The sequence below is a fragment of the Drosophila navojoa genome, chromosome 5 (assembly GCF_054131105.1).
Source record: "Drosophila navojoa isolate 15081-1374.11 chromosome 5, UAZ_NAV_1.0, whole genome shotgun sequence".
Taxonomy (NCBI): domain Eukaryota; kingdom Metazoa; phylum Arthropoda; class Insecta; order Diptera; family Drosophilidae; genus Drosophila; species Drosophila navojoa.
In genome coordinates this window covers 21,013,716-21,085,804 of record NC_142893.1, presented here as the reverse complement: position 1 = coordinate 21,085,804, position 72,089 = coordinate 21,013,716, and the positions used below count along the sequence as shown (strand labels likewise).

At 38.5% G+C, this 72,089-nt stretch overlaps 3 protein-coding genes across 4 annotated transcripts; 2 read left to right on the top strand and 1 right to left on the bottom strand.

The window, feature by feature from the left end:
- The first annotated feature begins 5,413 nt into the window (after positions 1-5,413).
- On the top strand, positions 5,414-7,314 carry Vha36-2 (Vacuolar H[+] ATPase 36kD subunit 2). Its single transcript, XM_018103445.3, has one exon. The coding sequence runs from the start codon at positions 5,577-5,579 to the stop codon at positions 6,549-6,551; it is 975 nt and encodes a 324-aa protein (XP_017958934.1). The 5' UTR covers positions 5,414-5,576; the 3' UTR covers positions 6,552-7,314.
- A 30,452-nt stretch (positions 7,315-37,766) lies between these two features.
- Positions 37,767-39,151, bottom strand: LOC108653122 (protein takeout). 2 transcript variants are annotated; one of them, XM_089261976.1, is made up of 3 exons: positions 38,858-39,151; positions 38,331-38,808; positions 37,767-38,273 (listed from the first exon to the last, which is right to left on the bottom strand). In XM_089261976.1, the coding sequence occupies exons 1-3, from the start codon at positions 38,874-38,876 to the stop codon at positions 38,072-38,074; spliced, it is 699 nt and encodes a 232-aa protein (XP_089118102.1). In that variant the 5' UTR covers positions 38,877-39,151; the 3' UTR covers positions 37,767-38,071. The 2 variants fall into 2 exon arrangements, with proteins under 2 accessions (XP_089118102.1, XP_017958927.1); XM_018103438.3 differs by having other exon boundaries at positions 37,772-38,273; positions 38,862-39,133.
- Positions 39,152-42,707: 3,556 nt separating this feature from the next.
- Positions 42,708-44,811, top strand: LOC108653044 (uncharacterized). Its single transcript, XM_018103324.3, has one exon. The coding sequence runs from the start codon at positions 42,835-42,837 to the stop codon at positions 44,743-44,745; it is 1,911 nt and encodes a 636-aa protein (XP_017958813.1). The 5' UTR covers positions 42,708-42,834; the 3' UTR covers positions 44,746-44,811.
- The last annotated feature ends 27,278 nt before the right edge of the window (positions 44,812-72,089 follow it).

Sequence of the window (72,089 nt, the reverse complement as noted above, 5' to 3'; positions counted from 1 at the left end):
ACAAGCAAATCCTAAACAAAGCCGGCGCACCAGCTGCACCCATGGAGAGCCGCAGACTGAGGGAGAGCGAAGCAGATTCTGGCCCTTAACGTGGCACATTAACACTTTAACGTGCCATAATTACCCAGAGCGAACAGCCAGGCAAATAAAATCATGTACACGCGTAAAAATGTCAGCCAATGCCTTTTTAAAAGTCAGCGAGCAAGTTAATTGTCTGCCCAAGGTAGCCAAAGGACAGTCCACTCCAGAAGACTCTGAGTAGAGGATGTGTGCAGGCGGGTAGCGAGGCAGAAGAGCAGATGCCAAGCCAAGACAGCGACAACGGCAACAGGAATCGTCATCATACTCAACGTCATCAGGCTCATTGCAGTCGTAGCCCTGACAAAGTTGTAAGTTGTTGATGTTCCCTTTGGTTGTTAATGTGGCTCGCATTGTTGCCGAAGCCATTTTAATGCGCCCGACAATGGATCTGCGACACAGTGGGATATTGCCGACTTTTATAGAAGTTTCAATAATGGCCGTTGGGCGAGCGGAACGTGAGCATAGTTATTTTTGCCAAACGACGACGATGAGTCAGCGGGTAATAAAGTTGACATAGAAAATCATGAAAATGGCTATAAAATAATGTGAATTATATATTTTATATTTATATATTTTATTACTCTTGAATAGAATAATAATTATGATAACAAAATAATAAACAAAATTATAATAATAATAAAAAGAAATTCAGATAAATGAATATAAAGAATAAATATAATTAAAATTCTTAATAAGTAAAATATATGTTTATTTCTGTTGCATATTCTATAAAAATAAATTAAAATAAAACATTTATAGTATTTACAAGAACAAAAATATTAGAAGTAAAAACAATATTGAAGTAAATATTCAATCATTATTTCTTTAAGAATTATATGAATATTATATGAATTATAAATTTAAAATGATTTCCTATTTTCCAATGGGTTCAGGGTATAAAAAATACTGAAAAGATATATACATATTTTACACATTATATTTATATGCAAAATATAAAAATAAATAATAAGAAATAAAAAAAATATATATATAATTTAATAATATATATAAGTATATTATAATAAAATTATTTTTAATTATATATATATGAAATATATCTTCAAATAGATTCTTCTTGATGATTCTTTTTTTTTTTTTTAGGTACAGCAATTCTTATTTTATAATCTTTTCATGCCTGGCATTAAGCTATTTGCATAATTATAATTCATCTAAAGATAATAACAAAATATTAACACTACTGCAACTTATAATTAATTCTTCCCATATGAAATGCCCGTGTTATTATATTAAATGCAATTAAAAGTTGACCATTTTACAATCACATAATTACAATTCCACACCTTGAAGGCAGCCAACCGAGGAGCAACGCGTCAGATCGTTAAGTGAATTCATATAGAGATTCCTTAAATGTCGCATTATGACAAAACGATCGTTTAGGCTGGCCAGAGCGAAAGAGAGAGGGATAGCGAGAGAGAGGAAGAGACCCGAGGACGACGTCAGACAACATGATTTCTTATGAAGAACTTTGTCGACGACAACAGAAAACCGAAACAAAAAATGTTAACTGGAGCCTGTTTGCAGCATGTATGCATAGAAGGGGCGGGCCGGGGGGAGTGCTGCGTGATAAAAATGCTTAGCACACGGCACATTTTGTAAACATGGCCAACATGACTGAGCCACAAAAACAAAAGGCCAAGGGCAAAGCCTGAAACTCTCGATTCCAATGCGAACCTAACGATTCGCGACGTTAGCTCTGTCACAATTTTTGTATTCAGTTGCTTTTATTTATTTCTTGTTTCTCTGTTTCTCTTCTTCTTCTTCTTTTTTTTTTTTTATTTCGAAAATATGTCGCATTATTTTCGTAGCACTCGCAGCTTCGGCAAAAGTCAGAGGCCCGAATCACGAACAGTTTGTATCGTCGCCTCCTCCACTTCAAACTCTTTCTTCTTCTTCTTCTCTTTTTTGTATTATCATTTTTTTGTATTTTCTGTGAAGTTTTATGCAATTTTTGCTTTTATTTTTGGCATTTCTGTGGCTTTTGGTCATGAATCATGATTTATTTGGATTTGGCCTTTTTTTTGCTGCTCTTATAACTTTTCGACTGCTGCGCAGGACATTTTCACTTTGTTGTTGTTGTTGTTGTTGCTGCTGCTGCTGATGTTGCTGTTGCTGGGTGCTGCTGTATAAGCCAAGTTTGGTATTTAGACGGGCGGCGACAAAAATGGCTTAGTTTGTTGCACACGTTTTGTTTAGCTACCACCAGCACCACCACCACCACCACCAACAGCAGCACTAGCACCACCAAGCACCACTTGGTGGGAACTGCAGTTGCTGTTGTCTGCCTATCCCTCTGTCTCTCTGTCTCCATGTCGGTCTGGCAGTGGTTGTTGTTGTTGTTGTTGCCCACTGCCAGTTGCCGGCATAAATATAGCCACATTCACAGTAGATTCTGCATGTATTTTTGCCCAGTCGTGATTTGCAGTTGATTTCGTAAGCGACAACTCTTAAAGACCCAAGCCCAACGCACGATACGAAATTTAAATATGCAGATACAACAACAACAAAAAAGGAGTTCCTTTAACTGGGCAGAGTAGAGCAATCAAAACTAAAGACGCAGGTGACTCGATTCGAGCACTAATAAGCTGCTTATATGGATAGTCACAAGAGCAGCACAATAGAGAATTCAGATAAACTAAAATATTAAGCAAGTGTATGCTAAGTTTTCTAATCCATTAGAAAACTATTTAGCGTGGGTATAAATAAATAAAGCAGTTGATAGAATCGGTAAAATATCAATCAAAATATCAAAGTATTTACTGTGACGAGTCTGTTCAAAGAATATTGGTGTCCGAAGAGATATATTGACAAATTTAATAAAACAAAATTATTTTGGAGCATAATTCTAAGCTTATACTAGGCCTATTTATTACGGCCCCATAAAGTGTTAAAAACTGAGTGAACCTGAAATATTTTTAGGAACAGTGGTAAACAATAGTGCCAATATATGTATATAGTATATAGATATGTGACATTGTTTAATAGTAACTTTTATAAATGTCTACTAAAATAACATTGGAACACTTATACTGCTACTTTTAGCAAGATCAAGAATATATATGTACATATCTTATATCATATAAATGTAATAAATAACCGTACCTAGAGAGGGTTTAACATCTTATATATTATTATAACTAAGTAGATTTTGACTTCTTGATTATTAATATATTATTATTAATATAAATATATTATATTATTATTAATATTAATATTAATTGTCTATTAAGTAAGTTTTCATCAATTTAAAATTTGTCCTCTGTATTTGCATAAAACTTCATTCAATCTATATATCTGTATGTATGTTTATCCCATATATGTCTGTAGGCATGGCCATTTGAAGTTGCTGAGCAACGTTACCCTTTGATGCTTTTATTAATTGAATATTTAATATGATATCGTCGGAATGTCGCCTCTCGAATTGCCTTTTGCCACAAGAGTGACGCCAATTATTTAATTTGCACATTTATTAATTGATTGAAATTCGATTCGTTCACCAATTCGAGCGTTCTTTTTTTTTTATTCCTTTTATTTTTCATTTTTTTCCAAGTTCCGTTTAATAGCTGCAAGCAAATTTTACGCTCGGCTGTTGCACTTTTTCCCTATCGTTTTCCTCAATTTTCTTTTTTTTTTCGATTTTTTTGTTAGCATTAAACCGGATATTGTCAGCTGTGTGGGCCGACTTAATTTCGCCCCGCCTCCCGCCGCCCGTTCGGCAGCTTGTCAAGCGAACTGAGCGACTTTTAATTAGGTAATGCAAAAAATTGAATTATAAATCGTGTCCGATGCAAAAATGAATGCACTTTGTTCTGCCCGTATGCACTTACCCACACCAAGGGTATATAGGTTCTTGGTATGCCCATAATCAGATAGACAGAGAGAAATATTCACAGAGAAGTCGCCGATTTTAAATATAGTAACTAGAATTCGATGAAAGATTTGACATTAAAATTCAACAATAAATAGTTTACTCAATTGTTTGTTAGAGTATTTAGCTGGCAGCTGCGATGGATGAGCAAATCTTTTCTAGTTTCCAGCTCCGCAAACGAGTTGGCCCAGAGAGAGCGTGGGCAATTTGATTCGATTGCCTGCAAGTAAATGACATATGTGTCAAGTTCCGGGCGATATCAATGCAAATCATACAAAATTAATGTTGACGGCGCAGCATATTGCCTGTCGGCCAAGGCAAAGGCTAAATCAAAGCCAAAGGCAGAGACAGAGGCAGAGGCAAAGGCAATTGCATTTCGCCATATGTTTCCTGGGCAGAAACGTATGTATGTACGTAGCTAATCTACTCTGTGTGCCACGCCCCTATCCCGCAGCCGTCAACTGCAAATTTCAATTAAAGCCACTATTGCAGCACTTGCACTTTAAGAGCTCTGCATTGAAATTCTCGCTGCCGAGGCAGAACTTCCGCATGTGGAGCTCGAGTCTCAAGGAACTGAGACCGAGAACGGCTCTGGCGGCTGCAGGCTTTACGTGCCTGGACTATATTCAAGGGCCAAAGAGTCGCTAGTCGCTAGTCGGTGCCACGGCTGCGGGCGGAATGAAAATTATGTTATGCATTTCACGTGCAACAAGTTGAAATCATAACAAGCCCGAACTGCACTAAGGCAAATACTTTCATAACGGAAATGCAATGAAAATATTGAAAGAGACGTTGTTCAAATTGAAAAGCAAACAATTTTACAAGTCCTGTACGTCAGTGTGTGTGTGTGTGTGTGTGTGTTTAACAAGGCACAAATGCATTTCCTGCTTTAATTCCAGTTTGAAGCTCCAGACGTAACTGCTAAATTGAAGCAAAGACTTCATGCTATACATATATGATATATGATATAATAGTTAACAGACATTAGTTATTTTTGTTTGGTTTATTCTATATTCTAATGCGGATATAAAATCTATTAAGAAAATACAAAAATTATAGTTACAATTTAATGTCTTTTGATGAATCCTAAATAAAATTCTATTTTTTGAAAACGAAAAGAAGAGCTTACAATCGTTTTAAATAGTTAATATATATTATTTAAAATAAAGTGAATAAATACTTGGTAAGCATTAAATGATTAGATTTTGTTTAGAATTTTTTTTTTTTAATATTTGGTAACTTTTTATCACAATAAATTATTAAATTAAAGTTAATAAAATAGTATAAAATATCCAAGTTAATTATGAATATTGTAATCAATTTGTATAATTTGTATTTTATTTTAAGATAAACAAATGTCTAAAATATTTAAATAAATTACATTTTAATATTCACATATTTATACCTCGTGGTATTTAGCTCTCGATCTCTGAAAGCTCGTTCAGGTAGTTATTCAAGAACAACAAAATGAATTTTATGTCAAGCTTTTAAATAAATTTAAAGTATTTCAAAGAATATTGCTAGCAGTTCCCGGCTCGTTCAGCTGGCTGTGGCAAGGAGCAGCGAGTGATAGGAAGACGTTGCTGAGAGGTGCGGGCGCTGCTGCAAGATGGCCGTCAACAACAAGATACAGATATTTCCGTCTCGCGCCAATGCGGTGCTGATGGGTCAGAAGATCATGGCCGCCCAGCGCGGCATTCGGCTGCTGATACGCAAGCGCGATGCAATCGATTTGAAGCTGCGGGAGCTGAAGGCCCAGATGGTTGCCAAGGGGGATAATTTGGATGATGTGATGCGCAACGCCATCTTCTCAGTGACCAAGGCGAATCTGCTGGGCGCGGACTTCAAGCCCCTGACTGCCACAGACCAACGAAAGGCAACCACATACTTGCGTAAGCGCCAGCAGAAGATCGTGGGCGTGACGTTGAACTATTTCGATTTGGAGATCACCGATATGAACTCCCAACCGCTGGTGGGCCTCAGCTGCGGCGGCCAACAGGTGCAGAAGGTGCGCAAGAACTTTCAAGGGGCGCTGAAGATGATCGTAGAGTACGCCTCGCTAGAGTACATGCTGCGCCTGCTGATGTACGCCTCGCATCAGACCAATATGCGCATCAATGCCCTGGACTTTGTAGTCCTGCCGCAGCTGAGCGCTACGGCCAAGTATATCAGCAGTGAGCTGGAGGAGTTCGAGCGCGAGGACTTCTATCGATTGAAGCGCTCACAGGCCAAGCAGCTGGAGGCCAAGCGCGCCTTCACAGAGCTCATCAAGACCAGGAATATGACGGAAGAGGAGCTGGCAACGTACGTGAAGCACGGTGGCCACGTCCAGCATTTGCCTGAGATCACTTTCGACGAAACACCATTCGAGAGGGAGGCACCGGACCCGAAGCTACGCGAGGCCTACATCAAGCGCCACTCCCTGATCGCCACCCAGATGAAACGCGCCGAGACCCATATACCGGATCCACATACCGCCGAGTACTTGAAGCACATTGATCGTGAAGAGGTGACGCTCTCCGTACGCGCTCAGTCGCTGATACCACAGTATAGTTCATCCGAATCCAGCAACGAAGATACCTAAGTATCACTTTATCGAAAGTCGATGTCTCACTGAAGATGCTTAGATATATACTTGAGAAACTCCTACACCAGTCCAGCTATGATATCTCATTAAAGTCTGCAAGAAATTTTGAATTTTATTGACTCAGAGTCTTATCCTCCCGACTATTAGCTAAATCTAAAGCTCTATAGAATATTTCTGTTGAACCCTTTACCGAAAGTACACTTGGGTATGGGAACAGCTCGTTGTCTCATTGCGTTTGACCATAAATTTCATTTGATGACAAATAGATGGCCAAAAGCGGCAAAGCTGCACAGTTTGTATTGCCTTTTAGGAGTTGAGTCGAGTCGAGTCGAGTGGAGTTGCTCGTTAGCCAACATTTCACCTGCAATTGAAGTTGGCCAACAGCGGCGGGGCAGCCGGGTCTTTTGTGTTGACAAATGCATATTACAAAATGCAACTGGCCATAATAAAGGACGTCTATTACGACACATCAGAGAGGAGAGCACGGCATAAAAAATTGTACACATACATGCATATGTATTTGTATCTATAAATGTGTGTGCGCTCACACACTCGCACACTTCATAACACAAATATTGTAAGCCATGCAGCGCTTTTGCTCTTGTTGGCAGCAACACAAAGGCCAAAGCAACAACAGCAACTTGCAACGTGCGCTGCGGTGAACTCACGTGTTAGAGAAAACAAAACAAAATGCCAGCAACAACAACGGCAGCAGCGACAACAAAGCAGGCGCAATGCAGAAAAAAGCAAAACACAACAACAGCGAAATATATATAAAATGCTGCAACAATTGGCAGCAACAACAATGAGGCAACAGCAGCAGCAGCAGCAACGCTTGCAACATGGGCCAGGCAACGGTAGCTCCAAATAATAAAAGGATGATAGTCAAAGTTTAATGACAGTTCAAATGATGTTGCCGCCGCAGTCGCAGCTGGCGTCGGCTGCGCTGCTGATGCTGCTGCCGTTGCTGCTGTTGCTGTGCTGCATTGCTGCACTTTGCAATGTGCCGCAGCAAACAAATGCACGAGCTTGTACCCAACAGGGCGGTTAGCTCAACTATAACTACAGCTGTGTGACACGACTGAAATAATAAATATTAAATTCGATTCACATATGGAGAAGATGTAAAAATCTATTTCAAATATATTATGCAGAAAAAATAAGAAATAAATAAAAATTAAAAAAAAATAAATAAACCAGATTATTTTTTAAACTATATAACTCATATTTATATATTTTTTAAATAAGATGTATTTATATATTTTTAAAACAATTAAAAATTTCTTTGAATGAGCTTAGGCCAAATCAATAATCAATTACAGAGATATAAAAATATACGACATTAAATAAACACGAAACTTTTTTCAAAAGGAAATAAGATATTCCTTATTAGTATTAAAATTTATTGTAATAATCGAATAGATAAAAATGACTACTTTAATTTTATATATATATATTATATGTACTTACATTTATATTTATTTATATTTGTTAAATTGGGAAAAACTCTAAAAATTGTAAGATTCTATCTTATTTTTAAATCTCTTTTTACTTAATTTGTTATCATTTAAAAAAAAAACCTTAACATTCCTAAGAAAACTTCCACAGAATGATAATTTTTCACAGGGTAAATAATATTACAATTTGAATAAAGTATTTGAAGAACGTTACATAAATAAAACAGCTTGCGTTTACTTTCCAGTTACTTATCATTATTGTGGTGAATTAATTCTGTGAAGTGCATGGCAACTTCGTTATAAATCTCGTTTACTGTTTGCATATATGATTCGATTCCTTTTTTCTGTTCTGAAACATTTTTTGCCTGTGCCATTGATATTATTATGATGGTTGCAGGCACAGGCGCTGGCAGACGCAGAGGCAGAGGCTGAGGCAGGAGCTCTGGGCCGAGCGCAGGCACATGCAACATGATGTTGCAACATGCGCTTGAACATAATAAATTTTTATGCATGATTTCTCACATTGCATGTGATGGCTGCCACTTGATGTGCCTGCTGATGCCGATGCCGATGCTGATGCTGATGGTGATGGTGATGGTATGTGCGCCCAAACGAGAGCAATGTGCATTTTAAATATTAAAGTAATTTATGACAAACGTATAAATAAAGTACAAATCGTTAAATATTTAACACACGGACTCCACAGCACAGGAATCTATACAGATTTCTCTGTAGGCCCATCCGTGGGCTGCCCGAAGCGAACTGGTTGCTGCCAAACATTTCTCATATTCTGCAATAGAAGTCATTAAGCCACTAAAAATGACAAGACAAACTAAAAGATACAAAAAGAGAGCCTTTTGCCCTGGTGTAACAAGATCAAAAGGCCAGACAGAGACATCAAATAGAAAACGTAAACGTGCTACGGTAAATCAGACGGGATCTTCTTACAGTGGGCAAAGTTGCCAACGAAGCGAAAATATATTTTAAATAAAATTACTTCTAAATACAACGAGATATATTCCGAATCAATACATGTTGGATTAGGGAATAGCTATAATTAATAATGTTTTTGAAAATAAATATTAATTATTTTTATTTGTTGATTCATGTATGAATCTGATAAATGTATGACTCTGTTTATTTGTTATTTAAATAAATTTAATAAATTATTATATAGACAAAAAATCGAGTTTATGTATTATCTAAATACATTGTAGAATTTTCTGTTGACTTTATATATATTTATTTAATACATTTTCTAAATCTCATACAGCAGACATCATAATTTACATTTATTTATAACATTTCGACACATATTCAAAAAAAAAAGGACAAGGACAGAAACCAGTTGATTAATCGATAGCTTCGATAACTGCGCACTTAAGCGACTCTCATATTATTCGCCTGAATTGCCCTCAATTCAACCATGGTGCGAATGAGAAAAGCAACTAATCTCTGACAGCTCGTTATGCCAAATGCTAAAACCAATGTCTGGGCATCAGAGAGCTATCTCCCCGGCACCGCCAATAACTACATCATCATTTGTCGGCGACTCTTTTAAGGGAACTGGGTTGGCGTCTGAATCAGCGTTGAAGATAGATGAATTGACGGTTGGGGACGACTCGGGACGGTCTTGTAATACCGAAACACTCATAGACTTTTAGAGCTTGTACATATGGTAAAATGATTTAAGAGCTCATGCCGCGCGCCGATCATAATGCGGATGTGAATAAATGTTGATCGTGTTGCGTCTGAGACACAGCCAGAGCCATTATAAATCGCCTGGCACTAGTGCATTACGCCCCTCTCCCCAACAACAAATAGTTCATGTCCCGTCCATGGTTCGTGGAAATCATTGTGCAGCATTTTAATTGCAAAATCACATTAGCATAAATTTGTTAAAAACATTTTCAAGTGAAGTTATGGCAGAGCCCTGTGCCCATTCACTGCCCAGGCCCAGGCCCGAGAGCACAATGACATTAATAAGCAATTACAAAACAGAAAATAGCAACTGCAAATTACTTCAAAAGGCTAAAAGTGTATGACAGCCGGCCAACCAGCCTGACACACTCCCTGCCTCCTTCTCTCATCCCGTCTAACTCTCTCTCTTTCTCTCATTCACTCCCAGTACATCATCATCAGCAGACGAAGGCCTGCGTTGGCCCAGCTGTCATACGTCTTCATATTGCCAGTGCTGGCAGAATGACCCCCAGTTACGAATAGTTCGCATTGCAATATGCTATGACTCGTTATACCCTGTCTAAAATTGAGAGAGAGGGTATATTCCCTCACTAAAACTACTTAATAATATCTGTGTATCTGTATCTGTATCTGTATCTGTATCTGTATCTGTATCTGTATCTGTATCTGTATCTGTATCTGTATCTGTATCTGTATCTGTATCTGTATCTGTATCTGTATCTGTATCTGTATCTGTATCTGTATCTGTATCTGTATCTGTATCTGTATCTGTATCTGTATCTGTATCTGTATCTGTATCTGTACTGTATCTGTATCTGTATCTGTATCTGTATCTGTATCTGTATCTGTATCTGTATCTGTATCTGTATCTGTATCTGTATCTGTATCTGTATCTGTATCTGTATCTGTATCTGTATCTGTATCTGTATCTGTATCTGTATCTGTATCTGTATCTGTATCTGTATCTGTATCTGTATCTGTATCTGTATCTGTATCTGTATCTGTATCTGTATCTGTATCTGTATCTGTATCTGTATCTGTATCTGTATCTGTATCTGTATCTGTATCTGTATCTGTATCTGTATCTGTATCTGTATCTGTATCTGTATCTGTATCTGTATCTGTATCTGTATCTGTATCTGTATCTGTATCTGTATCTGTATCTGTATCTGTATCTGTATCTGTATCTGTATCTGTATCTGTATCTGTATCTGTATCTGTATCTGTATCTGTATCTGTATCTGTATCTGTATCTGTATCTGTATCTGTATCTGTATCTGTATCTGTATCTGTATCTGTATCTGTATCTGTATCTGTATCTGTATCTGTATCTGTATCTGTATCTGTATCTGTATCTGTATCTGTATCTGTATCTGTATCTGTATCTGTATCTGTATCTGTATCTGTATCTGTATCTGTATCTGTATCTGTATCTGTATCTGTATCTGTATCTGTATCTGTATCTGTATCTGTATCTGTATCTGTATCTGTATCTGTATCTGTATCTGTATCTGTATCTGTATCTGTATCTGTATCTGTATCTGTATCTGTATCTGTATCTGTATCTGTATCTGTATCTGTATCTGTATCTGTATCTGTATCTGTATCTGTATCTGTATCTGTATCTGTATCTGTATCTGTATCTGTATCTGTATCTGTATCTGTATCTGTATCTGTATCTGTATCTGTATCTGTATCTGTATCTGTATCTGTATCTGTATCTGTATCTGTATCTGTATCTGTATCTGTATCTGTATCTGTATCTGTATCTGTATCTGTATCTGTATCTGTATCTGTATCTGTATCTGTATCTGTATCTGTATCTGTATCTGTATCTGTATCTGTATCTGTATCTGTATCTGTATCTGTATCTGTATCTGTATCTGTATCTGTATCTGTATCTGTATCTGTATCTGTATCTGTATCTGTATCTGTATCTGTATCTGTATCTGTATATGAATAAAGAGTATCTTGCAGTCGTGAGCTGTCAGCTTCCGCATGCTTTATATGTATCTGCATCTGGATATCTGTATCTAGAGCTTCAGTTGTCGTTGTATCTGTATCTGTGGCTCCGTTAGCTGACAGTGCACTGTTATTGCTTCAAGTGGCTTCATTCATTGCATGTCTCTTCTCTGTCTGTGCTCTGTGCTCTTTGCAGCTGGTAAAAAAAAAAAAAACTAATACTGACGCCGCGCCACGTCAGGCACGACAATGAGCTGACTATTTAATGTCCTAGCAACAGACACCGTACCCCTTGCGTCCCGCCTCTAGCTAGTCACTCGAAAACAAGAGCAACCTTTATTAGCAAAAAGTTTTGTCGGTCTTAGCCAAGAAAAAGAGCCGTTGGCTGTTTTTTGTCCAATAGACGAAAGGGTTTCTATTTATTAGCCAACTGAGTTCCTGTCTGTGACTATTGCTATCTCTTTGGCGCATCAAGGACCAGCCATAGAAGGGGGTCATGAGCAGATTAGGCTGCCAAAGACAACTGCTGTGTGGGTGGGGCCGACAGACGGCATATTGTCGGCTTAGCCTGAGCATTAGGGACAGCACTATAGCTGGACTGCCACAGCAGTTTGTACTCAAAAGCTAATTTAAGCAATCGCTGTATAACTTAATTACAGCGAGTCTCATATATATTAGTATTGAAAGACCCCAGAGGATTATATGAAAGTATTCGCATGCTGCAATACATAAAATGAAGATACCCAAAATAATACTTATAATAAACTACTGTCTATATGTGAAGTATTTTGAGTTTGTACATCACTGTTATATATCAAAAGATATTCTATTATTCCGCACAGCTTCATTGGCAGATGTTTGTTAACTTCCATTGTAATCAAGCCACAACATTACAGCAAAGGCAAATGAGGCTAATTCTTGTATAACTCATTGGCAACTGCAGCTGGAACTCGAATTTGCTGTTGATGCCACAGAACTGGCTGTGCGGCCGCAACGCTATCTGCAGTGGGGCTGCATGCATTACGCAACATTTGGCGTTGCGCTTGTTGCCACAGCAACAACAGCATCACGTTGATTATTTGCTGATAATGATGGCAGTGCCAGAGCGGAGCAAACACTGAACACCGCCCACCGCCCACTACCGCAGAACTGCGTCGACAGTACGCGATTCGACTTGCTGGCCGCGCTTTTTGCCAATTTCCAAAATTCCAAAATGAAAATTGGACGACGCACAAACAGCAGCCAGCCGAGCTGAGAATCTGTCCCGCTCTCCTGTTTTACGGTTGAGGGCACAGATATGAGCGACAATTAAGTGTTTGCCGCATAATGATGTTGCCCGTTTTTACAGCAAGTTGCAAGTGGCAAATGGCAAGCAACAGCAGCAACAGCAGCAGCTCGTTGCATGCGGCAGCAACTTTTTATCGACATTAATACACGTCCCAAATATGCACAGAGCGTTGCGGATATGGCGGCCCGTTGCGGTCTTTTTGCGACCCCAAAATGTCGCCGCATTGCCTAATGACATAAGTTCCCCAGAGTCTATGCAAAAACTAACTGCATAAAGCCATTTGAATACACTTCTGTGTATATAATGCTAGAGATGGCAGCAGCAACAGCAGCATCAACAGAAGCAGCAGCAGCAGCAGGAACAACAGCAGCAGAAAACCAACTTAAAATCCATTTCGTATTAGAATGCGAATTCAAGAGAACTTCCGAGAGGTAGAGTTACTTCTTTTAAGTTTTATTATAAGAATAGGCCATTTCAGATTGAAGTAAAATACACCGCATGTAAAAGAAATGTATGAATTTAGCCACTAGCTTTCTGTATACATATACCGCCATAACAAAACAATGAGTTTAAGATATAGTAAAATATTAATAATTTTGTAAGTAATGTCCCATAGAAAAAATAATATAAAATCTAACACCAGCAAATAGTAAAACAAATTTTAAAAAAAATTTAAAAATAAAAAAATTAAGTTTGAATATTCAACATAAAATTAGTGCAAAGTTTGCTTATTAATGATACATTAATAAGAATAAATAAAATAAATAAATACAATTACCACATAAAAAGAAAAAGAGATTCAATTGGACAATTTTACAATAGAAATACTTAAGTTTCTTTAATGTAAAACACAAATTCAAATGAAAAGAAACCTTAAAAATAATCGCTGCAAAGGTCGTTAATCCACACACAAATCCAAAAGCTTACATAGTTAGTGAAATAAAACAAAGTGAGCAATTGAACCCCGATAAGCAGAGAAAGGTTTATCAAGGTCTAATATGACATTAGAGAATCTCAAAGCAGAGACCCAACAAATGAATGCGAACTATATGTAAAACATGAACGTTGCAGAAAGTTGAGATTGAGAAACACAGTCCCAACTTACCAGCAGCTTCTGAATCTGAAAAAGAGCGTAAAAGTTGATGGTAAAATTCATTTAATGTCTCTTTTATTCTATCATTCTTACTTTGTTCTCAGTTAAGCACAGCTTGAGCTTAAGCACTTGACGTTTCTAATTTTAGAACTTGACTTGCGAATTTAACTAATAAATTACGATTATAGTAGACAATTTTGGAATTTGTTTTCACATTTCAAGTGGCGCGACGCTGTCATTTGATTAAGCACATCAGAAATTTAGATGAGGTGAAGTGTATTTTCATGTACTGGCATTCGTGCCACAAGTTTGATTCATTTTAATTTTGTGGCTAGGCTTGCGGCGCCTCAAGAAATATGAAGCCCTTTGCACTGTCTGGGGTGCCATTAAAACTTTGATAATATTTTGTTAAAAAAAATTTTAAAAAAAAATAATCAAAATAAAATGATATGAAATAAAAGCCATGGCACAAGTGCGTGGGCCGACTTGCCCAGAGTGCAGGCCTGGGCTGGGAAAAGTCTGTCAGTGCCATACTAGGCTGACCATTTTGATTGAAAATCCAATCTGGCCGCGTCTGGGCTTGAGCGGCTCACATGTGCAGTTCCCACAGCAATTAAATTTGAACACAGGACGCAGCGCAGGATAACAGCGGAGCGAGGGACGGAGAGGCAAGACAAAAAATAAGAACAGTTGACATGCTCAGCAAACAAACAAACAAGCGCAACAACAACAGGCCCGAGTACAAAAAAAAGGCTGCCAAAAGACAACCGCAGACATGCAGCAACAGCAACAGCAACAACAAGAACAACAACGGGACTCACTCACATACAACATGTGTGCCCGCCTGCTAAAGGGGGCTGGCAGGACAGCAACACGCTCTGCTCTCTGCTATGTGTTTTCTATTTTTTTTGGGCATGAAGAAGACATCGCTACAACCACAAAAGCAAAGGCAACTGCTCTGCTTCCACAGTGCCACGTTTTTTGTGTTGCGTCCTTTTGTGTGTGGCCAGAGCTGTGTAGTCCTAGAAACAACAACTGCAAAACTAAAAAGGACAACGGGCATACAAATAACATTAAGCCGGCGAAATCAGCAAAAGGCAAAAGGACTCGCAGCCGTCTGTCGATGCGGGCCAAGAGCCCCCAGGACCCGGACGCACACTATCAGTCGAAGCTATCGCCTCTGCAGACAGCCAAAAGGACATCATCAGCAGCAGGAGCAGGAGCAGGAGCAGAAGTCCATAGAAGGTGAAAGCGCTTCATAGAGCCATGACAATGACAATGTACTCCAATGCTCCCTCTCTCATTCTCTCTCTCTCTCTCTCTCTCTCTCTCTTTCTCTATCTCTTTCTCTGTTGCTTTCCCTTACCTGAGTGGCCCCCGCATGCCCGCTGTGTGTGACACAAAACTGGCATTAGGCAAGGATTTGCGTTGATTATGGACAGCAATGGGCTTTAGCTATAGCCATTTTCGAATGAAAAGACAATGAAAGGTTTGTCCACATACCAAATCTCGCATGCCCCGGCCCGGCATCCAAATAACGTAATAAGACAATAATGCCTTAAAGAGCCCAATTTCAGGTAAAAACTCGGCTGTGCTGTGGGCGTATTTTAAGCGGATTTGCAGCAAAACTAACGAAGCTCTCACTATGCCACACGAGTCGATGAAAGTAATACGAATGATTTGATTAACAGATCAACAAGAACTAGGAAGTACAAAATATGATACTATGAGAGGCTGGTTATATAAAGAGCTGAAGATAACTGATGAGAGAATTGATTAAATTGAGTAGCTCTGTTCTTGTATAATACGAATGAACTACTATTCAATGATCTCACTAATTTGTAGAATCTCTCTGCTGATGTCTAAGAGAGCACTGACTGACGAATAATTTGATTAACAAATCAACAAAAACTTGGGAGTACAGAATGTGTAATATGATGCTGTGGGAGTCTCGCTATAGAAACGAAACTGTGATCTAAAGATAAACTAATGAGGGAAATGTTGCGTATTATTAAATGATATTTTTGAATTTTTTCCCTGACGTCTAAGAGAGCATTGACTGATTCTATGATAGGCGATGAGAGTAATACAAATGATGTTATCTGCTATTTAGTAATCTATTTAATTTGTGTTATGTCTCTGCTGCTGTCGAAAAGAAGGTTTATTCAATGATATACGAATTGATGAGAGAATCGCTTGATCAACAGATCAACTATGAAATAGGATGCTGTGAGAGTCTAGATAAAAGCACGTTCTGGTGATAAGCTAGTGTAGAGAATTGACGCAATATTGGCTTGTTTCAAATGTCTCTCTTTTATTATATAAATGCAAACTTAGAAGATCATTATGTAAAGAATTCAGTCAGAATGTATTCTATATAAGAAGCTCTTTTATTCTATTCTTCCATGCTGATGTCTCAGAGAACATTGACTGCCACGCCTCTTCCGTTTGCCAAATGCTACTCCATTCGCCCCTCGCACTCTCTAGAAGCTTACTTAGAAGCAGTTTCCATTTGTTTAGTATTCATAAACAGCTTCGACCCACACACAATCCAGTTGGGCTGAAAAGTTTTGTATTCAAGTAGAGGTTATCAGCGAATAAATCTTCGGCGATATCGAACTATTTCAGCGTCGTAGACGAGTTTATTACTTTTTAAGTGCTGCAAGTTTATGGGTTAGACAATCAGTTTGCGCTTTTGAGTTTGTTTTGGTTCGAGTGTGTCGTTAAGTGGCAGATAACTAACAGCTGGTCACACCTTTTTTGCGCCCATTGACAGCTTCATTTCCATATGCTAACTCCCCAAATGCCATCTATCGGCATTAACAAAAGTTCACACATAACAAAATTAGCCGAAGCCGAAGCCGAACCCAGACCCAGACCCAGCCAGACTCAGCCTCAGACAGACCGAGACAAAAGCGCTGAGCTCCCCATTTAGTCAGGCAGCTTAGGTAAATTTTTGTTGTTATCATATGCTAGAAGGAGCATCGAGCATCTTTTCTTCTCGCTCGGCTTTATCGGCGGCAATGCGCTTTCCCCCCGTTAGCATTATGCCGAAAATGTCTTCTAATGACTCATAAGATTAAAAAGTAATTTTCTTGTTATGCTGCGCAAACGATTTTTGTTCCACCGTTAATTTTTATACATATTAATATTGGAAGAGAGGGGAGCGAGAATGGGAAAAAATAGAAAAGGAAAAGGCAACGGCAACGGCAACCGAATAAACATAAATTTGATGCACAAAATTGGGTCATTATTGGCAGCTCCGTTCGTTGGGTTCCCAAAGAGAGAATTTTGTTGGGTTTTTTTTCGTCGATTATTATTTTTTTTTTTGGACTGGTTTTTTCTCTTTTTACTTAGTCGTAAAATTACGCCAAACAAATTCATAATTTTCGTTGTATTTCTTTTTATGATTAGCACGCCCTAACCGAAAACCCCAGAGAGGGGGCGCGACACAATTTGCGCCCATTTATGTTCATTTGCGTGGGTGGGCGAAGAAGAGGGCGGCTCTTAATTATTAGCCGGGCTTTTTTATGGCCCGGCGCATGTACGTGGCGACATAACTTTCAGGCGAGCAGACAGCAACACAGACAGACAGACAGACAGACAAACCGAGGGACAGACAGAGAGTCAGACTGAGAGCAATTTCTGTGGTTTCCAATTCAACGCACTCTCAATTAGAACGTCCAATAAATAGTCGGCCTGTGGTATGGGTGGGGGGTGGGGAGGGCGAGGTGCGACACTTGTGCGACACTTGACAGAGTCGGTGGAGTGGGGCAGCGAGACCAGAGTCGCTGTCTCTGCTTTGCCTCTGGGTGCCATTTGATAGGGAGTGCGGGTGGACTGCCATGTGGCCTGTATCGCACATTTAACTAATTAACAATTAAAACCGCCAGCCGCGAAGAAAAGAAAACAGAACTACAACAATATGCGGCCCATTAAAAAAGATGCCTAATGAATTAATAATAAAATATTTTTTATGTCTATGCGCAGCGCTCGGAATGGCTTCTTAAATGATGTCTGCCTCAGTTGCGACCGGCAGGCGAGCAGCAGCAGGGTCCGCATCAAAAATATTAGAGCAGCAAATAATGGAGCCTTGAAAAAACTAAGACGAATGCCAAGAATTTAAAGCGTCGAAGTAATTGCCAGCGAAACGAACTCGGCTAACTCTGATTTCCCTCAAGCAGACAATGCAAGATATTTGATATGCAAGATGAGATTGTCTTATGAGGAAAGAGATTGAACGAGCAGCTGGTTGAAGCTTTACGATATATTAAATTACAATCTAACTATAAGGGATTATATATTATTAAGATTAAGATATTTTAATAAGACATAGCGTTGCTACATTTAAGGAATCTAAAGAGATTTCTAATAGTCAGCTTAAATACTTATATGTTCAATGAAAGCTCAGCTGTATTTGAAGAGATTATCATGAAGTGAAGAATATAAGAAATGAATAAATGTTAAAGATTAAAGTCTCTCAGCACATTTACACAACAAAATTTTGAATTGGTTAAGATAGCATGGGCCCTTGCAACATAAATTTGTAACTTCTCATCGGAAAATCTTTTCGAAATAAAGTGAATTTAAAAGGACAGCTAAGAGAGTAAAAAATAAGTGCTTTAAAACGTTCTTCTGCGACAGTTCACTAGAAAATTTCAAAGCTTCAAGTTATTTTGGAAATCGATAAACTATAAATCATAAATCATATATTGTATATTTGTTATATTTTTTATTTCAAATATATAATTAAAGTCGAGCCACATATTTGATAGAAGAGAAAAGAATTCTCATATTGTATAATAGACTATTCATCAGAAATATCGAAAACAGAAAGAGTAAAAGAACGTGTATATTATACACTCAATTTCTGTGTTTGTTTTTTCAAATAAAATTTTTACAAAATATGTATAAATATTGAAATCAATTTATGAAATACAAGCTGTCTATAATTTCATATATTTGATACAAGCTATCGTTTCTTTAGTAGTAGTAATAATAACATAAATATTATCAATACCTTATCACACTCATTCTATGCTGTACAGCAACAAATCAAGTAGATTTAGCCCATCGCCCAGGTCGATACATAACATTAAATTATAAATAAATCACAAATTTCATGTCAAGCAATTCGCATACAAAACACTTTCGACCTTCACCCACATAATTCTAACAAAATTTCTATTCAACTGTTTGCCTATTTATGGTCCGGCTTAATCAGATAAGTTTCACATCAATAGACTTAACCTCAAGAATCCGATGCAATCTCGCTCAATATGGGGGCATATAAACGAAAATATAACCGAACCAAGTCGAGTTTTTGCCTTACCAAGTGCGACAATGTTGCCAGCGACCTTTGACATGCAGCTGTAGCCTTTGTCTGAGTGCGCGTGTGTGCATGTGTGTGTGTGTTTCATATGCCACATGTCATGTGCCCCGCACAAAACATGTCACTGCCCATTTTATCCTTGCTTCCTGCCACCTTTTGCCCAAAACTGTGTAGACCTGGCTGTAGGTTTTAGGTTACGGTTTTTGGTTCTGCTTCTGATTCCGATTCTGATTCAGATTCTGGCTCTGGTGCTCGGGCTCTCTTGGCCACACAATGACACAAAGACCCTAAAGCGCACATAAAAGAAATTAATCAGATTTTTATTTAAACGCCCAGCCATGGGGCGTCTAACAGCTGTGTATGTGTGCGTGTGTGTGTATGTATTGTGACCATTGTCCCTAACAAAAACCTCCAAATCTCTCAGCATTTTGTGTGCAATTTTTGTCAACATTTTGCCCCGCACAACGTTTGCCTGCCTGCCACACTACCTCCCTCTCCCTCTCTCTCACTCTTCTCAGTTATCTCTGCTATCTATATATGTATGTATTGCTAGCCCACACTCTTTCTAAACACTATTTGCAGCCCTTCTGTCAGTTTTGTCAGTTTTCTGTTGAATTTTTCAAACCCCTCATGAATGATTTTAGCAGATTTTTATATTTCCACAGTGCTATTGTATAAAAACTCGTTGCGTCCAGCCAAGCGCCCATCCATCTCAACGCATCTATACCGATCTCTGCACACACACACACACACACACACAGTTATCGTATCTATGTAACTCGACGTTTATCCATGCGTCGTCTCTCTATCTCTGGCATATTCTCTTGGTTCGTGCGGTTAGTTTGGTTTTGTCATTACAATTGTTTGCGTTTTTCCACCATTCAATGAACGTCCTTTGTTGTTAAGGACTCGCCACAAAAGGAGTTACGAGCAACCAGCCAGCCGGCCAACCAGTCGGCCAGCCCAGATGGACAGACAACGGAAGCCCGCTGCGAAAAGTTGCTACCAAATATTTTGCTCTTGCGTTTAATGCAGAGAGAGAAAAAAATGAAAATAAAATAGAAGCAAATAAAATATAACAACATTTTTGTGTGCAATTGAGTTAGAGGCAAAGTTTTTGCTAGAGTGTGAGCGCGAGAGAGCGAGACAGAGGGAGGGAGAGATAGTTATGGCTAGTATTTGCATTATGTGCGAAAAATGGGTTGCATGAAGTACAAGTGAATCATAAATAATGTATATAAGTAGCCAAGCATGAATCACTCAGCTGGATTCCAGTTTCTTGCTTGTTATATTTTGTTTGGCTCAAATCTCTTAGCTGGATTTTTATAATGAGCTATAAGAAAAGCAGCTTGAGAGTATGTTAGAAACACAAATTCTTGTGTATTTATTGTATTACCTACTTATTGTATTTGTCATATATAGATCAGTTAGGATTGCACGACTTACTAGAATTGACTTGAGCTTTATTCGAAACAGTCTGGAAATTATTATTTAATATTATACATATAAATGCATTTATTATAAATATATATAATATTTTTGATATATATATATATATATATATATATATATATATATATACATGAACCTTTTTATTTACCTTGCTATTCCTTTAATATTTTTTCCTTTTTCCCATTTTCTTGTCCATTTATAAAACACTTTTCTGCTCGCTTTTACATTCCATTAATATTTCACTGATTTTAGCATTTTCTCAGCCCGTTTCTTTCGTTTCTAAGATTTCCCTTTCATTAACCTAAGCTGCAGCGCTGTCTCATTTTATCTTTATGTTTCAGTGCAGCTCGTCAAATTCGGTTCTTATATTTTCCGATGCTCATCTTAACAGCATCTTAATTGCAGCGTTTCTTCGTTTCTTTTCCCATATTATAATCCACACCTTATTTTGGTTTTCTTTGTCCATTGCCTGCTTTCGCTTAGTTTTTCATAAGAGTTTACTTTACCTTAACTATCCTTGGCGACTGCACAAACCTTTTCACTCCTCGCTCTGTCTACTTCCTTTTTTTGTTGTTCCGTAAATTGTCACTGCATTCATTGTGCAAGTTTGTGCGCCCACTCCCAGCAGCTGCACCGCAAAATGATGGCAAATGTGTTTTTAAGCCGAGGGAGCCCTCGAGCTGCATGAGCTTCTCACTTATTTTACAGCATATTAGTTATTCGCCATAAACAAGATGCGGCGGCCAATGCGGCGCCACGTAGCTGCAGCCAAGCGCAAAATTAGGGTTGCCCGGCCGGGCGGCGATGATACCAGCAGCACTTCCTCCGCCTCGGCAGCATCATCATCATCATCGTCGTCGTCAACCTGCGACAACTTGCAAAACACAAACCAAATTGTTCAATGGCGCCGCAAAAATGACCAAAAATGCGCTGCCAGCAAAGGCGCCCGCCGCCATTTTTATTTGCAGCACTGCCACTTCCGGCGGCCATTTGCACGAGCTACCCCTTACCCACCCCACCTCCATCTCCAACCCCAACCCCAACCCCACCTACGCCGACCAGCAAGCCAAAAGCTGCAAATTGATGGCGACTGGCGCACATTCAAAACGCTTTCATTATTGTCATAAGCTGCTGCCGCGACATCATCTTCTTCTTCTTCGTTGTCTGCTTCTTCATTTTCCTGAAGATAGCGCTAAAAATTTTCCAGCGTACTTTTCGATTTCCGCTACGTAATATTCAAGTGATTACCAAAGCAGCCGCCACAGGAAGCAACAAAGTGCGCTGGCCAAGTTTTCTGCTGACGTGCTCTGATTTCATCCATAGACTCGATTCGGACTTGCTTGTCCATGAACCCAACTGGACGCATTATGATACCCTGTAATTTATAGATTGGGGTTCGAATCTGTATCTGTATAAAGGAGACTCGAATGAGTGACTCAATGTCATTTAATTTGGTAATCATAGAGAGACTTCTACATTAATCTACAGTCTAGAGAGAGAGGAAGATAGAGGGCAAGCAATATGAGAGCGTATATACATATAGGGAATACCCTCTTCGGCTTGGGTTTTAATAAAAATATATTATTAATATCTCATTGAACTGAGAGTATATAAAAGCAGAAGCTAAATGCTTGACCTAGCTTGACCTAATTTTATTATATGCATATATAGAGTAAGTATCTATCTCTTACATTGATATTTTATATTAAATGAAATATATAAATCATTCTTCTTTTTTTTTTTTGTTTTTATAAATACATATGAAAATAATAAGAAATATACCATATTTTATTTTAAAATTATTAAATAGTCACGGATATTTTACATTATTTATCTCACTCTTTTATATTCTAAATTAAATCTAAACATCAGTTTATATATATTTCAGAAAATATTCACAAATGCTCCCACATTATCACATCTATGTTGTATGTAGCTTAACAGATGTCCACATGCAGTTAACACTCGACAGTTAACATAGTTTTTCCAGGGTAACTCTTAGTGGCATTGCCTTCATTTCCTCCTTTCTTGGCTGTTTGTGTTGCTAAGTGTACGCGATTTTCGGACCTCCGACGGGGTTCAATGACAAAGTTTACTACCACTAGGTATTTATAACTATTATTTATGTGTTGGCCTGGACCTGGACCTGGCTCCGTCGCCCGCGCCATTTTAAATGCTCAGTGATGCGCAACGAATTTCTTAATGGTGCAATTTGGCGTTTTATGTCTGAAGTTTAGGCGAAAGGCGATTTTTGGCCCCGCTGAGGGAAGCGGGGGGAAGTTGAAGCGCCTCCACTCTTACTGCACCATTTTTTGATGTACGCTATCGCTACGTGCATAAACTTTTTGCAAACAATTATGGTCTCGGCCGATGCCGAGGCCGACGCCGAGGCCGGGTCTGGCAGTCGACCAGCCAACCGGGCAGAAATGGGGGTGTGGGTCTGGCCAACACTGAACCCTCGATATTTGTCGTTTTTCATTAAATTCATGGTGTGATTTCCGCGACGCTTTTCGGCTTCCGGGCAAAACGTAAGCACAAATCACAGTATTCTTCGTTCTTCGTTTTCCTTTTTCCCATGGTTTTTTTTTTTCCTGCCCATCGGGTTGTCAATTGGAAAATATGGTTCACGACAAAATGTAATGATAGCCGATGACCAGATTTATCCATAAACAAAGCCGAGTAGGCCTGCGCCAAGAAACTGATAGAGTTCACTTAAATCTGTTTGGGTATTAGAGGGAATGCATACAAATAACTTATATATTAAAATAGCCTAACACATTTGTCAATAAAAAACTATTTATTTTGTAATAAAATATATATGCATATTAAAATAATATAAATTAATTATTCTAGAAGCACATGTTGTTTATCTTTTTTTTATTAATAAATTTGTTTTTTTTTTTTTTTTTTCATTTTTCAATCCAATCAAGAGTTTCCTTGGTGCCTAGCCATAAATAAGTTCACACTAAATTCTTTTTCAGTTTTTCACATCTCCGCGCTTCTCGTGACTTGGACATTCACGTGCTCATCTCTAGGCAAAAACAATTGCAAAATAAAATTGAAATTCAATTGATAAAATCAATAAACTCGGCATGGACATGGGCAAAAAACGGACAAGTCAAACATCAAATATTTTGCCTATCTGCGTTTATTGATTAAAATGCTGAAACGCGAATGGAAAACAGCAACAAGAATATGAAACCCGGGAATATTTTAAAAATATGGATGCCAAGCATTTAATGGATAAAATGCACTGTGCGCCACTTCTGACAATGGGCCATTATGACACCTTAAATCATAACGGTATAATCTGTGCGTGAGTGTGTGTGTGCGTGTGTACGTGTAAGTGTGTGTATGGGATATGAATATGTTGTCATAAAGAATGAAAATTAATTGAAAATGCATTTTGCATGCCATTGTCTTCAATTAATTTTCATTTCAATCATTTCCAATAGCAAGTAAATTGAGTGTGTGTATGTGTGTGTGTGTGTGTGTGTGTGTGCGGGAGAGTGCAAAGTGGAGTAAGAGCATCCATTATGCTATTATTTTTACAGTAATTCATGTCAATGGGCTTATGCATGTGTTAACTAAACTGTCAAATATGCAAATATGCTGAGATCTTGAATGATATACATATATGCATATAGATAATGTAATCTAACCTAAGTGAATCCTGACAAACTAGCAACGATATTATGACAGCTGACAAAGCTTAATCCAGTGACTGAATGAGATGTGCTAGAACATATAATTATGACTGCCAGTAAATTGCATAGGATTTCAATATACATTGCTCAACGAACAGATTGATATTAATTTTTGAATGGCTCAACATCATTTAACATGAAAGTCATTCAATTCTCTTAATGAAACGTGTGTCTTGCCTAAACTAAATTCCCCCCTCCCATCTCTCTCTCTCTTTCTTACCTATCATGAGATATCACCTTCTTCATTTGCCCATTGACTCCTTCTACACCCTCATATGTCTTACACTTCCCCGTCGGCATCCTCCTCTCTACCTCTTTAAGCTCCATGTATTTCATTTTATGAACACTAACTGCTTAAGTCGCTTTGCTCTACTATTGCAGCATTGCCAGCCGCCTGCCTAATTGGCTCATAACTAGCTGAAATAACAGAGCCACCCTCTGTGCAACCACCGTTCAGGCCACATATCCCATTTGGTCCGACCGTCCAGGGCTTAATGCCTGTTGTCCAGGCGATGCAAATCGTTTTCGCTCTTCAATTACCAATAGCTATCATAATGTATTCAAAATCTTTAATGTAATTAATGCTGTTTGTTTCATGAAAGTTGTTCGAGCTCTAAAGCACACACACACACACACACACACACACAAATAGTTGGGTCTGGTAACCCTAGCATTTTGGTCATATGTTGCGTAGGATATGCAAGCTAGGACATTGCATAGCTATTATAGTTGCTGTTGTTGCAGTTGTTGTTGCTGTTGTATGTTGCATGTCCGCTACATGACTGCCAACAGCAAGGGGCTACAACAGCAACAACACACACACACACACATTGCTATCGCACGCAGCATTAGTGTGTTTCAGCTTTTGCGTTCGTTTCTAATCATCGACAACTGTTCGGACCATAGATTTTTGGCAACCTGTCCCAGTCTGTGGCCGCCGCTTCCGCCCGCGCATACCTTTCTCATATATCTGTCAGTGAGTTTGTGTGTGTGAGTCGAAGCCGGGGCACGGCACACTCCACGTCCGCTCCCGCCGTGGCCTTCTAATGCGCTAAAGTGCTTTTTCGTAAAAACAAGTTACACTTTGCAATTTGCACTAAATCCCACTTGGCTGTGGCCGGGCATCGCTCCACTGGGCAACGGACTCCGATTCCGCCGCATAGGCCAGGCCGAGCAGACCCCCCCCACGAACTTGTCCACCTCCCCCTGCAGCGCAGCCCACTCCAGCCCATGCCACTGCTGTCTATCTGCCCACTGCTGACTGCTGCTCAATGTCTCTGCTCTGTGTTTGTGTGCAAATCCTTTGGCCGTTGCGTGGCAATTAAAAGGGATTTTCATGGCTAAAACGTATTTATTTTACACACAACCCACACACACACGTACGCACGCTTACGCACACACGCACACACACACATGTGAACTTCCTGCATGTGCTCGCTTAATATTTGATTTTTGATTTGTGGTCTGTTGTTGTGCTGTGTGCTTTGCAGGGGGAGCAGGAGCAGCGGGGTGAGCGGGCAGCTGGCTTATATTGGAATGCTAGTAAAAAGCTTCAAGAACCGTCAGACGATCAGTCAAGGGGGAGGGGGCACTCACTGTCTGTGTGTATGCATGTGTGTGTATGTATGTGTGCGTTAAACTACTCATATTAATTACTATTGATTTTAGTGCGCTGCGCGCGTTAATGAAATTGAATTGCACGCTACAAAATGCCGAACCACACACTTCTGCCACGCCTACTTGCCTTTCTGCCTGGCTGCCTGACTGCCTGCTTGCCTAACGCTCCCTGTGCCGTCATAACAAACCAGAGAAAAAAGGGCCAACCAAAAAATCAATAAAACAACCGCAGTGGCCCAATTTTTATTAACAAGGTGCACTGAACTTGTCCTCTACGGCAAATGCCAAGGAAGAAGAGTTTCATTTCGAGCTCCAGTTGACTTTGGATATACGTATATGCTTGGGGTAAATCTACGTATATGCCTAAGTTAAGCCATGGGAATAGAGAAGAGGCACTGGAGTGCATACAGTGAGTGTATTCAAGGTATCTTTCGCAATATTTGTTATTTAATATTTTATATTGATATTTTTAAATGAAGTAGATTCTTTCTGCTAAAAATTATTTTTGTAATGCAATTTTTGGCTGTTTTCTTATAATAGTATTATGGTAAATACCTTAGTATTCTAACTCTCAGCTTAGTAAATAAGTACATATATTATTTTCCATAATTCATTAGTTTTTTTTTTGTTTTTTATTTTTATAAATTAATTATAATATTAACAATAGATTTAAAAAAAAAAAATTTTTTTTTAGTGAAGATGTGTTTACTTAAACAAAACTATTAAAAACAAAAAATATTTTGTAAATTTAATAAAAGGCATTTAAAAAAATGTATCATTAATAATTTTTATTTTTTCATGACTAGTTTTATTTTTTAAACAGATTTTATGTTTAATTTTTTTTTTAATGTTTTCAAAAAATTCAATTTTTATCCCACAATAATGCTTACACAAGATGTAAATATTATTACTGATTTTATTTCTATTTCAAAAATGTTCAATGTCATCCATAGGCAAATTCTATTAATTATTTATCAAGTTGCAAAAACACCTTAAGGCTTCGCTATAGCCTGCAAATGTAAACTTTATATATATGTAATTATATTTAATTAATATATAAGAAAAATTTAAAGAACAATCAACTCAATTACATTATCGAGTTGAAGTCCTCAGTTGGCAGTGCTTATGTTTTAGGCTAGCTTTAATTTTAGATAAATTCTAAGCTCTAATAAACATACAAAATAAAATTTATTTTCATTTCATAGCATTACATAAGTTAGTGCTAATTTTAGATCACTTCGATTCCCAACTATATATAACATACTAACTAAATAAATAATAATACTATTATACCAAGTGTTTTTGTTCTAGCTTGAAAGTCGCGCATCTTCACGCTTATCAGAATCTAAGCTCAACTCATTGCCCAACTGTCGAAATTCTCGTTGAACTTTCAACTCGTTTTACTTAATTTCGCAAGATGTTCCTTTAATTTATTTATCAATTCAAATGATTCACCCAAAATTTACAACTAAATTTCATTGTGCAGACAAATTTCAAAAGTTCGAACATCAGCTCGTCTGGACTTCCGCAGCTTCAGCCACAAAGCTCCACTGATAATTGCCAACGGAATGAGTGAGCTAGTTAGAGGCAGCCCCAGGCAGAGGCTGGCTTACGTATCATCTGGTATGGCTGACGACTTTAAGTGAAGCCCAGCAATTTGCTAAGACTTTAAGCGAACCGGCAGCCCAAAGGGTGGCTGAGGCAGCAGCCGTGGTCCACTCGTTGGCACTTGCCACCACCAAAACTGAACACCTTGCAACCACCGCAAAGGCAAGCAGAAGAAGAAGAAATGAAGGAATATAGCAGGCAACATAAATTTCATTTCATGCCAATTTAATCAATTGGGGTTAGAGGCTTAGATAGCACTGGCACTGCGGCTGGCTAGTTGGCCAAAAATCAAAATAAAATGCCGCCCCTTGAGCCACACCCCCATTGACACACACACATAGATACACACACACAAAAGCATTTGTCACATGCGACTGAAATTAATTCGTTTTTGATTAGGCGCAAAAAATCAATTTCTCGACCAAACTGTGTTTTATTTGTTTATGGCCAGCATCAGTTTTTCCGCCCAGCCACGCCCGCCGTCCCCCACCGCCCTGGCGCAGCATCAACCCACATTTTGGCAGCTGTTACGTCACATAATTTGTCGCTGTCTGCGCGGCAACAGTTGATGCCACCTGCCTCCCCCTCCCCCTCCTCCAGACCCGATTCCACGTCGATTAGACGTTTATTTGTTTTTGCTGTAGGTAAATGCAAATTCAAGTGGGCGCCACTTGCAGCAGAAGGGCAGCCTTCATGGGGGTTTATAAATCACCGGCGTGGAGCAGCTTGCGCTGGCAGCTATTCCACCAGCCGACGCCGCCATGTTGACAATTTTTTGCATCAGCGAACCCTTGACCCCATGACTCGGGACTCGACACTCGGCACTCGGCGCCGGGACTCTTCCCCTCCGACAAGCTATCAGTAATTAACACATGCAGATTTCCGAGGGGGCTAAATCTGTGCGGACATCGGCAGGAGTCGGGGCGGGCTGGGACGGACAGAGGCCGGGCCAATTTGGCACAACTGTTGCCAGGCGGGCAACCAATTGTCCATTTGCCTTTTGGGGGCGATTTAATTTCAAATTCAATATTGGCAGGCGCATCATATATGGGCAGAGCGACAGAGACAGAGTCAGTGCGAAAGGGAGAGAGATAGAGAGTGGAAGAGACGCTCAACTGACAGGCAGACAGACAGTCGGCAATTTGTTGTCACATGTTTGCTCGATTTTCATTTTATTTGTGCAACAATTTTGCATAATTAATGGAAAGAGGCGAATCAAATGTGAAAACAGTCGATGATTTTATTGCACTCTAGCAAATTGGGCTGGAGTTAGATGAGTGGGTTAGATAGCTATAGATGTGGATAGATTTGAACACTCATTGAACTTGTTAAAATTCGATTCGGTAATTTCTGAAAAAAAAAAATAATAATAATAATAATAATAGTTATTGCAATGGAAATATGTTATTTAAAATGCAATGAGAAATTGTACAAAGGAAAAGCGAACTCTTACAGATCTTAGTACCAAGAAAACTATGTATATCTATGACTTAATTTAATCAAATCAGAATTTTTTTTAAACAGAAAAATTTGTTATTTACAGTTTTATTTATATTTTTTTTAAAGATTTTCTACTAGTGAAGGAAACAAAACTTTAAATTAAATCATTAAAATTATTAGAACAACATTGTCATGAAATTTGTTTTTATTTCTTATTATATTGTGAACCACTTTGCAGGCTGTAGAGTATATCTTAGTCCAGCACTCCCACTTTGCACACTTTATTTTTCCTTCAGATATACGGAGAAGTTTTTGTGAAAATCTTTAAATCTTTAATAAATATTCAAATGAATATTTTTACATGATAAACATCTTTATTTCTTTTCCCTTCTCCTATTGACAATTTAATTACAATAGAGCCATGAAAATAAACTACTCTGATAAAACAAAACATGATAGTATTGAAATGAAAAGACAATTGCATGGAAACATTTTTACAAACATTTCAAATTGACTGCCAGATTACAAGATGCAATCGAAAGTAAAGTAAGTTCAACATTTGTAGCCGAGTATCTCATTTTAATTGAATTTTTTGCTCCCTTGAGATGAATTGAATATTTGATAAGAATTTATTTAAACAAATTTAAATATCAGAAGCGCTCAACCCTAAGATGCGTGGCTTAAATAAATAATTGAAAGCCTTGACCAGCGAGCTAAAGCCGTAGTAAATACTTTGGGATACGGAGCGTATACTTAATTATTACATTTATTGCGCATAATTGAAGTGCATATCCAAAGAATAGATAATGAATATATTTAGACTTAAGTAATTGTGAGCTATTCATTCCCTGCCCCACTTAGCTGTGAATGTGTGAGTGTGTCTGTGTGTTCTTTTTGGCAAAGCGTTTTGGCACTCATCGATTGCGTAATGCATTTTCGATGCTGCCGGCAAGTGGGTCGCTGGCAATGTTAAGTATACGCCACGTGCTGCAGCCTGAAAATATGACATGAGCCTGTCATAATGCAAAGTTTAAATAAATGATATATGAAATATGAGAGTTGCATATGGAATTATGCATGTGTCTGTTTGCCTCTCCGTCTATCTGTATATGTGTGTGTACATTTGGTAAAGCCCATAAAAAGCAGTCGTAAAACCCTTTCCGCACAACGGAAATCCCGTTTCAAAACAAACGCCATTAAAAACGAGGTCAGACAGAGCAGCTACAGCGTCAGCGGGGCATTAGATGGAGCTGTAGGGGCCGGGTCGCTAACTGAGTGGGTAGTATCTGCCTCAAGGACTGCCAAAAGTCGACGAAAAAACACAGAGAGAAAAAAAGCACTGACACACAAAATTTAGAGCCTCGCATAACCAAAAAATTCTTCAAAGTTTTGCGAAACAAACAAAAAAATAAGAAGTGAAACAGCAGAGGAAGGAATATAATATAATATTTTAAAAGTGCGCATAGGGAGCAGCATAAAATATGGGCGCAACAAAAAAGTTCAAGTTTAAGCATTAGAGAGTGAGACACACACACACACATACTCACACACACATCTGTGAGGAGCTGTCTGTGTGGCAAAGGTATTTATTTTCATAACGCAACACAACATAAGGAAGCAATAAATTTAAGCTGACTGACGACAGTTTGCCGGGCCAAAGGGAGGGCGGCAGGGCGTGTGGGGGAAAGTAGGGTCACGCCAGTGTCTAGCTTTAGTTGCTTTGGCTTAGGCAACAGCCCCTAATGCGGTGCAGGGGGGAGGCATCCCCTGCCCTGCCCTGACTTCTGCCATGTGTCGTCTGCAACATCTCGTGTAGGTAAAATGCCAGCAGACGTTTTGCACATATTGCATAGTTATTGTTTTAAAGCTTAAGCACCCCATGCGCAGGCCGACCCTCTCTCTCTCTTTCTCCCTCTTCCCTTATCATTTAAATAAATTTTATGCAATTTAGTTAAGCTGCTACCTCAACCAAGCCCCCTACAATCCTCATATACCTAGCTGCTGTTGACTGAGTGAGTAAATGTCATTTAAATATTTCTCTCTCCCTTCACTCGTGTCCTGTTCACTCTTCCACTCTGTGGCATTCCCAATTTCTTTTGCCACGCCCACGATTAAATATTTAGAAGAAGGTGTAAGAGAAGGGTGCTAGATACGTATGTATGTTTATATATAAATAAATATATATTGTATTCATGAAAATTGTAGTGATGCGCCATACAAAAGCCAAGCCATATGATATGTATGTATGCGTATACATGTGTATATAAGTACACATACATATTTATATTTATATATCTAGCTGTTGTTGCTCAACTTTGCATTTGCAGGATTTTCTGACTTGACTTGACGGAGTTGTTAGTTTTACAGTTGTTCTGTTGGTTTCACTGTTGTTGCTGTAGCTGCTGCTGCTGCTGCTGAAATACACATCATAAAATCATATGTGAGAGATGTCGTGTGCTCTGTTCTCGTTTTCGTTATTTATGTTTGTCATGTTGCGTTTGTCAAGTTTTTGCACTTGAAAGCATTATGGCTTAATTCTTATATGAGCCCCAGCAATAAACACACACACACGCGCACGCTCACAGAGACAGTCTGACAAGTGTGCGTGTCTAGAAATAAACACAAGCAGGTGTCACAGACACCCCGTGAATTTGAACTGTAGTTACGCATTGTTAATTCACATCAAAGCAAAATGTCAAAGTTGAATGTGACATGCAGATTTCGTTTATCACTCGGCATCTGAAGGATCCTGAGAATGTGAGCGCTGTCAATAATGTTGCAGCTACTGCTCTAGGTTAGCTTATGAAATATGTGCTTTATCAAGCAGAGCTATTAAATCAGCAGAAAATAATTTTGAGTGATTCTATTTTTGTTTAGATGCATATGTATAATGTTTGTATGTATGCCAACAGAAAATATATATTTTTAAAGTTTCGCTGTTAATTAAACATCTTTAAAAAGTTTTCTAAATTAATTGAACTGCTTTTTTTTCATTTTTTTTCTAATATATTTTCACAACACAGATATCATCATAATACATATATCGAAATATCTGAATTAAATTAAATATTTTACTTTTAATTATATAAATATTTTTTTTTTATTTTAATATTTGTTATTTACCCTACTTATTTATTTATTTATTTTATTTTATTTTTGTATATTCTTTAAAATATAAAATTTAAACTTCAAATCATTTATTCTAGTTTTTCATATTTGCATTAATTATTTGAAATTGCTTTAAAAATTGTAGATTTTTAATCATATTCATATATTATATATGGCTTAAAATATTAAGTCTTCAATGATTTGTATTCAAATTCTAGCTGGTTCTCTCTTATCCGTTTTCCATTTCAATTAACCATTTTATTTATATTTTCATATACTAGCATTAGTAAATATTATGACATAATTACAATTTAATTGGCCGCTCCACTCATTTAAATTCTATTAAACGTAAATAAATCCGTTGCGAATTCAGTTTGAATGCCTAAAAAGTCCGAGTCACATATTTTCGTAGCTTATAACAATTCGAGTTTTCATGAGATATTTCATTTATCTGCTGCAATTTAAATTGAAAATTCCATAGAAAATGTAGTTGACATAGTGGCGGATGAGCAAATACCAAACATTCACACTCACACATGCACACACACACACACATGCAGCAGCTTAATTGAATCAATCTTAATTAAAAATTGTTCTATATAAATATGTATGTATGTATATGTGACACAGAAAATAAAAATCATCCGTCTCAACATATTGTTGCAAGGAAACTTGCCGCAAGGCAAGTCGAGGTGAAAAACAAGGTTCAAGCCATATGCCAGCAGCTGTTGCAACTATTTATTTGCACAAAAAATAAACAACAAGTAAGCATGTGCCTGTGTGACTGTGTGTGTGTATGCAGCAAATGTCAAATATGTGTTTACATTCACGCACACACACACACGCACACACACAGAGACATCGCAGACTATTGAGCGTTGCCTTTAAGGAATAACAATGGAAATTGCTTTAGTAAATCCAAACGAAAATAAACACAAAAACACAACTTGAGCTGCAAAACAAACAAAAATTGTGTAGGTGTGTGTATATGTAGGGTCTAAGGTGCGGCCAGGTGGGGCGTGGTTGGGGCTGCTCGTTGACGCTTTTAGTTGGCGTCACATTTGCCAAAGTCAGCAAAAGGGTTCAGCTTCAAGTGTTTATGTCTCGCAGCTACGACCGCTGCACGCCCCATCCCCAATGCCACGCCCACCTATGGGGCTGGGGCGACGGTGGTTGGCATTCATATGTGCGCGCCTTATGTATGACACTTGAGCATGCAAAGCTGCTTGCCAAGATGATTTATATTAGCCATGATTTCTAACAATTTCCAGCACTTTACCTTTGCCTGCGCCGCGTTCTCTGCTTGCTCTCTCATTCTTTCTGCTGGCGTTGAGGTGTTGATTGTTGCTGAAATTTCGCACACCAGCTGACTGACGGACCCGCCGGAACGACGCAACACGAAACAGAAGTCGCACTCACGCGCACACACACAATCGCAGAGCAAACAAACACACGTGGCGTATGACATATTTTTAGCCATGATAATAACAACTTATTCATCTTAACTACGTACCCTTTTTTCTTCATTGTTGTTGCTGTTGTTGTTGCTGCACTCTATGACACCTTTCAAGCGGAAGTTATTGTGCACGACTTATGGGACCCTAAGATACTTATAGGCAGTTCAAGCCAAATGAGGGGTGAGCACAAAATCCACGAGCTGAGAATGTGGCGTCACTCTCGGCTAATGGCAATATCTTGTCTGACCCCGCCGAGGCTTTTAGGCTGAGTTCTGCATTTGTGAGAGGGCGTGGCCGCTTTAAAGTTTTATCGTATGGCCGAGGTGGAGCACTTTCTTGGCCAAGAAATGTTAGCCCAGCTAGAAGTAATGCACGCTGCATGCAAATATATTAACAACAAATTCATAAATGCCAACAGCTAGAACCGGAAGCCCCTGCCATATACCCACGCACACACACACGCTCGCACACATGCAACAAGCATACAGTAGGCAGCGTCAGTCGTACTGGTCACAGGTCGTGTAAACACAGCGCGTGCACGGGGCAGTTAAAACAATTACGGGCCACAAAGCAAAGGCAACGGAAAGACACAAAGAAAGAGAGAAAGGGAGAGAGAGAGTGGGTGTTAGGTGAGTTCGGGCGTATACGTAATATGCACGAGTAGAGGCCTCTAAATGGGGCCTCGTATGCCGACAGATGGCACACACTTGGGCTATCAAATTAAGTAATTGCATAATTGTTTCACTAGCATTTTACTATGCCCCAATGCCCAACGGCTGACTTAACCAAAAAGAAAAGAGAGAGAGAGAGTAAGCACATGGAAAAGTCAGCAGTCAACTCAACCACCGATCCACCCACACACAGCCATCAAGCAGCAGTTTTTCGGCTTGGCTTTTTATGTGTGCGTCGCGCTTTCTTTTATTTGCCTTTTGCCTTCAAACTAATCCCCGCGGCCTGCTGCTACGTGCCTGTCTTGGAGTTTTTGTGTAGGCACCGCACCGCTCTGCACCACCCTGCACCGTTCATAAATCAGCGTCCAATCGTCGAGGGCTTTGCCGTCGTCCTCGTCGTCGTCGTCGTCGTCGTCGTCTCTAATTGTTTTGTTATAGACACATATCCGTGAGATTCCGTGCCATGCCAAATGGCAAATGCCAAATGCAAAATGCAAATGCCCCGCACAGACCGCAAATGATGTAAATGTGCCCTGCTGCCCGCCCTGCTCCTGCCCTAAGCTGCCCGCCCTTAGCTTACCTTGGCTATCCCCAGTTTGGTAACACGGCCACTTGCACCTGGCGGCCAGCCTTGCGGTTAGCCAACATTGTTGCCTTCGGCCAGCTCGTCCGGCCTGGCCGAGTCGTGATAACGCCAACACGGCGGTCAAATATGGCGCTAACATTATTAGCCCAAAGGTGGGGCGGCGCATGTGGCGTAGCGAACGTTTGGAAGTGGAGCCATCCATCGCATGAGCTGAGCCAGGTCCGAGGGTTCGTTCTGGCATTTCTGACTGGCTAATTGTTTGAAATAAAGTGTAATTGGAAATGCTGCATATATTTTCATAAAAAATGCAGAGTCGAAAAAAAGTCGTGGACTACAGCGGTGGGGAGAAGAAGATAGAGATTTGCCGAAAGAAAGGGAGAGCGAGAGAGGCGTGTGCAGATATTGTGGTGGTTCAGTGGCCATATGTTGATTTGTCGATTATGAAAATTATAATCGAGGACTATGGAATGTCAACATTCAGTTAAGAGCTAATATCAATATTAAACATACACATATTAAGTATTTAGTATTAACTAAAGTGGGTATTTGCTGTCGAGTATTTGTGCGCGAGTGGCTGAGAAGAACCGCAACGTTTGGTTGTTCTAGTGAGACTGATTTTATTATGCTTCTTAATAGCTAGGTACATGATAGCGTTGCCACTAATATGAGAATTGCCATATCAACAGTATTAGACTAATTTCTAATTGTCTTCAAATAAACTTGAGATCGAGTGAGTGTAACGAATCGGAATTGATGGATGAGAAGAATCTTCTCTTCGTAAATTTGATTAATATGCAGCTGACTTGCCAGCTTGTCTAATTAAGTGCCGGTATTAACCTTTTATGAGTCTAATAGACTTCAGACCAATAACAGTAGCAGCATTTGCGAGAGAACACATAAACAATAATATTTAAGAAATTTAAATGATGGTTATTTAATTTAAATTTTCTCGGTCCAAATGAGATCCATTTTCTCTATGGACTTTCCCCTTCTCTTGCTTTATCGGCACACACGTGAATCTGTCCTCACACATATACATATATCGTCTAATAATTATTATTATTGCCATATACTACATCACTGGCATAAGATCTTAAGCTGGCAAAACCTCTAGCACCTCCCACACGCTGCTCCCCTGCTCCACTCGCTTAATTGCCTTTCCCACTGGCCTATTGATGCGTCTGATGTGCCAGTTTATCCATATATTTTTTACCAGCACACGCATTGCCCAATTTGTTTGGCTGCGTTCTTTTTTAGTTTTTTCTCTTTTATTTATAACCCTTTCCATGAGCAGGCCTTGGCTTCTGTATCGTGCTTTGTGCAATGCCTTTTCCACATTTATCATTCCTAATTACTGGGACTAAGCTGTTTGTCTGTTCGTCTGTTCTGCGCTCCCTGTTACCTCTCGCTTTCTCACTCCCGCAATCTCTATCTACGTCTCTTTGATTGATCTACGCCTCTGCCGAGGCCTGGACGCTCGCTCGATTTATGGCCAGGCAGCGGCAACGGCATCGGGGAGTGCAACTGCAACTGGTTGAAAATCTCATTTGTTGCGCTTCGTTGCTAATTTTAATATTATTTTTGGAAATCTTACAACTTGCCCTTTGGCCCCCTGCGCCACATTTTCCTCCCCTCTGTGCCCACCTAGCTACACCCTTCTGAGTGTCTCGCCGATTCTTTGATGCCTCCGAACTGTTGATGTCTTTATTGCAGTTGCTCTTGTTGTTGTTGCTCCCCTTCCACTTCTTCTTTTCATATTATAATTTTAATTTCCCGTGGCTCGTTTTTCGTTTTCATTCAGCTTTCGTGTCTGTGGATCTTCATTCTGGCATCTTTACGCGACTTTGACTGTCTATAATTGGCTGTCTGACTGCCCGACTGTATTTGCCATGGCTCGACTCGCATCGCCTTCCCTCCTCTGGCTCTCAATCTATCAGTCTATTCTCTTTGGGCTCTTTAGGCGCAGAGCGGAGCGGGTTGCGGGTGTTTGCTTTTAATCAAGATCAAGCGTGATAAATTAAACTCGCTGTGGGAATTGGAAGGCGTTGAGTATGGGCAGCTCTGGAGAGCACTGATTTGACTGTGTCTCTTCGGGGCGGCTGCTCTTGAAATGCACAATAGGCATACCAAGAGCACGAAGTGCGGCTACTGAATCACAGATGTTCGGAGCCAAAGGTCACGAGAAAATCAAATCAAATGTCAAGTATATTGTAAAAGAGCAAGTTGATTTCTCAATGAAAATCAATTATTGTCATTATTATATATAATCATTTAACCTAATTTGTATTGAAAAATCTTACAATGATATGTATAAATATAGAACAACGGAAATATTCAGTAAGACTGTATTTTATTCATTATAGCTGCAGCGTTTTAATTAAGATCAAGTAATTAAGATAATAAATATAGTCTATTTATTATTCATTAGAAGAAAACATAAAAATTAATAAAAGACTTATATTATATATGATTGACAATTTACCCTTGAATATTTTTAATTTCTAAGCTAAAAGCAAAACCTAGACTTTAATTAAATTAATTAGATTAAAAGTGGAAACTACTATGTGTAGCACATTTTAATCTATTAAAATAATTTATATTATCTTAAAATATTTGGGTATTTATTTTTTAATATTATTATTATTATTTATTGATTACCAATATTGTAGCAAAGATTTTTATTGCAAAAATTTACATGTAAAGAAATACAAAAGTTTATTTTTATGAAAACAAAGAAGTTTTATGAAGTACTCTGTTGCAGATGCCACTAAAAATCGTTTGTCACTGCATGTTTTTAGTATTGGGGATGCCAACATACAATAAAATATTTACACGATATAAAATAAATATGGCATATAAATATGGTACTGCTTTTCCGATCTTAAGGAAGTTAAATGGGAGTTATTCTTTCTCGCTTACTACGCTTTATTTCATTTTGCTGAGTAAAGCGTTGATTCCACTTTTAATACTTGTTAACACATTTTGTATTGATAAATAAGCTTTTATATAAATAACATTTATTTCAATAAACTTCTATTTCAGTCCGTCAAGAACAGCTCATCATATGGAATTTGTTGTATAATGTTATTCACAACATTTAATATGCTCTTAGTATAAACGGGCAATATGGTCTCCTCAATCTCATTCCAAAACTCGATCCAGTTGTCGTTGATCACGCGATTGAGCAAAAGAGTGAGATCCGTATTCTCCTTAAATAAATTATCTGCAGTCAGTATCCAGCTAAGAAGTAGAAATCGATTAGCTTCTATGCCAGATATAGTTCTTTTTACGCCTTACCGATCCAGATCGATTTTGGTAGTCACTCCGTAGATCTTCAGATATCTCCGATTCTGGCGGTACTCGATGAAGCTCTTGACATTCAGTGTCAAGTGCACATTCTGCAAGTCCGAGTGGGTGCTGCCACTCGAGTTGGTGTACAATATGACGCCACGGCCGCGCAGCTCGTAAGTGCCCTGGCTGACGAGACTTGGAGTCCTCAGCTCGATAATCATTTTATTCATTTCCGGCTGACGATCGAAGCCCGATATGCTAATGATGGTCGCATTTTCCAGACCCTTCAGCCGCATGTTCTTCAGCTTGTAGCTTATCCAGAGTGGCCCAGGTGAGTTGATGAGCGTAATGTCGTCCACTTGAAAATCATCGAGTGGCGGCAGACCCAAGTTGGCATTGCCTTTGCCGTACCTTCGCAAATATTGATTTGTGCTGGCCACAATGCATTTGTCATCTCCAAAGTAGCATTTCTTGATGTCATCGGCTGCGAATAGACGGGTAGAGTATTGGACACTAGTTAAGATTAGGCTCACCTACGTAGACGTAGGGCATAGCTAAAAGCCTTCCACGTGCAGATAAGTATTATTGTTTTTCTCAACATTTCACTGAAACACTTCATTATACTTGATGGAGCAACAGCTCGTTAGGTAATATCGCTTGACATTAGAACTGCAGTTGAAACAAGTCGCAGTTGCATTTATTCCATAAACCTGTTTAGTTTCGCGAGTCGGCTGTAGATAGCATTGAGTCGAGCTACCGATCAACCTTGCTCAGATAACAGGAAATTGATGAGAGTATATATTGGAACAACCTGGTAGTATGCTCTGCCTGGAGTGGAAATAGAGGGCTAATATGCCCCACTCGGCCATCTAAATCGATATCAAACGTGTTTGCTAGTTTATTGATATAAATTGTAATAATATAGAGAATCTCAGAGAACTTATTGTTGTATGAGATTGTCTCAAGTATGTTATTCAGCAGTTGAGTTCCTGAACTGCTCGTATTACATCACCTCGTACTAAGATGTTTCTCTGAATATACTCTCTGAATATTCTCAGCTTCAACCTGAAATCGGCTGATTAATTTTTATATGTGACAGTAGTTAAAAAACGCATGTAAAAGAAAAACAAAATCGCTAAACGGACTACGATATATTCCAAACTTAAAATCTTTCTCTTTGTATATCTATAACTTTCTCAGTTTATCCCTCCCTTTTACTCTTGTCCCCCCTCTCTCTCACAATCTGCCTTACTTCTTGTCATATTCATCTGTCCAATAAACACGTACATTGAATTCCACACGTCGCCTTTCTTTGCGCTTCTCATTCGCTGCTCAGATCAATAAACTGCAGTTGTCTGCTTACAAGTCAATTTGCTTGTGTGTTAATGCCACATTTATAGCAGGCCACATCACATTTCAATGCATTTCACAATCAAACTGCCCAAAAGGGCAATAATCATCGACTTGCACAGCGCATGGCCCTGTTAAATGGACATTTATATATAGGAGTATAGATATACTGCAAGGCAAGAATAACAAGAAGTGGAATACAGAGAATTTTTGCTGTTGCTGCAACATAAACAAATATCAAACGTAAACGTGGCCCGACCGCTGCAGCGGACCTCTCCCGATTCTGATACCTCGAGGCCTGTCAGTCAGCGGCTTTGCTGCATACCGAGGCGTACGAGTATATATATTCCACACACACAGACATACATTCACTTGCAATACTAAGAAGCTTGTGCAAAATGATCGTTGTGCTTTTTGCATATAAATTAAAGTGCAATGAATGCCGACACTGAAAGACATAAAAGACAAAAGACAAAATGCAAAGCCAACTCGAATCGAACTCGAAGTACAACGCAAATTGCTGTCAACCGAAACCATTTGACAGGGGCTAATAGCTAAGGTCAACAATTAAACTCATTTTTCTGGGCTGCACTAAAACTGTCTGTTGGCGTGTTAGCTAGAGCCGGAGCCTGCGCCTCGAGGCCTCTATTGCCTCCCCTCTACCTCACCATCCTTCTCTCTCTCTCTCTCTCTCTCTCTTTCTCTCTCTTTCTATGCACTGCATTTATGTTCATGCTCCTCCCAGCCAGCCGCCCCACCGTCTATGTTGCTTGACTCTGAGGCTGCAAGCAAATACAGGAAAAATCAATCGCTCGCACTGTCAATGCGCCCGCATTTTCCGGCGTTGTACTTCTATACATACAAACACAAATGCATGTATATATGTATATGTAATATATATGTATATATGTATATATATAAATATGTATATATATTTTTTTTCTGGTTTGTTTTTGGTGGCAGACCCAAAATTTTACCTACACACGCGCTGCCTATGTAAATATTTGTCATGACCGCCTGACAATATTTGTGCAGACTCTGATTCCGTTTCGACTAGACTCGAACAACGGCTCGAACAACTATGACAAGAGGATCACAGTTTTGATTTGAAAAATATTGCCAACGACTATATTTCCACCAATACATATCTTGAAGTTATAGATGAATTCAAATAAATTCAATATAACAGACAAGAATTATTGAAAAATTTAGATTTATTTATTAATTTTTATTCTTAGTTATACAACTGTTTTATAGTTTAATGAAAATGAATTGAAATATTACAACAAAAATAAAAATACATCCATTATGAATTTATTCTAAATTCTTGTGATTTTATTTTATTCAACAAATAATAATTTGTATATATTTTTAGATATTTCCTTTATCTATTAACATAATCATGATATATTTTACAAATTCTATCACACTGCTAACTTGATCATTTTAAAAATATATATATTTTTAATAAATTTATAAAGAAATTTATTTAATTTACATATAAAATAATTTATATTTATCTGACGCAATGATGCGAAATTCTATAATAAAAATGCTTAAATTTATTTGTTGTTTATTTTCTTTTATAAAATATATTATTGTATGCCAGAATTTATATGCATTCATGAAAATGCGTAATATATGTAACTCCCCAACATTATATATACTATATACTAACTGTATAAATATTTAATTATATTTATTTTTTTTTTTTTTTTATAATTTAAAGCGTATACAAATTTCGTCTAAATAAGTTTAGAATTTCTTATTAGTTTCTATGTTGTTTCTAGCTCTAGAGAAACATATAGAAATTTGTTTGTTGTTTTTGCGCAGTCGCTTGTTAAAATGAGTGCATGTGACGAGCGTGTGTGCGTGCGCGTGCGTGTATGAGACTGTGTGTGCGTGTGTCGCATGGCATTTCCGCTTTGCAGTGCATCACAAAAGTATTTCGAATTAACAGTAGTAAATCAGACGGCGCTCGCTCTCGCCCCGCCTCCTCCTCCCGACGGACAAACAGTGGGGACAGCGCAGAGATAGCAGAGAGGAGAGCAGCGAATGGAGCACGGCAAATTGTTGGGTAAACAAATATCAAAATGATTCGTGCCACAGTCGCTGCTGCTGGCTTTTGTGCATTTAGTTGCATGTTGCACCAACGGCCGATGCCCCAGCCCCAGCCCACGCCCTGCCCAGCCCCGCCGTCTGTCGCCCCACTGTGCTTTGGCCCCGATGATAAATATGAATTTCTGTACGTCTGCCACGAATAAAGCATTTCGAGCAGCAGCATGTCAGCAATGCACTTCCCCAGCCAAAACTACGACAGACGTCATTCAGGAAGTGACAAGTTGCTCGGGTTGCGCCCAACTTGAACAACGCGCCGTGCAGCGGCAACTGGCAACTGGCAACTGGCAACAGGCAACATGCAACATGCAACAGGTGGACATGTTGGACATGTTTTTCCCAGTTCGCATTTGATAGGAAACACACGGAACTATTGGCCAGGGAGTTGGCGTTAATGTAGTTAAACTAAACATAAATTTGCTTTTGATTGAATTACTGATTCATAAAAATATCGCTCAAAGAAGCAAATTTAAGTAAAAAAGTACAATATATTTATGCCAATACAAAATATATATTTTATTACATTGGGTATTTTTATAGTATTTTAATATTTTGTGTTGCCATAAAGAAATTGCATTTTTTCCTTAAAATTGATTCTATGAGCGAGAATTGCCCTCTGTACCTTCTGCTCCCTTATCACCTATCTCACTTTCGGGCTTTGTCTCACTCTTACATTTTCTGTATATCGTCTGATTTTCCTCTCTCTCTCTCTCTATATATATATATATATATCTCCTCTCTCTCTGTCTCTCTCTCTCTCTCCCTCCGTCTCTCTCGCTCTCTCTCATTAATAAATATCCCTTTCGAGGCTCTCACTGAATCTATTCTATCCATTTTAATCATCGGTTGTCGTACAGTCTCAATTGCATCCTTCCAGTATTTTTCCCTCATCTCAAGAGGTGTAGTCAATTTGTTGAAAATTGTTAATCCATTATACTTTGAATAAATAGTCTTAATAGACTTTTAAATTATTCCAATTTCCTCCCGTGCCAAATTGTCTATAATAAATTGCCAAGTTGTCAAGCAAATCCTTTTGGCCTGAATGTTTTCGACGCTTTTCTTTCCCGGTCAAGCATTAGACGATGATCGGTTCAAGGCCTGTCAGTGCTGGCGTCCCGACGTCCCAAAATGCACAACGGTGAATTTAGAGAAGAAGAGCGATTACTTTGAAGATGATATCGAAGACATCGCCAATAGCCTGATCAAGGTGATGATCCTATGCCGACTGCTTCCCTGGCAGGCGCGTCGCACCAAGGAGCCAATCAAACGCAGCTTCCGCCAATACGAGGAGTTCCGCTACAGAGTGGATCGGGTGCCGCACAAACGCTTCGGCAAGGAGAACTTTCTGCACGATCTGGTCAGCGATGCCGGCATGAATCGCATGGACAGCCAGCTGGCCTACGGCATCACAAAGCGCGCCTTCCGTGCTTACTACCATGGCACTGGGGAGGGCGGCAAGAAGCTGAAGTCCCTGGAGTCCCAGCTACGCCACCGCTCTGAGTGCCTTTGGCTGCATGCGTCGAAGCGTACGGCGGAGATTTTCGCAGTTTACGCGGGCCTCATGTACTGGGAGCAGAAGCAGTATGAGGAGTGCATCGAGTGCATCTACAAGGCGCTCTACGATGAGCTGCAAACGCGCATAATCTACGAGGACCCCGAGGAGCGGGGCTGCACCTGTCTGCCAGCTGCCTCGCAGACCAAGATCGCATATAAGTTCTGGGACACGATCTCGGTCAATACGATCGGAAGCATGAAGAGCAATAAGACGATAGAACTGTTTTTCAACAAGGAGGTCAAGAGCGTCAGCAAATTAAACTCGCCCATCTCTCTGCACATGGAGTACACGATGATCTCCTTGGAGCAAATGATCAGCAAACTAGAGCAGGGGTCCAACAAAGGGTTCACTAGCTCCAAGACGTCTGAAAAATCCGTTCCCAACAGGCGACCTCGGAGGAAGAAGAGGAAGGATACGAAATGCGCTTGCCACAAGCTGCAGTGCCTCCAGGATCGTCGGGCGCCTGTAATAACTGCCGAGAGCAGTCAGGGGCCGTACATTTGCCGCTGGATACCCTACAAAGAGGAGGACGAGGAGCTGCCCCATCACCATGTGCCCTGCCCGGAATTGGTTTGCCCGCCCTGCGAAAGCGAGGAGTCCTGCGACGACGAATGCATCTGTACGTGCCAAATTTGCTCTTGTCCTCCGGCGTATGGTGATGACATGGAGGAGGCGCATGGCGAGAAGCTATCGAAAAGTGGCCTGGAGGATTACGATACGGATTACTGCTACCTGGCGCCGTTCCGCGACGGGCCCAGGGTTGAGGAGGAGCAAGCGTCCTTAGAGGAGGAGGAGGAAGAGGATCCCAACGCGTGCGTGTGCATGTGCGAATACAAGCGACGCGGCTGGCCGCATCTCTTCACCTATCTGGCGCCTTTCAAGGACGTAAAACCCTTGCCGGAGCCAGAGCCGACTGTGGAGCCGGAAAAGCCCAAAATACCGCCTCCGGGTATTTCAATAGACGCCTATCGCTGCTGGAACGATCCCGTTGAACCCAACTCCATGCCAACTTCCCAGCCAAACAGTCCCTACATCACGCTGCTCAGCGCCTCAAAGCAGCCTCCCTTCAACCTTGAGGTGACTGTGAAGACGCAGCACTACCCGAAGGCCACCGGCAAGCCGCCCACGGGTGCGGCCAGATCCTCGCTCACTATCAAGAGGAACACAGTCGCCCTCGAAAACCTAAATGCAGACATGAAGGCCGCGCAAAATGTGAAGCCCCAACAGCAAGCTGGCAAGGCGGCGGGCCCAGCGCGCCAACCAGCCAAGCCCCAGCCCAATTCGGTGCCTCCCAAAGCGTCAGCACCCGCGGCTTCCACAGCTACAGCACCGGCCAATGCTGAAGACGACAAGCTCACGGAGGAGGATATTTTGGCCATGTTTGGCTTGAATAAGTAGCATTGTCCTTTGATTGATTTAGAGATTCGCCTTCGTCCTGTCACGAGTCCTGCATCATTGTTTTGATTTCGCAATTAAAACTTAACTTATTTATTATTTATTTATTTTTTAAATTGATATATTTGTAGTTGATTTATTTAATTATTTTTTTTTTATTTATGTAATTATTTTTTATTTATTTTTTTATTTATATTTATTTATTTCTTTATTTATTTATTTTATATTTATATTTTTTATTTTTTTATTTATCTATGTATTTATTTATAATAGTACAGAGTTGCCTGATAGGCTCTTCTGATTAGAGATTCGTTTAGTTACCTAAGGACAACATTTTACATGGCTAATGGAGAAGACTCTTCGATTCCCTTTCAACTTGCTCAAGTATCATTCTTTGATCACGACTCCTATGGAATTCTTTAACTCAAAAAACAGTTGTTTAAACCTCTTTCTCAAAAAGGCATAACCATTAATATTTCCCCATGCAATTCAAGTTTTATTTACTTTTCTAAGAGCCTTGATTTTAGAATGGGAATGGGAACACTTTGTATTGCTAATTGATGAGTGTTTTCGGCTTTTATGCCCAATGACTGATATTTGTGTAGTAATATTTGTGTAATACTATATTTGCACAGTTCCGGTCAGCGGATAGAACGAAAGTGTATCAACATTTTAGACCAGGAATCCCAAAAGGCCGCATAGCTGTTGTGTTTACTGCTGAATACTTGTCAATCAGAGTGGCATTCGATTAATTGTTGAAACGTAACATAAGAGACCCTTGAATTGAATGGCTGAAATATGCTTTGAAACCGACAAGTTATTTGATATTTTTCATTCTCTCTCTTTCTCTCTCTCTCTCTGTCTGTCTTTCTCTTTTTGATTTTTTTTTTTTTATTCGCTCAGCAATAGTTTTTCACGGCATTTGTTTGAGTGTATTTGTTTGTGTTTACCAAACGAACTGTCAATTGATTGTCAAATTAAAAAGCGAAGCGTGGGGCTGGGCGGGGCGTTGGATAACTTAAGGACGTACATGGATGCGTGTGTGTGTACGTAAGTGTTTAAGGGTCTCTTTTGAAATTGTAAACTATTTCAACTTTTCGCAACTGTCGAGGGGCTGATCGGGAACCACTTCAGCTGCAAAACTATGCGAAATATTATATGCAACACACAATAACAACGGGAAGAACAAGAGCAGCCAGCAAACACGCATTTTTGACACACAATATTTTGTATTGTGTGCGCAAAGGGGCGGACATCCAGGCGCGCCCGAAATGGACATGATTTGAACGGAGGACTGCTTCCGGTCGCACAGTCCAGTGAGTTAGGAAATATTTGCATTGTCAATAGTTTTCCTTGGACGCAAATCTCGTTAAAAACAAATCACGTACTGCGCTGGGCTGGGTAGGGCTGGGCTGGGTTTCCATTTTCGGGTCTTTCACAACTTTTCTGGCTGCCCTCCCACAACGTACGAGTAATTGCAGACAAATCGCAAGAGCTACAATTTTTGGCCAGACCATTTTGTTGGTTGACAAGGGCCGCTCCGAAGTTTTCTGACAGACGCTTTTAAGCAGAAAATTGTTTGCTCATAACTTTTGACTCCGAATCAGGGGCTCTGGGTCCTGACCCTGCCCTTCAAACAAAATATTGCACAAACAATAAACAGAATACTTTCAAATTGAATTTGCAAAGGAAACGACTCACTGATTGAAGATCAAAGCTGTGTAGAAAGGGTACATCAGTCAAAAACTAAGACTAGAATTAACTAATTGTTTAAAATTACCTTTTAATAATATATTAATGATTACCTCTTAATTGATAAACAATAGCTTACTATATAATATAGGACTAGAGTTACTTGAGTTAATCGCATCAATTTGTGAAAATCAGCCTTATCGATAAATCTATCGAAGTGTGCGAGCTGGGCCATTTGTGGCACACATTCGAGCACTTGGCTACTTTTTAAGTGGAGACTTTCGCCAGTGTCGAGTACCTAAACTGATAGTTAGAGCGATCTCGCAGCTGCTAGTTACATGCAAACGCCCGCAACCGCCAGCAACATCAGCTGCAACAGCAGCAGCAGCAGCAACACCCTGGCAATTACGTGCAACACATGAATTACTTACGACTTTCTCGTCGCGCCGAGTAAAAGTTATTTTTCTTTTCCTGCTGGTTTTTGTTGTTTTTTGTTGGGGGGCAGCCAAAACATTTGGAGAGACACGACTTCAAATTAACACGTAAATTGCACCGAGTTAACGCGCTGCCTCAAAACTTTTTTTGGCCACAGTGCAGCTGGAAGCTCGTTAAAGGTTGGCTCCGAGCAGAGCAGCAGCAGAGGCAGCAGCAGCGGCAGCAGCAGCTAGTTGCTTGACTGAGTTAGCTGGCGGGGCCTTGTTACAATTAATTGCATATGCCAGACAACATTTTTGCATACCGGCAACATGTTGCAGTTAACAATAAATTAGCGTTTAAAATGCAATGGGCTCCATGGCCAACAGACACTTGGCACTTGGTGCACCCTCTCTAGCCGGGGCCCTTGCTCTAGTGCCAGCCTTGGCCCTGCACTTGGCCTCGGCTTGTTAGCTCAAAGAAGATCATGCTGCACTCGGCTGGAGGTGATCAATCAACTGGCTGTAATGGCGGTGCGCGCTCGCAACATGATAGTTTACTTGAATTGCGCAATTAATTAGTTTCGTGTTAATGAGCAATGCAATCCGCATCCACATCATCATCATCATCATCATCATTGTTATTCTAGGCATCAGCATCGGCATCTTCATCATCATCATGGTGTGGCTATAACCACAAGCAAAAGACGCTTTGGCATTTGAGCTCGATACTCTCTGTTACGTCCAGGAATTTCTTTAATAGCCTGCTTGGCCTTCGGGCCAACTCAACGCCAGCTACCAACTGCCGCAGCTAGACGTTTTATGACATTGTTTAATATCCCTTTAAAGTTGTATGTGTGCGTAAACTTTAGAATATGCCCAGAATAAATTAAAAGTCGAATGGTTCAATAGGTTAATTAAATATTTTTATGTATTTCATTCTTTGATATTTTTTATTTTTGCTTGAGAATAGAGTTTTTGCATCAACTCTAGAGCTCAATATTTTTGAAAGTAAAATTCCAAATATTAATATTCTTGCCTTTCCTTGTTTGAATATATAGCTAGTATTAAAATATACCGAATATTTTTATTTTTACTTAATTTTTTTCATTTTCATAACAGTTTTGCTAATTTTTGAGTTTAATTTAAAAATAATTTCAATAAAAATCAAGTCAGGAATTCAAATAAAATTAAAGTTGCAAGTAAATTGGTTCGCTAGCCCTTACGCTCAGCTGAAAAGCCCTGATGTAGGCCTTAAGCAATGGATATAATAGATTACTCAGAGGCTAAAATATTGTTCTACTATAAATAAATAATAGCCCGAAGGAAATGACTTTGTATTGATGAAAAAATCATTAGCTCTGCACATACTACACAGAAATATACATTTATTTCTACTTTCCATTCCACTTTGTGTCTGCTTTGGATTTGCAGTTTATAGACTCTGTTCTCCCAATCCGCAAATAGTTAACCTACAAAATAGTTTTTAAGCACTCTCAGCACTCTCAGCTGGCAGCTGCAGAGGGAGCAAACAAACGTACAGAAATATGTATGAAAATACTCAAATGTATCATTTTTATCACTTTTCAGCATTCGGTCTACAAATCTGTTGAATCCGCACTCGAACACTGCAGCTTTCCCCCCGCATCGCCCGCTCGGCTCTGTTGCAGCCATCAATCAAAACTAAAACTATTTGCAAAATCAATAAATACCCATAAACTTGATGTTCAAATGAAACTTTGGCTACATGCATATACATATATGGAGTATCTCAATATAAACTGAACTCATTTTTCTGTTGCTTTTCTCTTCTTTTTTTTTTTTTTTTGGCAAATAAATGCTGACAGCTAAATAGTTTTGAATACAAAAATGTTTGGCATAGTTGGGGCCAAAATGTTTGGAAAACTTTTACGCAAAATCGCGCTGTTAGCCCCCAGCTCCATGCTGGAAAAACCGCAGCATGCACATTTGCATCGGCTCCGACTCCGGCTCCGGCTATAGCGCTAGCTCTAACTCTGGCTACGGCTTTCGGTTGTAGCCGTATCTGTATCCAAAGCTTGAAATGCAGCTGCAACTTGTTTGCGGTTGTCGTATCTGTTGGCTGCAAGATAGTTTTTGCGTAGTTTGCAGCGATTGCAGCGGTAAATAGTTGTAAGCACTTGGCCAAAATGTAACTGCCTCCTGCCTGCTGCCAGCTGCTCGCTGCTCGCTCCTCGGTGCTCGCAGCGCGCTGTGGCCACACACATGACAAATCTCTTGCTACTTTATGGCAGCCAACACATGTTGCCATTCAAAATATTTAACCGCAGCAAAGCTCCGCGGCATTTGGAGGGAAATTTTGGCCACTGTTGCCGCCGCGGCGCGGTCTGTTCAGGGGACTGCTGCGGGGGTGTTGCGCCAGCGTTGATTAATGGCAGCGTTCAATGCAAGTGCATGAAAAGTTTTCAAATGCTGCTGTCGGGGCGTTCGCCTCATGTATCCATCAGATACACAGTTTGTCAACGACGCTTTCAACTGACATAATCATCAATTAATGCTCTATTAATAGAGGCTTTCCCTGCGCCGCCATGCCCCCAACTGTCTTCTGTCCTCAGCTCGGTGTCTACGTTTTGTAGGCGCGACAACACTTAAGGCCCCAACATGTGTTTATGTCAATTTGATTGAAGAGCCAACCGAACAAAGCAGAAAAGCCTAACGAGCACAGCAAGATCGTATTGTCGAGTCCAGGGTCGGCACGACTTAAAGACTACTCTACGTTTACTACATATTATTTATTATCATTCAATATGAACTCATTTATATTACTAGCAGGAATGATGCTCAATGAGATGGACTTGATCTGTAATTTGAAAATATGCTAAAACACAAAATAAATGAATAAAAAGTGAAAAAAAAAAAAAAAAAAAAAAAAAAAATATTATTAAAGCCAATACATTTTATTTTATGAAAAAGTTAAAGAAAAAGAAAATGATCATATTTATTTATTATAAAAATAATTCACTATAAAAATACATAGTCTTTAACTTAGTATTAATTTTTAAAAAATTAGTATTAAATTTATAAAATTTAAATAAATAATGAATTTATACAATATTATATATTTGAAATTTTAATATTAATTTATTGTTATTATTTTTATTATTTATAATTATTTATTAATTATAAATATTAAATATTACTATTATTTATTATTTACAATATTAATTTATTATTTTTTGTTATTAATATTTGAATATAAAGAACATTTGCTTGTCTCAGTTCACTCACATCATAGATATAATACCCTAACCCAACCTCCACACACACACACACATACATATTTAGTTAATGGAGTTTTTTCTCTGACTTATTTAAATTGCTGCCAAATTACGAAACCATTATAAATTCAATTCGTAGCCCAATTCGATTTGAATTAATCAATCAAATACTTGAAAAATAAAGTATACATGTACACATACCTCTATCGAGCGCTTATCAAGCGAATGAAAAGAAATAAAAACTTAAGCACTTGCGTGTGTCTCGGACCACAAATTCAGCTGGCAATGAAGGTCGCCAGGGTAATTTACTGACCATAATTAGCATTGGGCTCGTACTCGGGCATGTTGGGAACGTTTTACAGTTTTCCAAGCTGCTGCTGCTGCTGCTCTAGCTGCTGGGCCTGCTTCATAGATAATTTTCAATAACAGCCAAAGCCATTTGCCAGCCACTTACTGACTATGTGTGTGTCCATTCACAGACACAGCACGGACGCAGTCACAGAAGCAGAAACAGAAACACACATGTGCCATGCATTAACCCTCTCAAGCTACGTCAATCGACTGGCACGCAACAACCTTGGCCGTACCGTACGGACAGGCCCTATTCCATTTCCCAATGCACAGTGCCCAGTGCCCAGTGCCCAGTGCCCAAATGCCCAATATATCCAATTCAAATAGCCATAAGAAACGAATGCGTGCTGCGGCTGGAAGTGCATTTAATGTGGACCTGAGGGCATAGAATTTGAAGACTTCTCGTTTATTTATTCATGTGTCCAGAATTTCTTTTTTCGCTGCAAATGGCTTTAATTACGCAATGTGGTTACAGTTAATGGGTTACCAGAAGGGGGGACAGAGAGAGCGAGACTGTCTTGAAAGTGTATTGATTACATAAGTCGTGAGCTGTGTTTTGATTATGATAAATCAAAGTTTAAAGAAAACATTTCAAAGTAATTTTTAATAGCCCTTCGGCAGAAATATTAAATATTAAAATATTATTAGTAAATTATAAGCACATTTACACAAACATATGTTGGCTTCTTGCTGCTGCCTGCTGAGGCCTGCATAATTATATTATTTTCTAAACAATAACAACCCATATAAGCCTTCTTATGTATAACTTTAATTGTATTTTCTGAACTTTAATGTATTCCATTTTAATTTTAAATTTCCTTTTAAATATATTCCCATTTCCACTCAATATTTTCAGTGTATACATTAGCATCTCAGAAATTTGCAGCACATGTAACATATGTCTGCTCAGCTATACCCAACCTTTTTGATTACATATTCTAAGTCAACACGGCGCTGCCTTCCTTCCACAACAATTTTCCCTAAGCCAAACGCAGCGCAGCTGAGCGATTGAGCACCTGTGTGGTTCTACTTAAAAACCGCAGCGCTCTCTCTCTCTCTCTCTCCGTGTCGCTCCCTGTCTATCTCTTCCTATATCCCTCACACCGCACTCCAATCCAATGAACTTTGTAAAAACAACGCACACGCGTTTTAAAGATGCAAAAACTTTTACATTTAACCGCATTTATGAAGCTGATGTTGATGTTGATGTTGATGCTGATGCTGATGCCAGCTGGCTGAACTCAAGTCTCAAGTCTAACGTGGATATATATAGGTATGCTCCCTGTTCCTGCTACCGCCTCTGTTTAGAGATATAAATCCAAAAGCCCGGGCAAATTTTTCACGCGCTGCGTGGCAAAACAAAACCTTTTGAAGCTTTCAAAAGATTTTCACCTTTTATTAGATGCCAAGAGTTTATTGTTTTGCCCAAGTTCGCAATGAAAAAACAAGCAGGCAGACCCAAGAAAAGGATTTTATCCCATATGCATTCCTATGTATGTACCTATACATATATTTGTATATACATATATATGCAAAATTGATTTGCCTCAGCTTCCTCTGCTGCTGCTGTTGTGTTGTTGTTTTTGTTTTGCTTGCGGATAATCCCATACATTAGACTTTTCTTAGGTACTTGTTTGATTTTTCGCTGCTCTCTATCATATTATTTCAGATTTCCTTCAACCTCTTCTCCTCTTTTTTTTTGTGCATTTCAGAAAACACAGATGAAAAAATATTGTATAACCATAAATGCGCCAGATTTGCGTTTACTCGAGAGGATTATGCGTCCGCTGCTGCTTCTTGCGCGCAGAAGAAAAAGCAAACGAAACTTTCTTCTAAATTCACATAAAATTAGCAAATATTACATTTGCGCTCTGGAACAGCTCCCAAAAGGTTGCACATCCACATCAGAGCAGCGCTGCCTCGCTCTGCTTGCCTGCCCGGCAGTGTGTCTCCTCTCTTGAGTTTATTTTGTATATTTTAAGGAAAAACTTTTTTATTGCCGTAAACAAAGTTTCGGCTCGCGCAACAGGGACTTATTTAACGTATATAACTAACAAAAAAAGTTTCTAGCACAAGAACAAAATAAGTCAGCCATGTGGAAACAGTAGCCCCTCTTCCAAAAAAGCAAAAAACGCTGATTGACTTCAAGCTCAAGGTTTGCGTGAATATATACGCATACATACATATATACTGTCTCACTCTAACAGACAATCGACGCACTTAAGTCTAGGCCGCATCTTAATGTGCGACAAAAAGTTTTCACTTGGCAATTTACAGTTTATCGGTTATCGGCTATCGATTATGTCATCTAAATGGGCCGCATGCGATTTGTTCGACATTATCGTGAACCGCACATGTGGGATACCCAAATGCACATTATGAAAAGTAACAGGAAATCGGGGTGAGAGTGAAGCCAACCATTAGAATCTATAAAGTGTGCTCTTCGATTGCCTTTAAATGGAAGTAATAAAATAAATGGAGTCTCTCCAAGTGCTAGCTAATGTGCTCTTATAGTGATAATAGGTGCGAAGGTATTCAGTTTGTTAATGAATACCTCTGCATATGTATATTTTTCTTTTTTTGTCTATTACCTATTGTGCTTTGGAAATTTTATTAATATTTCACTTTTATTAAGAAGGGGTCACTTTAAACTATTAATTGCAAAGTGGGTTTTATTCGATGTTTGTATAATATGTTCTTCAAATATTAAATTAAATTGCCTTAAAATTTGTTTCACACATTTTTAAATATTTTTATTTGTTTTTCCTTAACAATGTTTTTAAAAATATTCAAAATATTTATTTATTTATTTTTTTTTTTTTTTGCAGGATCTTAGTGAAATAATACTCTTAAGATATGCTCTTAAGATATTAAAAAATTAAATTTTACTCAACTTACTCAACACTTCTATTTTAAGTTGTTTTATTTTTTGTCACACCTAAAACTAAACTAAGTCAAATATTACTTAAAATAGTTTTCAGATGAAACAAGAAGAAAGAATTTTATCATAAGTATTTTATCCAATTTCAAATTGAATTACAAAATGTATTTTTAAATTATTTTGGATTATTTATTATTATTATTTATAATATTTAATATTTTCATTTATCATTATTTTTTTCGGAAAAAACTTAGAATTTGTCGTTGTTTTAATATTTAAAGCTTTCCTATATTTTTGTTTTATTGATATTGTTTTCTACAAGCTAACTCGTAATCCTGATTTATACATAGTTACTGCACAGATTTAAAGTCAGCCAATATTTCTAGTCTATGGCTCCCATATACATAGTTGATAGGCGTCATTCGTGCTCTTCTTCTTCTCCACAGACCCTAGTTGGCGCCTAGCTACTCCATTCTCTGACATTCTCACTCTTACACTTCCTGCACTTTTGGCACAACAATTTCACTGTTGCATGCTCCACTAGCATAATGCCTGGATACATATACATATGTATATATATTTATATATATATATATAAATGTATTTAGCAATGTTCACGATGCGTGGCTAATTTACAATTTCAATGTCACGCTCCATGCAAGTGACGATAAATTTGCACTATGTAGACTCGGGAGCTGAGAACTGAAAAGCACCGAGAGATGGGCCGAGCTGGGAAACATTGGGAACTGTGAACTGGGAACTGGGGAAACGTTTTTCGTCCGTGCACTTAGCGAAATTACATGGCAGCAGCTCAAGACTTGTTGATTGTGCCCGTTGGCTAAATTTAGTATTATTACAAAAAATTAAGCTGACAACATTTTCTTCTTGTCATATAGAATGCCAAACGCAACAGAAAGAGTGGCAGAGAGAGAGAGAGGTAGATAGTGTGTCTGTGTGAGAGAGATATTGTCAGCAGAGCGTGAGGCAGCAAAATGAGACATGCGTGCGTCATGTGGCTGAAGCGGACCCGAAACGCCCGACACTTAGTTTAATTTCTAGGTGCCGACGAGGGCGCCCGAAAAAAGAAGAAGAACGAAAACAACAAAATAGAAATGGGAGCCCAAACTTCAGTTTAGCAATGCTAAGAAACACATGCCACATGCCACATGCCTCGCTGATTAATTATATTTTTGTATATTTGCCCGCTCGGCTTTTGAGTTATGAAAGAGAAGGCAGATGCAATTAGAGGGAGTGAGCGAGAGAGGGCGCACTAAATTAAATGAAATTTTTCATCCACATTTAATTACGCTAATGATCTAACGGGCAGACTGACAAATGCCAAAGCCTGACAGTTGCTTGCTAGAGAAAGACTGCTCCTAAGTCGCCGAACTAGTATTTCGAGGCTATTTATGCTGCACTCAGGCGCTGCTCCTACTTTGTTTGCTTGTCTCTTGCCTTTGTCTTTTATCTGGAAGAAAAATTTCTTTCACTTTCTGAGCTAGTCAGGGTCTGGGACTGGGACTGGGACTGGGACTGGGACCGGGAGCGGGTCTGGGACTGGAAGTGGGACTCATGACATGATTACCAGTCGCAAGTGCACTGAAAAGTACACGAGTTGTAAGTCAAACTGACACTGAAGATTATGGTTTATGTCGACAAAGTTGACACGTTGTTTATCAAAAATGCAAGTCAAGGACTTTGGCACAGTGGAGTCGGAGCCTCAGCTATGAGAGAGTGCCTGTGTGTGTTGACGAATGCCTGGCAAGTGCAACAGCAGCGACTCCCAGACAAAAGATGTTGCCACTGACAAAGGCAACAACAGCAAGAGCAAGAACAAGCTGAACAACTGCAACTATCACTGCTTACACTGCTTACTGCGCCACATTGAGTGTCAGAGGGGGCTGTCGACCGGGAGGGGGGCTTGGGGGATTTCTTATCGATGCTGATGGGCTCTGATGTGGCTAACTTGTAACGCGTGTGTCTGACTAAATGTTGTAATTAATTTCACTCTCTTTTTTTAGTATAGCTCAGCAGACAATACAACAAAGTGCAACATGTTGCACTTACGGCTGTGATAAATCAACGAAACACATAAATAAATATATATTTATAGAAATATATATATGTACATATATGGACCAAAGTGTTGCATTGTGAATAAACCTAAATAGCTGATCATACGAGTTTGTAAGAGATTCTCAATTATATTAAGATGTATTTAAGATATTTATTCATTTAAATAATAGTTTATAATTGATTGTGATTTAAAAAATGTTTATTTAAATATATATTAATTTTAACAATTGTTGCAGTGATATATCAGAAGCCTTTGCTCATAATAAAAAATATATTAGCTATAAATATGTTATGTAGTAAATAAATATTAAGCCCTTAATTCTCAACAATTAAAGCAGCACTCTATGATTAAATACATTTTTGTTCAAGATTTACCTAAATGAGATAGCGAAACGAATGCCATGGCTAATGCGGCGCTCTGCAATAATCAGTATCAATATGGTCGGATCTCCTTAATACGCTTGATGATTTGCAACGTTGGAAAGGCAACAATCTAAAGTCTCGAGCTGGCGATACTTATCGCATTCTGGTAAATCATATCGCTGATGCACCAGCAATGCCTTAACCGAAAAAGAAACACACACACACACACACACCACACACTCAAAAAATATGAAAAGAAGAAAATAAAAATCCAGTTTGCGACAAGAGGTCACAGGCACGACTTGGCAGGCTCGACTGCTGGACAGGCACCCGGGAGAGTGCATTGTGCGCTCAAGTGCACTTAAAGGATATTTTTTGTAGTGCGCAAGGAAGCAACGAATGCGAATCAACACACAAATAATGACAGCTACCCCAGCTGGAGTAAGGAGGGCACAAAAAAACAGAAAACATTGTCCTGAGATTCGACTGTCTCCTGTCGAGTGTGCTGTTTGTCCTTTCAAAATGTTTTGCTTTACTAACAACTTGAGTGCTCGCCGTGGCATTCAACTAATTTCATTTCGCATTTTTATTCTCTTTTACATGCATCAGCGACTCTCGTTGACAATCTTCAATCTTAAATGTGCTCTCGTCCATACACAAGGCATATCCATATCTCTCCACAGTGATCCTCCACTCAGACGGCAGACGGCAGGCAGCAGGCAGCAGGAGCAGGCAGTCGACAGCAGGTAGCCATCGTCCCGCCCATTGATTTTTATTCGCGCGTGTTTAATTCCCGAAATCAGCAGGCGGAGATCACTTCTGGCCCTGCCTCTTCATATTGTCATTCGTCTCCTTTTTAACATTTTCTGATTCGAGTTCGTTTTTTGCTGTTGTTGTTTTTTGTTTTTGTTGGCTCTTTGTTCCGCTTTGTTTGACAGCCGCTGATCTTATCAACGTTTTGTTTTGTGAGGCATTAAAAATTTGTCATTTCCCCACCCGAACTTTATAGGGGACTTATCCTTCCATTTGTCGTTGTTTACTTCTTTTTAGTGGAGAGGAAGCAGCTGGTGCCCCGATTGTTTTTGTGGTTGCCTGATATCCAAAAAATGAGCTCGGATCATGGCCCTCAACTGCTTAGCCGTCTGCTTCAATCTTGGTAATTGCTACCTTCTCGTGTTGTTATCTTCCAAATTCCAAATTGCAGTAGCTCTCTGCTGCTTTCGTGATTATTGGCTTGCTCGTAAATATATATATCCTGTGCACAGCTTAGCATATGTTCGTATTTCCGTTTATCAGCTGCAACCTTAATCGATTTGAATTAAATAAGAGTGGATTTTTGATAGCCAGAAGTTCCTCGAAAAATCTTCCAAAATACTAAAATATATTAATTTAATTAATTTATATTATATAAATCCATCTTTTCTAAACTTTAGACTAAGGCTGTCTCCACTCATTGACTATCTATCTCTTTTCCCCTCTCTCTCTCACATTCAACCTCTATTCTCATGCATCCCTTGTCATATCAGATAACCCCTTTTCCACTTGGCTGCTACCCTTTTTGGTAACCTGGTCAAAAGTGCAGATGTCATCGCGAAATTCAACGACAACAACTATTCGTTCAGTTAAGCTCTCTCCCCTATTTCCTAGTTTAGTTTTGCATAGCGAATGCCATATGACCCGAACAGAGAATGCAAGCGGGCTCTTGACATTTTGCGCTCTGCTGCGCTGATGAAATGAACCTCAGCCCAGAGTTTGACCAGTTAGCAGTTGCCAGTAAATGAAAACCCATTGACGATTCCGATTACAAATCGACTCTCGGACTCGCATAAGCTCCACTACCACTAGCACCCACTACCTGCCACCCACTACCTGCCACCCCCCTCTACTGCTGTCGTGCCTCTGTCTGCATTTCTATTTGCAAATACTGATTATGTTTACATGCATACATCAATGCACGATGCTCAAACAATGCTGTCGCACACACACAGAGCATTGTACCTACCTATCACTGCCTCTCTCCTTCTCTTTCTCTCCTCTGCCTTTCACTCTTGCAGCTCAATTGTGTGCTCTGGACAATTGGTCGTATGCGTAATGCCATATGAGCAATGGCAATGACCAAATGCGTAATGAAAATTGCGCCACCAGCTGACGAACCTGCATACGTGCCGCGCCACGCCCCGTTCTACCTATATATGCTATACGGTCCGTCTACAGGCTGGCCCATATGCAGAGCTTGAGTAGACAAAATCAATTTGGTTTTGCGGTTTTTGTGCCCTGCCCGAAACGTAGCAGCTGAAGCTGTTGTCCAATTTGTCTCAGATCCCTGATACCCAGCTGGTCAGCAGAGAGTAAGAGAGAAGGTATAGGAGAGAGAGAGAGAGAGAGAGAGAGAGAGAGAGAGAGAGAGTGAACAAGCTCAAGCTGCATTTTAGTTTAAATACATCACAAAATGAATTATAGCAAGTAAGAAGTCTCTGACCGAGAGTGCATTATACCAGAAATACACTGTAATGAAATGGAAAAATTAAATGAAAATGCTGAACGGCTTAAGTTGTATGAGAATAAGTAAATGGCCCATATGGGTATTACTTTTGAAATTATATATAAGGCTTCTATAACTACCGAGTTCCCTTAAAAGTATTTAACATAAAAAAATTTGAAATATGTATATGATTCTCTAAATTATTTATATCAATATAGATGAAACTCTTAAATCAATGAGAACTATCTCAGATTTAATGCAATGGTTATGAGTTGACTATTTCCTTGCCGAAAGCACTTCATAGGGTATACATGGCTTTTACTCCATGGCCTAGCCTACAAATTCGCAACTCTAAAGAATTCACAAAATCAACGAAAGTTGCCAACGTCAGCGTCCAAATTTTCGGACTTAAATGAAAAGAGAGATGACAAAAAAAAAATAGTTTGAATAATTCTCTTATTTTTTTCTCTCTCTCTCTCTCGCTCTATGGTTTTTTCTTATATGTAAGTGGAAGTGGGAAACTATTATTTGCAGTTGGCACTTTTGTTAGATAGTCTTTGGAGTGTATTTGTATTATTGAAAAAGTTTCTCATCCAGACAGCGGCGCATGCAAATCTCAGTTTCGAAGTGCCGAAAATGCTTGAGATTTAAATGAAGTGAAGTGAATTTAATGGTCAACAGACATTTGCCATACAAACATCAAAACTGCGAGTATACGAGGAAGTGCATAATGCGGCAGAGGAGCGACGAGGCGACAGCTGGAGCAGCGGGAGGAGGAGCACGCAGCGGAAGACTGTGACTATTTACATAATGGGAAAATGTTGCAGTGTGTCGGGGCTTTGGAGCCATCACCCAGCCACCCAGCCACCCACACTCGAGTGTGGATAGTTTTTCGCTACTTGGTATCTATCTATGATATTTGCATAGTATATATTTCGAGTGCTTGTTTGTATGCATGAAACACAGAGACACAGGGAGTGTGTGTGTGTGTGTGTGTGTGGGTGGGTGGGTGTGTATAGCCACCCTTAGTCCTGGCTGTTAGTCCTGGCTCGGTGTAACTATCAACGCAAATGTACTTGAAAATTGTAATGAGCTCTAAGCTTAAGCGTCAACAACAAACATTTGCCCAAAAACGAGTCGCAGTGGAACGGCTCTCAGTTCCAGTTCAGTTCAGTTCAGCTCCATGCCATGCAGTTCGGTTTGGTTCTCGTTCATAACCATTCAGCCATATGCCCGCTCGGATTAAACGGGCGAGATAGCGCTTACATTAACTCCCAAAAACTAGTTACAGCTGCAGTCGACAATTCGATGGGAGCTGGAGAGGAGTTTGCTTTCCAAATTACTTCGCTTGGAGTGGGCTACAGATTAGCTGCTGTAATATTAACTAAATGATGCAGTCGGAAAACGAGCTAAGCACCGCCAGACAACGATTTGTTTTATAGCCAGACCTCTAAGCTCTAATGAGGTTTGTGGCATAATGCGGAATTAATCGATCGATGGGAAAATTAGTGTGATTGAATTTAAGAATCGACATCAATGAGTGCCGAAAAAAAGATTTAAATAGTTATATATATAGAATATCAAAAGTAATTCATATAAAATATATTCTCATTTCTGAACTTTAATAAATTAATCAAACAACTTGACTCGGCACAAAGCAAGGCTCTCTCTCCCCCTCTCCCTCACTCTTTCTATGGCATCCATTTCACGCTGCAGCAAATTATTGGCAGATGGCACTTGAATCTATCACACACACATATACATATATATAGCTGCATTCTGATGTCCAAATCCATTTGGGCCAACTGTAATTTAGCTTTGAGATCGAGTAAACTGAATGGCACTAACGCTCATTAGCTGCCATAAAACACAATCAGCCAGCGAGGCCTTTGAAAAGTGCCTAGCAAACTGTTGTGGAATACAGCCAGGGAAAAGTGCAGAAAAAATGAAATCACGTCGCACCAGTGCAACAAATTCAAGTTAATTGAATTCCAAAGTAAGCATAATTCGAGCCAACAAACGGGCAACGGGCAACGTACAACGGGTAACAGGCAGCACTTTTGCCTCTCTAAAAAGCGAGCACATCAAGAGAGCCAAGCCTCGCACTATATGCACTACATAACAAGTCGATCCGTCGGGCGACAGTCTGTCAGGCGCAGGAGCTGCAGCGCAGTTGCTCTCTGTGAACGGGTAGGCATTTAAACTAAATTTAGCCTGAAATTGCTTCCTTTTTGTTGCTGTTGACTGCTGTTGCTGCTGTTGCTGGCTCGGCCTGTTTGCCGACAAACACAAAATTCAATTACAATTGGCAACAGCATCAGCTACAGCAACAGCAGCAGCAGCAGCGGCGGCAGCAAAAACGAAAACGAAAGTCTCGCGCGAGTGCTGTAAACTTGGTAAAGCAGTCGGAGCTCCCGTTTCGAGCCGGTTTCTTAACGTTTTCAGCACTTGCAATTATTTTGTGCCGCCATCGTTTAAAGTGTCGGAAATTTGGTGCGGTAATTAAATAAAAAATCAACGGCGGCCAACGCCCGGACAGCCAACCAAACCGAAACCAAACTCAAACAGGCAGCAAAAAAATATATATGTACATAAATGAATGCATGTGTGTTCACATACATTTATATGTGCAATTATAACGCAATATGTGAGACAAAAATGTACGACAAAGCGAATATGAAATACCTTTTTTCAAAATCAAATTCTTCAAATTATTTCGCTTATATTTTATAGGGTTTTAATGTATTAAAGAATCGTTTTTTTTTTTTTTTTAATATATGTAAAAAAAATTTACTTTAGTTTCAAACCTTTTTTATTATTTTAAAAAATATTTATAAATATTTTTCTGAGCTAATTTTAAAAAATATATATTTTTTAACATTTAATCAATAAAAAAAAATAAAATAAAATAAAAATAATATATATTCAAGCAAATACTAATTATGAAAAAAAAAAAACATAATTTACATAATTTTTTATAATATATAATTATGAAAATAATACAATAAAAGAAATTGCATTCGGAACCATTTGTGTTATTAATTACAATTTGTAATATTGTATATATAATATGTAAACTAAAAAGTATTTAAAATATTGAACTTAAAGATCATTGTAATTAATTTTATTAATATGAAACTTCTGAAATATATTATGAGTAGTTTAAATAAACGAATAATTTAACATATAATTTTTCAAAAATAAATCTTATTAATATATATTTTTATTTTATTTGCTTTAATCAATAAAATAATAAATTTCTGCGTACTTATTTCTACTTTTATTATTCCCCTTCTATGGCACACTTTTCAGAAAAACTGGATATGTCCATTTTTGGTGCCTAGATAGAGTACATCAAAGTTACATGTATTTATTTATTTTATTTTTTTTTTTTTTTGCAAGAAAATTTCCGTCTCCACGCAGCTGCAGATAAACTAGTTCAACGTGTTGTAGGTTGTTAATGCCAGACTCCACTTCAACTCCCCTCCTGTGCGTGCTGTAATCAAACTGCTTGCGCCAATAAAAACAACACAAAAACTGAGGCAGAGGAAAAGCCAAGAAGTGAAGAAACCATAACAAATCAAAGTACTAATGAATATTGAGAGACCACTAAAGGAGCGCCACGCAGCAGCAGAAGCAGCAGCAACAAATTAATATAGAACAAATACACATAATAATAAATGCAATACAAATAGGCCGGCGGTTGGGGGAGTACCCCTAATAAAAGGGCCAAAGTAGCAGAGCAACTTTTGCCGAAAAGGGATAATGAAGTGCCCCGTCCAGTGGGCGGGGCTGGCAGGTACAGTGCACACCTGCCTAACAACCCGCAGAGCAGACTTCAACGACGTCGACGACGACAATGGTAATAAAAATCGTATAAATAACCAAAGGCCAAGGCAACAGGGGCGCAATGCGGGGGTTGCTTGGCTGGCTCTGCTCGTTAATTTGCAATAAAATCCGATTATAACCACAAAAATGCCCCCATTGAAGATATATTTATATGTATGTATGTGTGTATGTTTGTATGTGCGTATACTTAAGCCAAGTAAAAGTAGGCAAGAAACCAAAGCGAATTGAAGTCTTCAGGCACAGGTGGAAAGAAAAAGCCCGGAAGCAAAACGCCAACTTGTATCAATATCAATAAGTGGGTATCAGTCAAGCAGCCGAAGCCCACCGCTGCCCCACCCTTCCACTAGGTAAAGGGCTGCCACATAAAACTTGCATTGATATTTAAGCCCGGCTATAAATAAGACGCCCTCGAGGCATCCAAAGCCCACAAATTATAGCAGCCAAGCCCATGACCATGTCCCATGCACCGGGGTGGGTTTTCTTTTCGATTACGGCCAGACCAAATAGCGGGCCGACAGGGTTACAGATCACCCTCCCCTGCTGCCCCTCCGCAGCAAAAAAAGCAAAATTGAGATACCATTCGCATTTGCATGGCGGAAATTGCACACTTTTCTAGCATAAAGTATACGCCCCAAATTATGTTTAATTTGTAAGTGGCATTGAAATGTCTAAGAACCAGGGCTGGCAAAGATTGAGCAAATATTTGAGGAATACTTGGGAGATTGCAACTAATCTAAAAATAAAAGTTAGGTGAAATATGTGAGAGGGAAAATCCTTGTATTACTTTTTATTTACTATTTAAAAATAGGCAAACAATTTTGTGTATTCTATAGTTTGATATACATATATAAAACATATATAAGATCAAATAATTCTTTGATAAATATTTATCTAATCCTTCAATTGAATTTTCTTATACAAAATTATTTTACTATGAAATTGATCAACTTTGCTATCTAAATTATTCAACTTGTCTTTAACTACTTAAGTATTCCATGAGATTCTCATATTGACAACTTTCGTTCGCCCTGCTCAGCCACAATTCCCAACTTTGTTTACCCTTTTATAGCCTAGCATAACAACATATCATTTTTGTTTTTCAAGTCTCCTCCCCACAGTTGCTCACGTCTTCACACTTAGCTCTAAGCCGAACTTAAATGCAAAGTTTTGCCGCCCTGTTTGGCAGTTCCGTTTATAATTTAGACATTACTCAAAGTTTTCCGCCCTGTAAGTGATGTCTCAAGCAGAACGTTTTTTTCAGCAGTTAGCTATGACCGCAGAAGCCCAAGGAGAACCCAAAGAACACTGAGCCAAGCCGATCCCCACCCACAAAAGCAAATAAAAGTGTAAACACTGATTTGGCACGCGCCGCGTTGTACGTAAAATTTATGCATAAAAAGGCTCCCCAAAAACAGAAAAGCAGATGCGGAACCAACCCCAGCCCCAAACCCCCAACATGCCAAATTCTACCATGAAAAACCCGTTGGCCAAACATGGTAATTACCTGAGTCCTTTTGGCCCAAAAATTCACGCATATAAACACGTATTTTGAGGGCGGAAAAACAGAGTGTGAGAGAGGGGTGCAAAGAGGTTGAGCAGCTGAGTCAGGGGCCAGGGCCAATGTCTGGCAACTTTTTCTTTATCATCACTATCAGACAAATACATGCATGCACAAATACACACACACACACATGCACACACCTACACTGACATAAGCCGTAACATGCATATGAATATGGCCTCAAGTCATGTCTGGCTGTCTGGCTGTCTGTTTGTAGGTGTTATGGCCGGCTTCCGCAAGGACTTAACCGTTTTTGTAATACATAATTTTGCACAGCTAACAACAGAGTGAGAGAGAGAGAGAGTGAGGGAGAGAGAGTGAGAGAGAGAGAGAGTGAGAGAGTGAGAGCGAGAGAGGCGAAGGGAGTGGGTATTCGGGTGTCTGTAAATGGAACTGAGACCTGGCCAACAGAGACACATGCATAAATAATGCGAGTATTTACAAAGTTTTATTTTTTCTCTGAAAAAAAGTGTTGTTATATGTATGTAATTACACGCAAATTAAGTCGAGAGAGATAGCCTGCAAGCCGGTTAGAATGAGACAGCAGATGCACTAATGTTATTTAAATCGAGTGTGTGGCCAGAGGTTTATTGACTTGGCTTAGATCGGAGAGTGAGCATTTACCATAATCATTTCATAATTTCATAATAAACAATTTTGCAACAATTTAGTTAATTTTAGGTGGGATGGACAGACCAAGAGATAGATAAAGAGAGAGGGAGACTGCTGAGAGCTGCCTTTCAAATAGCCGATAAATGCACAAAGGACACGCAAAGTTGGCAGACACAAACACACAAAACTGAAAGTCAAGCCTCTGAAACCCTTTTTGAGCAAACGTCGACGCAGCAGCAGCAGCAGCAGCCCAGCAGCCCGGCAGCAAGAAGGGAGCGAAGGGAGCGCAGGGATCTGCAACTGAATGGGGGGCAATCAGACGATAAACTTATAAATGTTGCAGACGCCGCAAAGCGGGCAGCCATATAGTAATTATAGCCAGGGGCTAAAGTCTCGGCAGCAAGCGACAGAGCTGGGGCATTAAGTTCAAAAACACAAAACCCAGCCAGAACTTGTCCTGCTGCTCGAGCGGCTCTATAGTTAAATCTATACATACATCTATATATGTATGTACGTATATACACGAAAGGTATGCGAATTGAAGAACTCAATGGCAAAAATAAGCTGGCGAAGCGACGAATCGCAATCGGAATCGGAATCGGAGTTGGAGTTGGAGCTGTGCTTAAAGCCCGCTTAATGCCGACAAAGTGTGGAAGCCAAACTTCAGACGTTTCAGGTGATTATTTAGTAATTTGTTTTCGCTTCGCAGCACAAGCTACTCTCAGCAGCAGCCAAATTAAATTAAAGTATCGAACACTTAACAAATTTACATATTTGTTGTACTCATATGCAATTGCTTACTAAAGCTGTTCAATAGTCGACAAAGTTCGAGCCGGTCAATTTAATTATTTTCATTGAAGAAATCATTTTCAAATGAATAAATCATGCTTAAGCAAATGCTTATATAAGACACGTTTGTGTGCAGATTTAAATATATATTATATACATATATTGCTTTCTTAGAAAAAGTTATTAAAGTAGAGTTTAACAATGTTTTATTAAAATATTATGTAAATTGACTGAATTTAAAATAAAATAATTCTTCTTTAATGGGAAATATAAAAATAAAATAATAAGAAGAATTAACCAAATTTATAATTATAAATAAATTAGAAATATTAATAAATTATTTATCTATTAAATACAAGTCTACAATGAAGAGGCTATATGGTTTTCTTTAATATATTTTATTTATATAGCTCTGTTATCTCTCTCTCTCTCTCTCTCTCTCTCTCTCTCTCTTTCATGCTGAGCCTGAATGGCGTTTGTATTATGAAAGCCACAAAGCAACATTTGAATGCTTAAATTGAGTATAATTAACGAAACTAATTAAGCAAATTGGCAAACTACATAAGGAAAACCGGTTTAAATTATAATAGACATAAAATGTCTTAATATTTTTTGTATTTTTATTTAATTCCACTTTTGGCAATACATTTATATGTGTAGTAAATAAATATTTTCATCAATTATACTTTGACAAATGAATACATCTCAATATATCAGTATGTCGTCATGGGCAGAACATCTCTCAACTCGTCAGCTGTGAAATAAATGACTTTTGGCTGGGGCGAAAAATGAATTATGAAATATTTGGCAAGTGTGTGCGGCCTAATGAGCCAGGCGAAGCGAGTCAAGAGGCGGCGCTGAGTTGAATTGAGTCCAGTCGAAGTCAAAGTCAGGTCAACTGGAGTTTGTCCCCCCTCCGCAGCAAGAGTAGCTGTCACATTAGCACCTTAACCGATGTAAACCCGAGATAAGTTAACGACAGCCCCCGACCCCCCGGCAAGGCCAAGATGAAGATGGACCTCCACAACTCGACGTTGGTAAATTGTAAATGGTAAATGTTGCCGTCGAGTGTTCGACCTGCCTGCAAGCAGCGAGCTCTGCTCACTTTTATTTTTCACAAACGGCAGAGAAGCAAAAACGAAACATTCGACAGGTAGCCAGAAATGTGGGGAAAATGATGTGATAACAAAATGCCCACCCCTACGTATATATTCATATACATATCTACAAGTTTATGGCGCAAAAAAAGGTCAAAAGCGCCCAAAGACATCATAAACGAAGGTTCAGCCTAGCCAAAAAAAAAAAAAAAACACAGTCGAAACAATAACTGCAGGCGATTTGGGACCTCTCGCAACTGTTTATTTGTCAAGCATTTTCTCTTCTTTTGACATGTCGACTTCCAGCTGAAGACGACCCCAGCCCAGACCCACGCCCAGCACGCGCAGCGCCTTTTCCTTTTTTCAAGCAAAGTGGGCAGTTGCCGCACACACAAACACATATATGTATATATACACATATAAGTTTATTTTTTTGAAAGATGTCCGAAAATTGTTATCGATGTTTTTGTCATGTTGGCCTCAAATTAAAATGCCCAATAAACGAGAAAAACTGTCATGTCCGGGCATCGCTGGGCTGATATATTATTATCCTCTGTCTGCCAATGCTAAGCAGACAGCATCCTGTATCCTAAAGGCCTGCAGGACGCAATGTCCTGTGACGTTTTTTAATTGGCTCCTAGTGAAAGCAACTGGAAAATCAAACGCTGCTCCGAATATGAACTGAAATTACATTTTGGCATGACCCCAAAAACACGCAAAGATAAACAAAATAATACGATGGTAAAAATGTTAAAAAATTTTGTGACAGTATAATTACTATAATATAATATAATATTTAGTATTTCATAAATTTATTATAATTTATTTGCATTATATGAGAATTTTTTTCTAGCTTAAATAATAATTATGTTGCTAAAAATGTCAACTTATATTTTTGTAATTATCTTATTAAATATGTAACCATTTTCTACAGTTTAATTAATTCGCTTTTATTGGCACACAATTAAATAAAATAATAAAGTAAATAATATAATTTAATTTTACTCTCATGCTGCCGCTAAGCCTGAACTACTTTAAGGCTTAGCTGGGACTAGTTTCACTTCCAACTAAACTAAAGATACATATAAACAAAAATAATATACGCGAATGACTCATAATGCGCTGCTATAGATTTCCGAAGAAGAGAATAAAATAAAAATATGTTCTTCAATTTGATTATGGCCATGAGCAGGACAAAGTTTTGGCCCAAGAGACGAAAACAACTTCTGGGCAGGGGAAAAAAAAATATAAATGGCCTTTCAGATTGCAGCTTCATTTACTAATTTCAGTGCTATCTGCTAATCGAGCGCAAAATAAGCAAAAACAAACGACAGGCCAGATCGACTCGGCTAGGCCATAACGAGGGGAGGGGCTGCGGGGAATTTCATTTGGCAGGCGAAACTTGGGACGTTAATTATACGAGCAAAGTTTGTGCAACGCACTTGTAACTGAGACCGAGCGATGACGCACATTAATTAGTTTTTATGATTATTGGCCAAGGCATTGAAATACAATGCGCGAATGTGAGATAAAATTTACATAAGCTGGGGAGAGTATGCGGGGCAGGGTATGCCAGGATAAGGCCAATATGTGGCTGCTTCGGTAGTTGAATTTGTCAATTTCTAATGCCAGTTTATCGTATGAGGCTTATTTACGAGCTGCACAGACTTCAGACGGCACAGCCAGAAGCTGGCTCTAACAGGCACACACACACACACACACACACATAGAGCGTAGGCGCCATAAATATGCAGGGGCTTGCGCTGGCTGCCAGTAAATCCGTTTGGCTAAATAAATGCCAGGGCTGACATAAATAAAAGACAATTAAATTAAGATAATCGTTTTGACTTTGGCTTCTCCTTCTCGTTGTTCTTCTTCTTCTTCTGCTAGAGCTCGCTTTGTTTTTGGGGTTTTGCGTTTTGGGGCTTAATGCGTCGTCGTTCAGCATTTCCCTCTTCGCCATAAAAGCCCCCCCAAAACAGCTTTAAATGCGCTACAAATTAATGACAATCACAGCGCCAGCCAAAGCCCCTTGCCGCGCCTTCCGCCCCCGCCTCCGTTCCAGCTAAGCCCCAATCTGCGACAATTGCCATGCACTTTGATTTGGCTTTGATTTTTGCTTAATTACTTCCACAACTGTCGATTCGTTGTTTGTTTGTTTCTTGTTTGTTTTAATTGCTGCATGCGTCAAATGTTGCATGTGGAATGCGGAAAGAAGTAGAAAACAACGCAATGGGCACTGAGCATATCGCAGCAGATATGAAAATGATTCAAATGACGTCATTCGTAGCCTCAACTATGTGCCTGAAAATCGAATTTAAAGTTTACTTTAGATTAGCTTAAATAAAATAAGTATGATTTAATTCAGTTATATTTAATTTAAAAAAAAAAAAAATATATATATATATAGATATATATATATATATATATATATATATATATATATATATAAAAATAAATAAATATATTATATATATATATATATATATATAATATATTTATTTATTTTTATTATATATATTTTATATTCAAAGTTGTCTTTAGATTTTTTATTTTTTATTAATACAAATATGAATTCTTACTTTTAGTATATTAAATTAAATATTACAGTAAATTGTTTGTAATGTTTCCTATATTATTTTCTATAAGTATATTTGATGGTTTCCTTTCTGCACATTTCATTTGAGCTTATAATATTATTTGAAACTTAAATTAACGGATTTTGGAATGAGGTCATTTAGATAGTCAGTTTATTTTAATCACTAGCAGACATCTCTTCTTTCCATGCCATTTAATAGCTGGCTAGAGTCCGCTTACAGCGATTCTTCAATCAGCATCAACGGTTGATATTCCATTTTTTAATTAAAAACTCAACCTAATAACAAGCTGCCAACGTTTTTCCCACATAGCCATAGCATTTCAAATTTATGCAGAGCTGCCTTTAAATTATCATTTTAGACACTTTTCTATATCAAACTAAAACTACATAGAGTATATAATAATATATATATATATACATGTAAATAGAGATTTCGAAAGTGAAAAAACATGCAACTAATTTTCACTTTTTATCACAGCAACAATGACAACAAACAAACAAAGAAACAAACAGACAGACACACGACCTGCATAAATTTGTTGGCCCCAAAGCGAAGAGGAAAACACACGCGAGAGTGGAAGAAAAATCTTAATCAAGCTGCGGCCTACAAATGAAAACATAATTCAGCCCCAAATGAGATTTGCATAAAACACAACGTTACAGTCAAATAAATTTCGATTTGAGTCTAACATCAATAGGCAGACAGATAACTCAATAATTTATATGCTCAACAAATGCAGATACAACGAGTATTCGAATATGTTTTAATGGCTGATTAATATGACACAGAGCTGCAGCCGATGCAGATTGTTTTGCCATTGAGCTGCTGGCATTTAAAGCCACGCTAAATATTTGTCGTCTCGGCTGCAATTGGTATCAGCGTGAGCCTGGGTTGCGCGGCCGAGTGCTATTGAACTTTCGAATCTATCATGCTGCGGTGCCACAAATACCTGACATGTGCAACTAAATCTAACACATATTACTTGTATGAGTAGGGGCTGAGTATTGGGGTCTTTGGCACAGCATATGATTTTTAGCTAGGCTGCCATTTATGTGGCTTTTATACCCAGTACCAAGAGGTGTTCAAAGTGAACGGGTAATTAAATTGGATAGCAAATAAACACAGAGTTAATTGTGTGATTATGCAAAAATAGATTTCTAATAAAATTTGAATTGTTATTTATAATTAGGTTTTGTTAATATTATATTAAATATTCGTAATTAAAAGCAATGGAAACTATTTTTTGTTTTTTATTTTCTTATGATAAAATTGAGAATCGAAATTGTTAAATAATATAGAATTCAAAATACTACATTTTTAAATATTAATAAAAAGGGGTATATAACATATTTTATAGATATATTATTATTTCAAATATAGCTGAAGCTATTAATAATTATATTAATTATAAATAATTATCAAATGTATATGTATATTTTTATTAATATTTTGTAAACATATATAATTTATTCTCAACGGATATTTAATTATTATTTCTCTTGTAAAAGGCAAAGATCCAACTGATCTTTAAATAGAATGAGGCTTAGGTAAATAACATCAGCGCACTACTCAACTTATTGGATAACGATTTTTGAGAAATAAATTGTATTAAAAATAAAGTATTGCTTGTATACATGTTATCAATTTCTTGAGTTATATAATATTTACTTCTAAATATTTTCTCTCAAAAATTGAACTCTAGGAAATTTTCTAGCCGCATATTGAATTTTGCAGCTTTTAGTCTTGTTATATTCAGTTTTTGTGTATTTTTGGGTACTAATGCAGGCTGAGCCACAGTCGCCTTCGCGCACAGTCGCAGTTTCAGTTGTAGTTGGAGTTATAGTCGGAGTCAGAGTCGCAGCTATCTACATAATTAATGCATGTCTGAGGCCACACGAAAACATGCAAACGCTGACATATTGACCCAATATCTAGGCAAAGGGCTTGACATTTGTGGAAAACAGAAAGAGAAAGAGAAAAAGAAAACGAAAGAGAAAGAGACACAAAACGATATCACAGTCAAACGAGAAACATCGCGTGCCAAAAAGCCACAGCCACAGACGTTTATACAAAATTTATGCCTCTGCAGCTCAGGCAAATAATTAAAACGAACCAAAAACAGCTCTAGAGGAGAAAAAAATCCAAAAAAGTGGAAAGAAAAAAACTCCAAAGAGAAAAAAAACCAAATAATTATGAACACAGCTCAGATACAAGCCACGAGAAGGTAGAGATAGTTAATGCAATGAGGCGGGCGGCAGCAGAGTTTTGAAAATGACACAAGACAGGGAAATATCTATGCGTGATTAATGATGGGTCGTGCGGACCTCAGCAACTATCTCTCGATATATACATATCTATTTATATGTACATATATACATGTATTTATTAATAAATATATATATTTGTATATTTGTTTTAAATTTCTTATTAATTTATGTGTGCGCCAGAAGAAAACATGTTCAAGCCTAAGGTATACGATTACGGCCACAAATAGTAGGTTAGGTAATCCGTGCTTAAAAAAAGATGCTTGATTTGTAGCTCGATTTATGAATAAAGCATTAAAATGAGCAAATATAGACAGCTGTGGGTGTTAAAGCTAGATATATGAGTGAGTTATAGTGACGATAAAAAATTAATTGCAGATTAAAATTGTAAATATAAATTATAGTTTAATGCACAAACTGAGAATATAAAATATCAGTATATATTTGTGAATTATTTAGATGATAGCACTTGTCGATAAATGTAAAATAATAGAATATATAAAATTTTTAAGTAATGTATAAGTATTCAATACAAATCGACTTGATTTTGAAAAGCATGCCTTATAGGGTATAAATCGAAATGAGAAAAGAAAAATTTAATCTCACTCTGTAGACTTATGATTTAATAAAAGATTGAATAGAATGTGTTAAATATTTTGACTTAATATTAGCGATGAAATGCGAACGAGAGTAAATATGATAGGCGTTTGATAAAGAATGAAATAAAAAACTAAGTGAAATGTCAGTTACACTACTTATGTATATAGGGGGTTGCCAGATTACATAAATAAATATTAGACATTACTGATAAATAAAATAATGTAATGAAAGGTAAAACATCGTATATAAAAGTAACATTAATATAATATAATAAAATATTATATCAAAAATAATAAATACTATTATAAATATTAAACCTTGGTGATAAATGAATATAATTTAATATAAGGCGAAATATCATTGATAAAATTTAATAAAATATCATATAGAATATATTAAATATTATTATAAATATTAACTATTACTTATGAATAAATCAAATTGAATAAAAAACCATCGC

Excerpts from the sequence above, each read along its gene's own strand:
- Vha36-2 (XM_018103445.3), top strand. The coding sequence starts at position 5,577 with ATGGCCGTCAACAACAAGATACAGATATTTCCGTCTCGCGCCAATGCG.
- LOC108653044 (XM_018103324.3), top strand. The coding sequence starts at position 42,835 with ATGTTTTCGACGCTTTTCTTTCCCGGTCAAGCATTAGACGATGATCGG.
- LOC108653122 (XM_018103438.3), bottom strand. The coding sequence starts at position 38,943 with ATGAAGTGTTTCAGTGAAATGTTGAGAAAAACAATAATACTTATCTGC. Across the intron at positions 38,809-38,861 it reads TAGCTATGCCCTACGTCTAC|CCGATGACATCAAGAAATGC; the intron begins GTAGGTGAGCCT and ends GTCTATTCGCAG. Across the intron at positions 38,274-38,330 it reads ACCAAAATCGATCTGGATCG|CTGGATACTGACTGCAGATA; the intron begins GTAAGGCGTAAA and ends TCTACTTCTTAG.